Below are 56767 nucleotides of genomic sequence, written 5' to 3'. Positions count from 1 at the left end.
AAAACACAATAACTCTGGCTTAAGCATTTGAACAAACGTTAGACATATCCCAACCCAGGATCATTCTACAAAATACATTCTACAAACGTACCCTCAAAACTTTGCAGATTATGAAATATATGGAAAAATCTAAAAATTGTCATGGCCAAGTGGAGCCTAAGGAGACAGGATGACTGTAATGTGCCAGGTGGGATGAGCCTGGGCTAGGAGAGTTTAAAACCGAAGCAATCTGAATACAAATATAAACTTTACTTCATACTACCATATCTCTTTGATACATTGATTGTGATCATGTACCAACCATTATGACATCAATAGTGAGAAAACAGTCTGATGTATGTGGATACTCAGTATTATCTTCCCAATTTTTTTTGGTAACTAGAAACCCATCATGAAAGAAAAGATTATTAGTAACCATGGTTTTTGAACACATAAGATTATATAACTAGTTCCAGTATTGGTTACTAGTGATGGACATGTACCTACTCTTGTTGTTCTTACTATTGTTTAATTTAAATAATAGCATTCATGGTACAGAAAACTGAATGCATGATAAACACTTCATAGAAACATCTACTTTACATATTTTAAGATAATAACGTATGTATATACCACTCTATTATGTGGTATGTAAATTAAGTGTTTTTCTGATCTTGAACGAGCATGTCATTGAATGGCTTTCAATAAAGGTGGTTATGCTAGATAATGAATGATACTCAGATTTTACAGGATGTATGTCACATCATGCCTCAACATTGTCAAAAATAAAAACATACACGCAGCCAGGTGAAGCATTGTGACTGGCTCACTTATTGTTAAGAACCCTTGCTTTAATATTTTCACGCATATTTTTAGCAGGAATACAAGAGAATCAAATATTTCCAAATCAAAGAGCTATTCAAAGACTGGAAGAATGATAGGGAGTTCAAAGAGTTTCAGAAGGATAAGATGTGACCATGAAGGGGGAGTCACAGGCAAGCAGCTTTCTCTGCACCCATTTGACATGTTTGCATGAGGATATGTGACTTGCCAAAGGGTACGTCCCAGAAGTACCAGAGGGAAAGACAACGCTTTAGGGCAGGGTGACTTGGAAAGCGTGCTTCTGTGCCTAAGTGATGGCTCAGCAACCTGGCTGGGAGTCCCTGCGTCAAAGACTTCAAAAGGCCAGCAGTAACCTATACTCACAAAGATCTTAGTAACATAGATCAGAGTAACTTAGAGCCACAAAGATCTTAGAGCCACAGAGTCGATCTTCACCTATGATTAGGAGATGGTCACAGTTTCACAGGATATGATCTTTGGGCTGGCAGTAGATGGCTAAAATATTATTTAGGGCTATACATTTAATGAAAAAAAATGTATGTGTAAAAATTTGGGTTTGGAATGTTAAGAAAAATCACAGGCCCATCATGGAGTTACTTACATTAAGGCCACATGTCACTAAACCTAATTTCATTCCTGCAGGAATGTAACCTTTAACCAGTCAGCAAAGAATTTCCTAGCCAGTGCTGGAAATTTAACTGATAGATCCCTGCGATTCCCCTCAGAGGCAGTCTTGCCTAAATAAGGTATTCCATGCCACTATTTTTTTTTAAGTTTATTCAAGTTAGAGACAAAGAGAGCACATGCAAGGGAGGGGCAAGACAGCAGGGAAAGAGAATCCCACAACCAAGAGGTCATGATCTGAGCCAGGATCAAGAGTCAGACACTTAACCAAGCCATCCAGGCACCCCGAGAATGTGGAGTTTCAAAGGTTAGCAGTCTTGGCTGGGATACAGCCATGATAGCACTGGCCTACTCCTGAAGAGAAGGCGCAAACAACTTGCAGTCAGATGGCATTGAAACAGTGATCTGTACAACGCCTGGTGCACACATTGGGGAGATTATACACTCATCGTGGAGAACATCCCTGAGAAGCAGTGTTCACAATGAGGGGACAAAGAGTTAGGACAGAAGAGCTGCCTGGAGCCATTTCCCTGCTCTGCACACCCCCCTCCCAGCAAAAAAACACAGAGCCATCTGCTGGAAACAAGGCAATCCCCACACTGGGTGCCTAAGATGCTTACACCAGCCCCACATTCCTGTGTTCTGGAGAGAATGGCCTAGGTCATTGAATCTTGCCTCAGTCCCAATGGAGCTGGCCCATTCCCCAGAACACCAGTGGAAGCCCATGACCACACCACCTCTCTTGACCAGACAGTTCTGCTTCACTTCTAGTGGCAATCGTTTCAAGTCTCATTTAACAAGCAAATCGGAGCAGACCTAGGTAATTCTCACCACATTCTCGCCAAGGACCATACATTGCTCATACAACTGGCTTGAAGGATAGTGCAGCCAGAACACAAAACAGTGCATGCAACACACACCAAAGACAATCCGTGACGTGCCAGGCCTTGGACACTAGATGATCTCCTCTTCATAAAGCCATTCATCTCAGAGGAGGGAACATAATGAGCTTTGGTAACAGAGAAGGCAAATACTCATCCAAAATGCCAAGACAAGAGGAATGCATCCCAAATGAAAGAACAAGATAAGGCCATGGCCAGAGAAATGGAAGGAACACTTCCAAACTCATTCTATAAGGCCAGCATGGCCTTGAGTCCAAACTGGACAAAGACCCCACCAGAAAGGAAAACTACAGGCCAATTTCCCTGATGACCCTGGATGCAAAAATTCTCAACAAAAAGTAGCAAACCGGATCCAACAATACATAAAAAGGATTATTCAGCACAATGAGGTGGATTTTATTCCTGGGATGCAGAATAGATTCAATATCTGCAAATCAACTGATGTGATACATCACATTGATAAAAGAAAGGATAACAACCACATGATCTCCTCAATAGATGCAGAATAAACGTTTGACAAAATGCAGCAGCATCCTTTCTTGCTGGAAAAAAAAAAAACCTCATGAAAGGAGGGATAGAAGTATATGCCTCAACATGAGAATATCCAGATACGAAAGTCCCACAGCTAATATCATCTTCAATCGCGAAAAACTGAGACCTTTCCCCCTAAGATCAGGAACACGACAGGGATGTCCACTCTCAGCACTATTATTCACCATACTGTTGGAAGTCCTAGCCTCAGCAATCAGACCTCAAAAAGAATACAAGCTGTCCAAGTTGGCAAGGATGAGTCAATCTTTCCCTGCTCACAGACACGATACTCTCCATGGAAAATCCAAACGACTCCACCAAAAAACTTCTAGGATTGATACAGGAATTCAGGAAAGTATCAGAATATAAGGTCAATATGCAGAAGTTGATTGCATTTCTATACACCAGTAATGAATCAACAGAAAGAGAAATCAAGGAATTGATGTCATTTATAACTGCACTGAAAACCATAAAATACCCAGCGATAAACCCAACAAAAGAGGGAAAAGATCAATACAGTTAAAACAATAGAGGGTCTCCTGGGTGGCTCAGTTGGTTAAGTGCATTAAGAACGTCAGTTCTGGACATGATTCTGCATTTGTGGGAATGAGTCCCTCGATGGGATCTGTGCTGACAGCTCAGAGTCTGGGGCCTGCCTCAGAGTCTGTGTCTCCCTCTCTCTCTCTACCCCTCCCCTGGTCATGCACTCTCGCTTGCTCGCTCACTCTCTCTCAAAAGTAAATAAACATTAAAAAATTTAAAAGAACAAAGCATACAACGTCTATAAAAGAAGTTGAAGAAGACACAAAAAAATGAAAAAAAATCACATGCACATGGATTAGAAGAACAAATATTGTTAAAATGTCAATACTACCCAAAGCAATTGACAAATTCAATGCAATTCCTATCAAAATAACACCAGCATTTTTCACAGAGCTAGAAACAACAATCCTAAAATTGTATGGAACCAGAAAAGACCCCAAAGAGCCAAAGTAATGTTGAAAAAGAAAAACAAAGATGGAGACATTACAATTCTGGACTTTATGGTGCATTAGAAAGCCACAATCATCAAGACAGTATGGTATGGGCACAAAAACGGACACATAGATCAAAGGACCAGAATAGGGAACCCAGAAATGGAGCCTCAAACATATGGCTAAATAATCTTTCACAAAGCAGGAAAGAATATCCAAAGGAAAAAGAAGTCTCTTCAGCAAATGGTACTGGGAAAACTGGACAGTGAGAAGTATGAACCTGGACTATGTTCTTAAACTTCTCTCTCTCTCTCTCTCTCTCTCTCTCTCTCACACACACACACACACACACACACACACACACACCTCAAAATGGATGAAAGATCTAAATGTAAGCAAGGAAACCATCAAAATCCTAGAGGAGAAAACAGGCAACCTACCTCTTTGATCCTGACCGCAACAACTTCTTGCTTGTCATGTCTCCAGAAGCACGGGCAATAAAAACCAAAATAAACTATTGGGACATCAAGATAAAAAGCTCCTGCACAGCACAGGACACAATCAGCAAAACTAAAAGGCAAGTGAATGGAATGGGAGAAGATATTTGCAGGTGACATATCAGATAAAGGGTTAGTATCCAAAATCTATAAAAAATTATCACACTCAACACCCAAAAACCAAATAATCTAGTGAAGAAATGGGCAAAAGACATGAAGAGACACTTTAACAAACATGACATCCAGATTGGTCACACTTGAAAAGATGCTTAACCTCATTCCTCATAAGTGAAATACACATCAAAACCATAATGAGATATCCCCTCACGCCTATCAGAATGGCTAAAATTAACATCTCAGGAAACGACAGATGTTGGCAAGGATGCAAAGGCAAAGGTTTTGCAATGCTGGTGGGAATGCAAAATGGTGTAGCCACTCTGGAAAATAGTATGGAGATTCGTTACAAAAACCAAAAATAGAACTGAACTAGGACCCAGCAATTGCACTACTAGGTATTTACACAAAGGATACACTAACGCTGAGTCGAAGTGGCACATGAACTCCAATGTTTATAGCAGCATTATCAACAATAGCTACATTATGCAAAGAGGCCAAATGACCATTGACAGATGAATGGATAAAGAAGATGTGGTATATTCATACAATGGAATATTACTTGGCGATCAAAAGGAGTCAAATGTTGCTATTTGCAACAACGTGGAGTGAACTGGACTTTATTATGATAAGCAAAATATGTCAGAGAAAGACACATATCATATTAAATTCCACAGATGAGAGAATTCATAACACTGAAGAATGTAGTGAAAGGAAAGCAAAAATAAGATACAAACAGAGATGGAGTCAAACAATAAGACACCATTAAATAGAGGGAAGAAGCTCAGGGTTCCTGGAGGGTTACTGAATAGGGGTATGGGCTAAATGGGTGATGGGCATTAGAGACAGCACTTGGGATGAGTACTGGATATATTTTGTAATTGACGGATTACTAAATTCTAATCCTGAAACTGTATTCCACTATAAGGTAACTAACTTGGGGTTAAATTTTAAAAAATAAGAAATATTAAAAATAAGTAAAGAAATATACTACCAGTCAAAAGAAAAGAATATATAAATCGGGCTCTTTTAGTGGAAATGAAAGACCAAAATTGTTACAGACAAGAAAGGATCAGAGAAAACATCAAGATACAATGGTAAAACAGCTAATAGGGCACTAAATATATACCTATCATTAATTACTCTAATGTAAATCGACTAAATGCTCCAATCAAAAGACATTGGATAGGGGGACAGAATGGAAAAAAAAAAGAGATAGAGAAAGAAAAGAAACAAACAAACAAAAAAGGCCTATCTAGGTGCTGCCTACAAAGCCTTATTTGGACTTAAGTCACCTGCAGATTTAAATGGAGGGAATGAAAAAACATTTATCATGCCAATAATATCAAAAGAAACCCAGTAGCAATACTTATATCGGGCAAAAACACTTTAAAACTGAGACTGCAGTTTGGTACCCTTTAGGCCAATACCTAGTAGTAAAATTGCATGAACCCAATATTTATAGCAGCTTTATCAACAGTAGCTAAATTATGGAGAAAGCCCAAGTATCCATCAACTGATGAAGGTATAAAGAAGTTGTGGGGCCTGTGTATGTGTGTGTCTGTGTATTCATGTATATGCATGTGTGTATATATATATATGTATGTATGTATGTATATATATATGTTCATACGTACATACATACATATGTATATACAATCAAATATGTCTCAGCTTCAAAAAGAATGAAATCCTGCCATTTGCAATGATGTGGATGGAGCTAGAATGTGTTATGCTAAGTGAAATGTGTCAATCAGAGAAAGACAAATATATGATTTCACTCATGTGGAATTTAAGAAACAAAACAAATGAAAACATGGGAAGGGGGCAGGAAAAGAGAAGAGTGGTAACAAACCACATGTGTCCCTTAATGATAGAGAAAAAAAGTGAAGGTTCATGGAGGGAGATGGGTCAGCTCTCGGCTAGATGGGGTACCTGTATTCAGAAGAGCACTTGTTGTGATGAGCACTGGGTGTTGTATGCAAGGGATGAATCACTGAATTCTACTCCCGAATCCGAGAATGCACTGTATGTCAACTAAGACTTAAATTAAAAAAATAAATAAAGCTGTAACAAGAGATGAAGACAAACACTATCTCATATTAAGGAGACAACCAAACAAGGAGATTCAATGACTGTAAATTTTGATGCCCCCAACATGCAACCACCAAGTATATAAAATATTTAACAACAACCATAAAGGAACTCATTTATAATAATATAACGATAGTAGAGGACTTTAACACATCACTCACATCAATGGACAGAACCTGTAAACAGAAAATCAACAAGGAAACAATGGCTTTGAATGACACACTGGACCAGATGGGTTTAACAGATATATTCAGAACACTCCATACTAAAATGACAGAGTACACATTCTTTTTAAGTGCACATGGGGCGTTCTCCAGAATTGATCACATTCTAGGTCACAAATCAGGCCTCAACAGGTACCCAAAGACAGAGATCAGACCACGCATTTTTTCTGACCACAAAGCTAGGAAACTTGAAGTTAACCCCCCCCCCCACACACACACACAGGGGGAAAGGCCATAAATAAAGGGAGGTTAAATAACATGCTACCAAATGAATGGGTCAAACAGGAAATCAATGAGAAAATACACTGAAACAAATGAAAATGAAAATACACTGGTAAAAATATTTGGAATGCAGCAGAAGCAGTCTATGATGGAAGTATATAGCAGTACAAGCCTACCATAAAGAGCAAGAAAATCCCAAACAATCCTAACTTATAACTAAAGGAATGAGAAGAACAACCAAGGAAGGAAATAATAGAGATTAAGGCAGAAATAAGGAATATAGAAACCAAAAAGACACTAGACCAAATCAATGAAACCAGGGGCTGGTTCCTTGAAAACAGTAATCAACATGAAAACCTCCTAGGCATACTTTCCACAAAGAAGAAGGACTCAAATAAATAAAACCACAAATAAGACAGGAGAAATAACAGTCAACACCACAAAAATACAGTTAGAAGATAATATTATGAAAAACTATATGCAACAAATTGGACACTCTGAGAAAAATGGACAAATTCCTAGAAACACACAAACTACCAAAACTGAAATGGGAAGATACATAAAATCTGAAAACAGAAAGAAATTAAATCAGTAATAAAAAAAAAAAATCCCCCCAACACAAGAGTTCAGGGCCAGATGGCTTCAGTAATGAATTCTACCATCCATTTAAGGAAGAGATAATACGTATTCTTCTTGAATTATTACAAAAAATAAAAAAAGAAGGAAAACTTACAAATTCATCTTATGAGGCCATCATTACCCTGATACCAAAACCAGATAAAGCCTCCACTAAAAAGGAAAACTGCCGGGGCGCCTGTGTGGCTCGGTCGGCTTAGTGTCCAACTCTTAATTTCGGATTAGGACAGTATCTTACAGCACATGGTTCGAGTCCCACGTTGGACCCTGTGCTGACAGTGTGGAGCATGACCAGGATTCTCTCTCTCCCTGTCTCTCTGCCCCTCCCTCACTTTTATGTACTGTATGTCTCTAAATAAATAAATATTTTAAATATGTTTAAAATTTTTTAAATAAAACTACAGACCAATACCACGGTGCGTATGTATGCATAAATTCACATCAAAATACCTTCAAATTAAAGTCAACAATACATTAATATAATCATTTACCATAATCAAGTGGGATATATTCCTGGGCTGCAAGCGTGGTTCCACATTCACAGATCAATCAACATGATGCACCACAGTAATAGAAGAAAGGATAACAATATGATGCTTTCAAGACATGCAGGAAAACGATTTGACAAAATGTCACATCCATTCACGATAAAACCCCCTAGCAAGTAGATTGGGACTCAACCTACCTGCACATAATAAAGGTCATCTATGAAAAACCCACAGCTCATCTCATCCTCAATGGGGAAAAATTGAAAGTTTTTCCTCCAAAGTCAGGGACAAGACAGGGATGATCTCTCTCACCACTTATTCCACATAGTACTAGAAGTCGTAGCCACAGTAATCAGACAACAAAAAGAAATAAGAGGCATCCAAATTGGCAAGGGAGAAATAGAACTTTCGCTATTTGGAACTAACATGATACTTTCTATAAAAAACATGAAAGACTCCCACAAAAATTGTTAGAATTGATATATGAATTCGACAAATCAAAATATACAGAAATCAATGTACATAAATCTATTGCATTTCTGTAGATGAATAATGAATTAACAGAAAGTAAGGGATCAATCCCATTGACAGGTGCACCAAATACCCCAAGATACCTGGAATAAACCTAACTAAAGAGGTAAAAGATCTGTACTCTAAAGGCTATGAAACACTGATGAAAGAAATGGAAGAAGACACAAAGAAAAGGAAATACATTTCATGTTCATGGACATGAAGAACAAAATACTGTTAAAAGGTCTACACTCCACAAAACAATCTACACATATAATGAAATCCCTACCACACAAACATTTGTCACAGAACTAGAACAGCCAAAAGAAATTGAAGACCAAAACTAAAGCTGGAGTCATCACACTTCTAGACTTCAGGTTATATTACAAAGCTGTACTGAACATAACAGTATAGTACTGGCAACCAACAACAACAACAACAAAAACACAGAGCAGAGATCAATAGAACGGAAACCCAGACATGAACTCACACATATATGGTCAATTAATTCTCAACAAAGCAGGAAAGGATATCCAATGGGGAAAAAAAGATACTCTTGGGACACATGTGTGGCTCCAAAGCGTGTGATTGTGGATTCAGCTCAGATCATGATCTCAGGGCAGTGCAGAGCATGCTTGGGATTCTCCCTCTCCATTTCTCTCTGCCCCTCTTCTGCATGCTCTCTCTTTCAAAAATAAATACATAAACTTTAAAAAAGTCTCCTCAACATATGGTTTTGGAAAAACTAGACAGCAACCTGGAAAACAAAACCAACAATGGACCACTTTCTTACAACATACACAATAATAAATCCAACACGGATAAAGACCTATGTGTGAAACCTGAAACTATAATAATCCCAGAGGATACGTAACACAGGCAATATCTTATTTGACATTGGCTGTACAAACATCTTTGTAGATATATCTCCTGAGGTAAGGGAAACACAAGCAAAAATAATGGGACTTCATAAAAATAAAAAGCTTCTGTCACCAAGGAAATAATCAACAAAACTAAAACACCTACAGAATAATATTTGTAAATGACATCTGATAAAGGGTTACTGTCCAAAATATATAAAGTTATACACCCAAAAAATGAGAAATCCAATTAAAAATGGGCAGATGACATGAATGGACATTTTCCCAAAGAAGACATAAACATAGCCAAGAGACACATGAAAAGATGCTCAGCATTATTCATCTTCAGGGAAATACAATTCAAAAGTACAATGAGATAACACAGCACATCTGTCAGAATGACTAAAATCAATGAATGATGAAACAGCAGGTGTTGACAAGGATGTGGGGAAAGAGAAACCCTCTTGCATTGTGGGAAGGAATGAAAACTGGTGCAGCCACTCTGGAAAACATCATGGAGATTCGTCAAAAAAAAATGGAAATAGAACTATGTTATGATCCAGCAATTTCACTAAGAGGTATTTACAGAAAGAATACAAAAATAATTCTTCAAAGGGATACATGCACCATGATGTTTACAGCAGCATTTTCTACAACAACCAAATTACAGAAACTGACCAAGCATGCATCAACTGATGAATAAAACTGAGATGTAGTATATGGAATGTAATATTTAGCTAGAAAAACATGAAATCTTGTCATTTTCCACGAGTGGATGGAGAGAGAGAATGTTATGCTGGGTGAAATAAGCCTATCAGAGAAACACAAATACCAGATGATTTCACTAACACATGGAAATAAAACAAAACAAAGGGGGGGGGGGGAAAGGAGACAGTGACAAACAGACTCTTAACTAAAAAACAAACTGAGGGGTTCCACAGTGAGGTGGGGGAATGGGTGAAACAGCTGCTGGGGATTAAAAAGTGCACCTGGGATGAGCACCAGGTGACGCGTGGAAGTGTTGCTCTATATTGTACACCTGAAACTAATATTACAATGTATGTTTACTAAGTGCAATTTAAAGTAAAAGATAACATAAGGTTAAGACACCTACCTACCAGGTTTTCTGTAGTTTTCAATCACTTCATTAGGTTGGAAAAATAACCATAAATTTTTTAAAAAGCATGTATGATGTGGGGGACAGTTTGTGCCCTTACCTCGGTCTCTGGTTCCAGCAGGACTCGGAAAGTGGGTCCCAGCTCATTCTTCTAGAAGGTCCTGAGACAAACATTTTGTGTATTCACGTCCTAATGGAATGCAGCTCCCGTTCTTCTGAATTTCTGTCAGGGTTTCTTCCTGGAAACAAGCCTGAATCTGGAACAAACCATCGACTTCATCTATGAAGTGATGTCGTGGGACCCCACAATCCATGAGTCCTTTAATAAAATACGTCCGGGAAGTGGAGGAATGAAACACGGGAACAGCCCAGAAAATGCAAGGGCCTGTGCTGCTTAGCAACCAGCTTGCCCAGGGAAACCACCCAGCGCCCCCTCCTCAGCACTCAGTACAACAAGGCAGCTTCTCTCTGGCGACTCAGGAGATGCCAAGTTGCTGCAAAGCTCCCCAGGTCTCCCCTGGGGCGGGCGGCAGAACCCGCTGGAAACGCAGCTCTGCTCTCTGTCCTGAGACAGGGGCAGAGGCCCTGAGTCTTCTGGGAGCAACAGCAACCCTTCCTGCTCTGAAGTGCCCTGGGTCAGAAAAGCCGATAGTGCGCCCTCTGCTGGCGATCACTGCCTAGGCAGAGGAACCCCTCCTCCGGGTCTGTGGTGCTTGAGCTCTCTCTGCTGGCTACCGTGGGAATTCCTGCAGTGTTGAAGGCCCTGGTCGCTCAGCTGAGGGACTGAAGGTGCTCTGGGCAACTCAGCCTGTTCTCCACATTGGGAAGGGTCTTAGTGACAGGGCCTGGGACACAAAGAAATCTTTTCCTTCTCCTTTCTTTTGAGTGAAGAATGAAACCGACTTTATTAAGATAATGACACCATTTGTAATGTTTTAAGCAATGTCCACAGAAAAATAGACCGCCAATTTACACATGCTGAGCAAACAATTGTGTTTCCCACCAGACTATTTAGGTTAGATAAAGAATTGACACCTTTGAGAGAGAGATAACCGCTTCCAGCTATGGAATGTATGAGTCCTAGGGATACAAGGGACAGCCAATGGAATAGAGTCAATCCTGTAATAATACTGTTGCATGCTTTCACAGGATAGCTACACTTGTGCTGAAGTACAACATAATTTATAGACATATGGAATGACTAAAATGTATGCCTAAAACTAATACAACAAATGTGTGAAGAATATTTCAATTAAAAGTCGACATCCTTTATGCTATCTTTAATTTCTCTTTTTTTGCCAATGAACTATCATTCTTGGGGCACTTGGGTGGCTTAGTCAGTTAGGCGTCCGACTTCCCCTCAGGTCATGATCTTGCAGTCCATGAGATTGAGCCCTGCGTCAGGTTCTGTCCTGACAGCTCAGAGCCTGGAGCTTGCCCCAGATTCGGTGTCTCCTTCTCTCTCCCCCCTTCCTCCCTCAGGCTGTCTCCAAAAAAGAAAAACAGAAACATTATAAATTTTAAAAATCGCTCCTAATTTAGAATCTGTGAAACTCCATTTATACCAGATTCTCTAATATCACCATCTTGATGTTGAGAGCTTATCTAAATAGTCACTAATAATATCTTTGATGACACATATGTGAGAGGGTCAGAATGCAACTTACAGGGAGCTACGCATCTGTTATGAATTTACTGTATGTATCCTTGGCTAATATTTCCAACGAAATGTGCTTTAGGGATACAGATGTATGAAATAATGTCCATCAGTCATAGAGGTCAAATTCCTATAGGACCATTATGCCTTCAATTACTAATTGTCATCTCTTCAAAATTAAAAGAAAGCTAGGACAAGAAAATGTCTTTGAATTTGATGTAAGAGAAGACTATGGTGTTTTAAAGGGTTCACCTACCATCTGGTATCCTCAGTTTGGCAGTGGACAGGAGGATAGAAACCCACGATCTTGATGCACACCGCTAGTTCCAGAGGGAGAATATGGACCTTCTTGTCAAATACTTTTTATCAATATCAGCAGTTCAACTCTGCCAGGTACAGACTGCTGGACCTGGGGGCAACACAATTCCTGATGCCTGGGTTCAGAACATGAGGAAGACCAGCTGGTAGGGAGTGCCGGGGAAATCCAACAGGGCCTGGGGCAGTGAGGGAGATGGGTCTGGGTCCCCTCCCCACAGGGTAGGCTCTGGTGTTTACCTGCCAATGAGCAGCACACTCTCCCTCAAGACTTCCCTCTCTATGACAGAACATGAGGCTGTGCCCCCACAATTCCAGGAGAAATGAGGGATACCCATCTTTTCAAATGCAATAGCCTCTGCAAAGCTTGGCCCCAGGGATGTTGGAGTCTTGGAGTCACGGAAAACTGATGCCCATGATACCTGCCATTTCTGCCCCAGCACTCAGAGACACTTCATACATCCCCTCTCCCCTGGCCCATCTCACCCCATCCACATTCCTGAACCAGGTCTCTACTTTCTTCTTGTACTTCCTCTTTGTCTCTGTTTCTCTCTAACCACATCTCTATTTCTTCCTTTCACTCTCCAGGACTTGCCCAGTTCCCCTATCACTTATTCAGTGTCTCTCTCCCTGCCTGCCTCTTTCTCCACCTCTCCCCAGGCTTCAGTATATCTTCTATGTGCATGCAGCCCTGTCAAGGAGCACAGGACACTCCTGTCTCTCCCTCTCTCATGTCTTGTTTTGTCCCAGGCCCCGATCACAATGGAGGAGAATCCCCTGTACAGCAGCTGGTCATGTTGACATTTGCTAGAGCAAAGCTGGCAGCATGTGGATAGCCAGACATTTACCCTTGGTGGCCCAGCCATGACCCAAAAGCCCCTGGAGGGCTGGCTGCTTCCCTAAGCTGGGAGGAAAAAGGGGCTTACAGGGTTCAGTGTCCCTGGGGCAAAGTGGATTGGCTTGGCCGATGTAGAAGGAGCCATATACTTACACACAACTCTCCTGGGTGGTGTCCAAGGAACCTATCTCAGACCATGGAGCTCTGCCCTCCCCATCCCTCAATAAGGCAACAGGGGAAGTTTTGTGAGACATCATGTGACTCACCACAAAAGCTGCACCATTTACCCCCTTGGAGGCCACCTGGATTGGTGCTATTGGGGGCACCTGGTAAGGTGCACAAGGGCACAAGAGCTGAGTTAATGCAAGGCCTCCTTACTGGTCTCCTGAATCCATTCCTCACCATCGGAAGAGACCCTTTGCTGGAGACAGATACCTGCCCTCCTCATCAGCACAAACCCCATCAACTAGCATGCACGCCGTGTGCTCATGAGTATCTATCTACAGATATAACAACCACCACCAGATCTCCCTAAAGGATGTATCCAACTCCTCAGATGGAACCATAGGTCCCTTCCAGGCATTACAACCCCAAAGAATGATCTGTCTTCTTCCACCAATCCTGTACATACTATGTGTTGGCTAACTGTGTATACAGGAACCCCAAAGTGTACGCTTGATGGGGAATGAGTGTTGATTTTCCTGGAAGCAGACGCTGACACAGAAACACAACTGTGACAAGTGTATTAGGGGACATTAGGAAGGACAAAGTGGAGTGGACAGGGTGGGCAGGGAAAGCATTCAGACCAAGGGGCAGATTAGACACCATCTCTAAATATATAATAACCATAGCTGGTTTGTAATGGTTCAGTGTCCTCTCCAAATTTCAAACGGATTGTCCTCTACGTCAAAGTGATTTTGACTTATTGCAAAGGGATCTTCTGTTCTCCTCTATGCATTTTGTCTTCTACAATACATCTGTGGCCTTGGATGAGCACATATTTGTGTGGCTGCATTTGTGTGTCTACCTCAGATCTTAGATGTAGATGCCTGAATATACACATTCTCATACTTATCTTTTCCTTCTTTGTAAAGTAGGACCTGAATTTTAATAGAAAAAATACAGGGGTCTTTGTTGTATCTTTTGAAACAGAAATTACCAATCTCCCAACCTCAGGCATTATACCCTTAGTTTCATGAAACTGAATGAACATCTGTTGATGACCTTCTGTGTGCAGATACATTCATTTCCACCCTGAGAAGGGTGAATGCCCACTCATCCCATACATTTTACAAATTCCTTATGTGCTTAACCACCTCTTCATCGCACTGACCTCAGAGACCAACATTGTTCCGGCTTCTCAGATTACAATGCTGAGGCTCTGAGATGGCCCCACTGAGAGCTGGCATTAGGGCTGAGACAGCAGGATCACAGGCAGTGCCTCTGGAAATTGTGAGGGAAGTTTCAGAGATGCAAACCTTAATGCAGGGTCATGACAGGAGGTTCAGGGGTGCGGTGACAAGATTCCAGCAGGGGCGTTTCCTGGTCAACCCTGAATTCCTGCTAAGAGTCTGATTCAGGCTGAAGGCCAAGGAAGCCACACAGCTAATCTACAACCCTTCATCACATTTAGTCTCACAGAGGCACACAAACTTAGGCAGACAAGCATCCCATAAGAACCAAGTTAAATTACAATTCTCCAGGGCATTCTTTCACAAGGATCCAGAACCTTCAGGAGAACCTCCAAGGGAAACAACAGTCTTTATTTAGATAATGAACTAGGTGCACTTTGGCCACAATGGCATTTCAGAGAGGATACCTGCATGAACTATCCTTGAACCCATACAGCAGCTCTGGGTGGATGTTACTCTGCGCTCACTCTCCCTGCCCAGGTTGTGGGCCCTGCCACAAATGGACTCCAATTCCATCTCACTGAGTCCAACACCCTCCCCTATGCACCATCTCAGCTCTCCCTTCTCACGCACAGTCTCCAATTCATTCCCATGAGATTCATGTCTCCGTCTCTTGTACTTGAGGACCCATTATTGGAGCTGCCATTATTGTAGACCAGAAGCTCCATGTAATTTAACGCATGTGACTCTCTCCCCATTAGGACAGTTGAAGCCCCTGATAGAAAGGGTTTGCCTCATCTCTCACAGAGCCAGGGATATGGACTGTGTACTGGGCACATCTGCAGAACTGATATTCCTGCTTTTCTATTAAAAGACTCTTTCCTTCTCCACAAAGGATATATGCAGCCCAGCTCAGTAATGGAAATGACACAACCCAACATATGTATGTCCTGAGAAACTTGAGGAATCTTAACAGTGTCCTCATCCAGCAGCACCCTTGCATTACAAAGCATGTGAGGCCATCTCTATGTCTTCTCAAAGACTCAACAACACAAAAGCTGAACGTGCTGAACGTGTCAACTCATACAGCTCAGTTCATCTCACAAATAGTCGAGGTGGAGGTGGTGGGTCCTGTCCCTGAGAACATCAAGGAGCTGGAGGTAGCCCATAGAGCCCATGAACAGTGATAAAGGGTATATGTGGGGGATGGACCTGGGAAAGAAGGAGGTCCTCTTGCACCCATAGGGACCTACAGAAGTGACAGGTGTGTTGGTATGACAGACAGAAGCAGAACGCCCACAGGAGCTGAAACACAATGAAGCAGGTGTCAGCATCTTGCCCCTTGTTCATTCATGGGTTCTAGTAGAACAGATCATCAGTGTCAGAAAACTCTACCCTTCCATGAGGTCCCACCTATAGCCTGAAAGTACCAGAGGCCACAAGGAAAAACGACTGTCACCACACGTCACTGCCCATGTTTAAAAATGCAGAAAGCCAAGGAGTCCTGTTCTAGAAGATTGATGGCAGTAATGCCAGTCTAATAAAGGAACGTATTCCAGAGAGGCAGGCATCTGTGTCCAGGATCCCTCTGGTGTCCTCTTCCACCAGATCTGCAGACTTTTTCTTTGCACATTGAGAACAGACAGAACATGAAGGAATGAAAGAAATGACCAGAACCACACAGAGATCCAGGGCCACCCCAAGGTCAAAGCTCTACCTGCCATCCCATGCCTGTCCTCACTCTGCTTCCTTCCCTGACAAAGACATCTTCTGTGCAAGGCCACAGGGACCTCTGAGGAGATGGGGATTCCTGGAGTCCTGCATGGGGTCTGGAAATGTGTTTTCTGAGGGAAACACATTACCTGTGCATATTCATTGGTCTCAAGTATGTTTATCTTAATTCACAGGTAATTCAGCTTTTAAATACAATATGAGTTGCAGAGCTATTTTGTGCCATTGTAAAAGGGAGGTAGAAATTCTACATAAAAGAATGAACAGAAACATGTCTCAATTTCAGGGGCAAAACTCCCATAAGGTATCATGAGACAAAGTACCAATTACAACTGCTCCCGGTACACAAGAGAACCTACTCATATAAACACAACTGAAGAACTCTGTGAGATACTGGCCCTGCAGGTAATCACTGATTCTCTCCCTTCACGACTGCAGTTCCACGTACATTTTTTATTACACATGCCACTTCTGAAAATTCAGAGTATTTCCACCTAGGGGACAACTGGAGAAATTCTCTATCGTACATTTACCAACACAGAAGGACCAGTAATGAATTCTGAATTTTTTCTAAGAACCCTCAGCACTGCACAAAGCACACAATATAATGTTGGAAAGATTTTTTATCAATTCCAGTCATGAGGCTCATAGCAGACATTCTGAACAAATTCATGGCCTACACTGAAATAGGAAAAAATGAAAATAATCAGGATAATCCCGTGTAAAGAAGGTGCAGAAGGAGTCAGACGCTCCAGAAGACTTGAGGGTGCAGTGAAGTATCATCCTCCTCAAGTTATTTCCACTAACACTAAGTGAGAGCCACGTGGTCCTCAGCCTCCATGTACTTGTGGCGTCCAGAGGCACTAGCTAACATGATGATGTTACATTGGAGAAGCCTGGAGGCTTGTGAGCACATAAATCAAACAGTAAAGACACCAGAGGACAAAGAAAACCAGACAAGGCCAGATAAAAGTTTCCAGAAAGCATTGCAACTGAAACGGGCAACAGAATTTACCTTGTCTTTCTCTGCATCCTTGGTAGAGACAAAACTGATATTTCCCATGGGAGCTGCATCACGTCTTAGGTCTCATAAAGGATGGAGGTGGATGGAGGTTGATTCTGACTTGCATAAACTGTGTGGAAGAAAAACAAACCATTCGCAACATGTTTCATTATATTCAACTCATTCACACTCTCAGGTCCCTTACCAGGGACAGAGCGTTTTTCATGTGCCTCGGGTGACCCTTGAGGACAAGAGGGAGATCTGATCCTGTCTCTTGAGGAAGGTTTACAGGGCCCTGGTTCAGGTGTTTTTGTAACTAATCAAGCAGCTGTGAACAGCTCAGGTGTCAACTTGCTAGAAAGTATGTTAGGGGTGTGTTTCATCCCTCAGAGAGCCCAGCACATGGTCTCTGTACAAGCTACATACTAGGGAGTGTTATGTCTGTCAGCATGTATAAGGCCTCTTTCCTTCTCAGAGACACGTGTTGCCCAGCTCACTAGGTGGAAATGACTGCCCATTTCATGCATTTCGTGAGAAATTGAAGCACATTACACTGTCCTCACTCAGGCTGACCTGAAAGCCCTGTGGTGCCATCACTGCCTCTTCTCCAAACACATAACAAGTAAAAGACAAAACGTGTTTTTTTTAATTTTTTTTCAACGTTTTTTATTTATTTTTGGGACAGAGAGAGACAGAGCATGAACGGGGGAGGGGCAGAGAGAGAGGGAGACACAGAATCAGAAACAGGCTCCAGGCTCCGAGCCATCAGCCCAGAGCCCGACGCGGGGCTCGAACTCACGGACCGCGAGATCGTGACCTGGCTGAAGTCGGACGCTTAACCGACTGCGCCACCCAGGCGCCCCAAAACGTGTTTTATAAGTCAACTCATACTGATCATATCATCTTTCCACATGGTGGAGGAGGAAGGTGAGGTCCCAGAGGACCCCAGTTTGGAGAAGATGGGGGTGGTCCAAAGCCCATGGGTGGTGATAAATGTCAGCCCACGGGGTATGACATGGAGGGCACTTCTGGGAAAGGAGGAAATATCCTGGAAACCACGTGGACCTGCAGGACAGAAATTAAACTTTTGAGATGTGTTAGGGTAAAAGGTGAAAAATCCAACACCAACACCAACACTAACATACCTAAACCCCAATGAAGCCGAATGGCACCTGTCTTCTTCCTCTCACCTGGTTTCAATAGGGCAGCATCAGTGCTTCTAAACTCCACCCTTCCCACTGCGTCCCACCTAGAATTTCTAAGAGTTGGAGGAGACAAAGCAGTGCGTTGCTGGCAGCATGGTACTAGCTGTGTCTGCAAATGTAGTGAAGGAAGAAGCTAGTCTTAAAGGATCAGAGGGATAATTCCAGACTACTAAAGAAAGTCTGTTCCACACACACAGGCTTCTATGTCCAGGACTACTCTCCACCCAACCTTTCACCACCTCAACAGCTCCGTGTTGGCATAGTAAGAGCTGAAACGATGAGGAAGAATTTTGTTTCCGTATTATTCATTTACATCTTTAATCCATTTCAAGTTAATTCTTGGAGTGGTATAACATAAGGTGCTAAGCTTTATTCTTATACACGTGAATATCCAATTTCCCCAGCCCCAGTTATTCAGGAGACTACCCTTCTCCACTGTGTATTCTTGACTCCCTTGTCAAATACTAGTTGACTGTTCATGCAAGGGTTTAGTTTGGGCTTTCAATTTCCGTTCCATTGTCTTGTGTGTGTGCTTATGCCAGTGACATACCTGATTTCTTTGTGTTAGAATGCAGCTTGAAATCAAGAAGTGTGGTGCCTCCTATTTTGTCCTTTCTTGCATTGGCTACTTGGGGTCTTTTTGTGGTTCCAAATACATTTTAGGATATGTTTTTCTAATTGCATAAAAATTGCATTGGAGTCTTGATAAAAATTGCACTGAATCTCTAGATGGCTTTGGGTAGTATGGACATCGTATCTATATTAATTCCTCCGAAAGATGGACGTGGGATGGCTTTTCACTGACTTGTGTGTTCTCCTGTTTCTTTCATCCAGATTGAATTTCTTCCATTTCTGTACACGGGTGTTACAGTTTTTTGTAGAGAGATCTTTCACTTCCTTGGCTAAATTTATTCCTATACAGTTTATTGTTTTTGATGCTATTGTAAATGGATTGTTTTCTTTTCTTCTTAGATAATTTGGTTAGTGTATAGGAAAGCTACAGAATTTGATATGGTGACTTTCTAGTTTGGAACTTTAATGCATTTCTTGATTAGACATTAACAAGTTCTTTTACACTGAACTTTATTTCATTCTTTTACCTTATTAAAAAAAGTCATGTTATTTGGGAATAGCTGATACAGTATGTTACATTAATTTCAGATGAACAACATAGTGATTGGACAAGTGTATACATTCTGATACGCTAACACAGGTGTAGCTACAATCTGTCACCATGCATCACTATTCCAGTACCATTCTCAATGTTCCCTATGCTATATCTTCTATCTGTAATTTATTATTCCATAACCAGAAGCCTGAATCACCCAATCCCCTTCATATATCTAGGGCATCCTTGTCTTGTTCCTGATCTTAGAGGAAAATCTTTCACAATTTCACTATTGAGTATGATGTTAGATATGTGCTTCACATACATGGCCTTTCTTATGTTGAGATATGTTCCCTCTACAGGGAATTTTTAAAGACTTTTTTAGCACAAATAAATACTAAATTTTCTCAGAACTTTTTTTCTGTGTCTATCGATATCATCACAGGAGCTTTCTTTTTAATTTTTAAAATGTATGGGGCGCCTGGGTGGCTCAGTTGGTTGAGCGTCCAACTTTGATTCACGTCATGATCTCACAGTCTATGGGTTCGAACCCCGCATCAGGCTCTGTGCTGACAGCTCAGAGCCTGAAGCCTGCTTCGGATTCTGTGTCTCACTCTCTCTCTGTCCTTCCCCTGATCATGCCCAATCTCTCTCTCTCTCTCTCTCTCTCTCTCTCTCTCTCTCTCTCTCTCTCTCTGTCAAAAATAAACATTAAGAAAAAATTTAAAAATATATTTATTTTAGTTTAAATTGATTTATGTATTTCTTTAGTATTTATTTTTTCAAGTTTTTATTTAAATTCCAGTTGGTTAACAAACAGTGTAATGTTTGTTTCAGATATACAATGTAGTCATCCATCACTTACATACAACACCCAGTGTTCCTCACTACTAACGCCCTCCTTAGCCGATCACCCATTTAACCCATCCCCCTGCCCACCTCCCTTCTAGTAATCCTCCGTTTGCTATTTATAGTTAAGAGTCTGGTTTCTGGTTGGTTTTTCTTTCATTCAATTATGTGAGGGGTCATATTTATTGATTTGCATTTCTGAAACATCCTTCCTTTACAGGGAAAAAAAAATCTACATCACGGTCAATGATCCTTTTCATGTGATCCTGAATTTGGTTTGCCTGTATGTCACTGGGAATTATTCATCTATATTCATCACAGGAATACTGGCCTATAGTTTTCTGTTCAGGTAGTATCCTTTTCTGGCTTCCTACCAGGGTAATTCCAGTCTCATGAAATGAGTTTATGGTGTTCATTCCTTTTGAATCAGTGAGAGGACTGCTGTTATTTCTTCTACAAATGTTTGGTCACATTCACCAGTGAATCTACCTGGTCCTGGGCTTTTCTTCCCTGAGAGAATTTCGATTACTGATTCAATTTACTTACTTTGGTTATCTTCTTGTATTGATGCAGTCTTCCTTTAATGGGTCTGTGCAAACCTTCTATTTCTTCCTGATACAGTCTTGGTATATTGTGTGTTTCTAAGAACCTGTCCATTTCTTCTAGGTAGACAGTTTGCTGGCATCTAATTTAGCCATGGTCGCCTCTTTGTCTCCTTTATGTTTCTTTGGTATCAGGTGTAATGTCTACACTTTTATTTATAATTATTTTGAGTTGGGTCCTCTCTCTGTCTTAGCATAGTCGGTGTATAATCTTGAAAATTTTGTTTCACTCTTCAGAAAACCCACTTTTGGTCTTCTTCATATTTTCTATTGATTTCATGGTCTCAGTTTCATTCGTTTCCACTCTCATATGGATTAATTTCTCCCTTTTGAGAACATTGGACATTGGTAGATTGTTGTTTTTTTCTAGTTCTTTTAAGTTAAAGGTAGATTGTTCATTTGAGTCCCAAATCTATCCTCCACGCATGCAAATCCAGTGACTCATCAGAGACACTTCATAGGTCTCTCCTGTCCTATTTCTCATTCTCAGAACTCTGAGAAATGGAACCAGAAAATTTATTTGAAGATACAATAGATGAAAACTTCCTTAATGCGGGGAATGAAACAGACCCAGAAGCAGGAGGCACAAAGAACCCCCAAAATATTCAACAGAAGCAGATCCACATCAAGTCATAGTAATTAAAACGCAAAATGTCGTGATAAAGAAAAAAATTTAACAGCAGGAAAACAAAAGATGACAATTACCTACAAGAGAAACCCCATACGGTTATCACTGGATGTTTTTCAGAAGAAACTTTGAAACCGTAAGTGAGCAGCACGGTATGGTAAAGGTGCTGAATGGATAACATCTGCAGCCAAAGAGAGTCTATCCACAACACTATCATTCAGATGGAAGGAGAGATCAAGAGGTTCCGGAATAAATACTCAGCGAGTTCACAACCAACAAACCACCCCTGCAAGAAATGTTAAAGGGGACTCTTTAAGTGGAAAAGAAACACCTAAAGTGACAATATTAAAGTGCAAAACGCAAAAGCAATAAAAATGAGTATATCTGTAAAACATCAGCCAAAGTATTCACGATATGAAAGGTTTTGAAATATGACACTACATATCTACAACACGGGGAGGAGAGGAGTAAAGAACTGGTTCAAACTTAAACAACTATCAACTTAATATAGACTTCTATATGCACAAGTGGTTAGGTACAATCCTAATAATAACCACAAATCAAACACCACCAATACATATGTAGACTATAAAGACAAGCAATTTCAACTGTGGTACTAAAGAAACCCAGCAAACCATAAAAAAGAGAAAGAGAAGAAAGGATCAAAAAGATTCAGAAACAACCATCATCAAGTAATAAAAGGACAAGTACATGTCTATCAATTACTTTGAAAGGAAACAGAATAAATGCTCAAATCAAAGGCACTGGGTGACAGATAGGGGCACCTGGATGGCTCAATCACTTGAGATTTTGACTCTTGATTTTGGCTCAGGCTATGATGCCAGGATCATTGGATTGAGCCCCAATTGGGCTCTGCACTGAGCATGGAACTTGCTTAAGATACATCCTCACTCTCATTGTCTCTCTTTCTCTCTATCTTCCCCCATTCCCCCCACCCTGCCCTCCCATCCCCGTGCTCTCTCTCCTCATAATAAAAGGCACTGGGTGAGAGAATGAATGAAATATAGGACCTATCTAACCTCTACCTACAAGAGAGTAATTATAGAACTAAAGTAACAAAAGAAAACAGCAGTAGCCATACCTATATCAGACAAATAGATTTAAAAATAAAACTCTAACAAGAGAAAAAGAAGGACACTATAATGATAAAAGGTATAATCCAACGAAAGATACAACAATTGTGAACCTATATGTGCTCAACCTGAGACATCCAATACACAAAACAGTCAAAACCTAAAGTAAAGAATTGATACTCATACAATCATAGTAGGGCACTTAAAAACCGCAAAGACATCAAGGGAGATATCATTCCTTCAGAATATATACATTTGTATATTTTCTAATAACACCATGCACATGGGTACCAGAATCAGTGAAGAAATACTCGACATGGAACGTGGAATATCACCATGTCATTTCCAAAGCGCGACTGCACCTGCACGAGATGATTTCTAAAGCCTACCCTAAAGGTGGCACATACATTTGTCTAGCCTTGGAACGCAGAGAATAATCCTGACGGGCACACACCCTTGTGTACTCCACTCAGGCCTTTGGGGAGACACCTACTCTGATCTGGGGTAAATGCCTGGAGCCTCCAGGGACCTAACCCTAAACATAATGGTAAACCTAACCAGAATCCTCACCCTACACCTAACCCTATATATCACACTAACTCTACAACAGATCTACATCGGAGCATGTGTCCTCATATCAGCCTTCCATGGAATTCAAAACACTGATGTCACTTTGACCCTGGCAACTTCTGAAGACCGAACCATAAACCTATGACACCACGTGCCTGGGGTTGAGAAGCGGTGCAGGGTCACCCTGCATGGAACCTGGAACCTCACCATGTCGTTTTCCAGGCACGGCTGCACCTGCCTGAGAGGATTCCTGAGGTCTACCCGACCAGGGGCCCATAGAGCTGTGTGGCCTTGAAAGCCAAACTCTGATCCTGAATGGCACCCTCCCTTGTGCCCTCACCTCAGCCCTCCGGGAAGACCACTGCACTGCTGTGGGTTCAGCGCTTGGAGCCTCCTGGGACCTAACCCTAACCCTGACCTACCCATAACTGGAACCCTCCACCGAACGCTAAGCTGCCTCTAACCCTAACCCTACACTTGGGCAGCACCTTCTCATGGGCCCTCACTTCAGCCCTCGAGGGAGATCACGAGACTGTAGTCGCTTTTGCCCTGGCGACGTCCCTGGACTGAACCCTAACCCTAGCTAAGGCTCTCTCCCCATGGGGATCCAATACCAAAGTCTGAAAACACCACGCGCCTGGGGTGCAAAATCGAGGCAGGGACACTCGGCATGAAACCTGGAAGCTCACCATGGGGTTTCCCAGGCCCGACTGCAGCTGCCCGAGAGGATATCTGAAGCCTCCCCAACCAGAGGCCCATAGAGTTGTGTGGCCTTGGAAGCCAACATCTGATCCTGACCGGCACCCTCCCTTGTGCCCTCAAACCAGTCCTCAGGGAGAACACTACACGACTGTGGGTTCAGCTCATGAGGCCTCCTGGGACCTAACCGAAACCCTGACCCTACCCCTAACCTGAACCCTCCACTGAAAACTAAGCCGGCCTCGAACCCTAACCCTACCCTTGAGCTGCACCGTCGCATGGGCCCTCACTTCAGCCCTTGAGGTAGATCACGAGATTGGAGTCGCTTCGGCCCTGGCACGTCGGATGTCCCTGGACCGAACCCTAACCCTAGCTAAGGCTCTCTCCCCATGGGCACCCAATACCAAAGTCTGACAACACCACGCGCTTGGGGTGCAGAATCAGGGCAGGATCACTTGGCATGGAACCTGGAAGCTCACCATGTCGTTTCCCAAGCCCTACTGCAGGTGACACAGAGGATGCCTAAGGCCTCCCTGACCAGGGGCTCATAGATTTGTGTGACCTTGGAAGCCAAAGACTGATCCTGACCGGCACCCTCCCTTGTGCCCTCTACTCAGTCTTTTGGGGAGACTACTGTACTGCTGTGGGTTCAGCGCCTGGAGCCGCCTGGGACCTAACCCGAATGCTGACCCTACCCCTAACCGGAACCCCCCACCGAAACCTAAGCTGACTCGAACCCTAACCCTACACTTGAGCCACACCATCATATGGGCCCTACCTTCATCACTCGAGGGAGACCACGAGACTGGAGTCGCTTCGGCCCTGGCGACTTCCCTGGACCAAATCCTAAACCTACCTAAGGCTCTCTCCCCATGGGGACTTAATACCAAAGTCTGACAACACCATGTGCCAGGGGTGCAGAATCGGGGCAGGGTCACATGGCATGGAACCTAGAAGCTCACCATGTCGTTTCCCAGGCCGGGCTGCAGCACCCAGATGATTCCTGAGTCTTCCCCGACCAGGGCCCATTGACTTCTGTGGCCTAGGAGGCCAAAGACTGATCCTGCCCAACACCCTCCCTTGTGCCCTCAACTCAGCCCTTCAGGGAGACCAATTCACTGCTGTGGGTTCAGCGCCTGGAGCCTCCTGGGACCTAACCCTAACCCTACCCCTACCCCTATCCGGAACCTCCACTGTAACCTAAGCTGGCCTCAAAACCTAACCCTACACTTGAGCTGCACCGTCGCATGGGCCCTACTTAGCCCTGGAGGGAGATCACGACACTGGAGTCGCTTCGGCTTGGCGACGTCCCCAGACCGAACCCTAACTGTAGCTAAGTCTATCTCCCCATGGGATCCCAATACCAAAGTCTGACAACAAGACGCGCCTGGGGTCCAGAAGCGGTGCAGGGTCACTCTGCATGGAACCTGGAAGCTCACCTTGTCGAATCCCAGGCCCAGCTGCAGCTGCCCAGGAGGATGCCTGTGGCCTCCCCGACCAGGGGCCCATAGAGTTGTGTGGCCTTGGAAGCCAACGTCTGATCCTGACTGGCACCCTCCCTTGTGCCCTCTACTCAGTCTTTCGGGGAGACCACTGCACTGCTGTGGGTTCAGCGCCTGGAGACTCCTGGGACCTAACCCTAACACTAACCCTACCCCTAACCGCAACCCTCCACCGAAACCTAAGCCGGACTCGAACGCTAACCCTACACTTGAGTCGCACCATCACATGGGCCCTCACTTCAGTCCTCGAGGGAGATCTCGAGACTGGAGTCGCTTCGGCCCTGGCGACGACCCTGGACAGAACCCTAACCCTAGCTAAGGCTCTCTCCCCATGGGGACCCAATACCAAAGTGTCAACACCACGAGCCAGGGTGCAGAATCGGGGTAGAGACACTTAGGATGGAACCTGGAAGCTCACCATGTGGTTTCCCAGGTCTGGCTAGGGCTGCCTGAGACGATTACTGAGGGCTCTCCAATGAGGGGCCCATAGAGGTTTGTGGCCTTGGAAGCCAAAGACTGATCCTGACCAGCAACCTCCCTTGTGCCCTCACCTCAGCGCTTCAAGGAGACCACTGTACTGCTATGGGTTCAGCGCCTGCATCCTCCTGGGACCTAACCTTAAACCTAACCCTACCCCTAACTGGAACCCTCCACCGAAACCTAACCCAGCCTCGAATCCTAACCCTACACTTGAGCCGCACCATCGTTGGGCCCTCGCTTCATCCCTCGAGGGAGATCACGAGACTGGAGTCGCTTCGGCCCTGGCGACGTCTCTGGTCCCAACCCTAACCCTAGCTAAGGCTCTCTCCCCATGGGGACCCAATACCAAAATCTATAACACCACGCACCTGGGGTGCAGAACTGGTGCAGGATCACTCGGCATGGAACCTGGAAGCTCACCATGTCATTTCCCAGGCCAGGATGCAACTGCCCGAGAGGATTCCTGAGGCCTCCCTGATCAGGGGCCCATAGCGGTTTGTGGCCTTGGAAGCAGATTACTAATCCTGACCGGCAACCACCCTTGTGCGCTCAACTGAGCCCTTCGGGGAGACCACTGCACTGCTTTGTGTTCAGCGCCTGGAGCCTCCTGGGACCGAAACCTAACCCTGAACCTACCCCTAACTGGAACACTCCACCAAAACCTAAGCTGCCTCGAACCCAAACCTACACTTGACCTGAGCTGTTGCATGGGCCCTCACTTCAGCCCTCGAGGGAGATCACAAGACCGGAGTCGCTTCTGCCCTGGCAACGTTCCTGCACCAATCCCTAACCCTAGCTAAGGCTGTCTCCCAATGGGGACCCAATACCAAAGTCTGACAACATGACGTGCCTGGGGTCGAGAAGCGGTGCAGAGTCACTCAGCATGGAACCTGGAAGCTCACCATGTGGTTTCCCAGGCCTGGCTGCAGCTACCTAAAAGGATTCCTGAGGCCTCCCTGACCAGGGGCCCATAGAGCTGTGTGCACTTGGAAGCCAAAGACTGATGCTGAACGGCACCCTCCCTTGTGCCCTCAACTCAGCTCTTCAGGGAGACCACTGCACTGCTGTGGGTTCAGCGCATGGAGACTCCTGGGAACTTAACCCTAACCCTACCCCTAACCCAAACCCTCCACCTAAACCTAAGCCGGCCTCGAACCCTAACCCTACACTTGAACCGAACCATCGCATGGGCCCTCACTTCAGCCCTCGAGGGAGATCTCAAGACTGGAGTGGCTTCCGCCCTGGTGATGTCCCTGGACTGAACACTAACCCTAGCTAAAGCTCTCTCCCATGAGAACCCAATACCAAACTCGGACACACCACGTGCCAGGGGTCCAGATGAGATGCAGGGTCACTCAGCATGGAACCTGGAGGCTGACCATGTCGTTTCCCAGGCCCGGCTACAGCTGCCCAAGAGGATTCCTGAGTCCTCCTCGACCAAGGGCCCATAGAGTTGTGTGGCCTTGGAAGCCAAAGACTGATCCTCATCGGCACCCTCCCTTGTGTCTTCAACTGAACCCTTCGGGGAGACCACTGCACTGCTGTGGGTTCAGCACGTGGAGCCTCCTGGGACCTAACCCTAACCCTAACCCTACTCCTAACTGGAAGCCTCCACCAAAACCTAAGCCAGCCTCGAACCCTAACTCTACACTTGAAGCGCACCGTCGCATGAGCCCTCCCTTCAGCCCTCGAGGGAGATCACGAGACTGGAGTCGCTTCAGCCCTGGCGACGTCCCCGGACTGAACCCTAACCCTAGCTAAGTCTCTCTCCGCATGGGGACCCAATACCAAAGTCTGACAACACCACACACCTGGGGTGCAGAAGCGGTACAGGGTCACTCAGCATGGAACCCGGAAGCTCACCATGTCCTTTCCCAGGCCCAGCCACAGCTGCGCCAGAGAATTCCTGAGGCCTACCCGACCAGTGTTCCATAGAGTTTTGTGGCCTTGGAAGCCAAAGACCTATCCTGACTGGCACCCTCCCTTGTTCCCTCGACTGAGCCCTTCAGGGAGACCACTGCACTGCTGTGGGTTCAGCGCCTCGAGCCTCCTGGGACCTAACCCTACCCCTAACCAGGACCCTCAACCGAAACCTAAGCCTATCTCCAACCCTAACCCTACACTTGACCCTCACCATCACATGGCCCTCACTTCAGCCCTCTAGGGAGATCATGAGACTGGAGTCGCTTCAGCCCTGGTGACATCCAGGGATCGAACCCTAACCCTAGCTAAGGCTCTCTCCCCATGTGGACCCAATACCAAAGTCTGACAACACCACATGCCTGGGGTCCAGAAGCTGTTCAGGCTCCCTTGGCATGAAACCTGGAAGCACAATCAAGGCCATAGAGACATCTTTCTTGGACATGGTGTTATTCACACTGTACAATGACCTACTGGACATTTCTACAGTTCACGAGGGAACTCCTGCCACCTGCCTCAAAGACACCAGTTGAGAAGAATGCAAAATACACTGACGAAAAGAAAGTGATGTGAATTGCCCACCTTCAGAATATTGTCTCCTCGAAAAGGAATGCAGGGAAAGGTTGGGAAGGGAAAAGAGTGAAAGGAAGGAAAACTGAGTTCACAGGATGCAGTAATGCTGGCACCCCTGATCTCCTGCTAGACATAAACTCCCATCTTATTTGCAGCAGGATACCATCACAGTACACCTGAATTCTCCTCCCAATATTTCCTACCCAATGTCTAGAGTTTAACAACAAAATATATACATATGGCAGTCATGTCGCTACGATGGGACTGAAATGTAAAGGACAATGAAAATAAACCCTGAGATTTCCACAAAGTGAAGGAAGGTGCAGATCACAGAAATCAAGGCAGAAGGGAGAAACACAACTTTTAATGATTACTACAATAAAAGTATTGTTGGTGTTAAATGTCCTCAAAGAAAGAAAATTATCCCCACTGCCTGACACATTTGTTCTTACAACAGTGTTTGTAACAATTAATTCCTGAAAGTCTTACTCTCCTGTGAGCTTCTGTCTTTGTCCACACATTCCAACACAAACGTCTACATTTTTCTGCAGTGTGTCCCACTTGGCATCCTTTGACCCTTTCCCACACTTAAGTGCATCACAGTTGTCCCCCAGTTCCCTTTTGCTGTCTGTCAAGCATAAAACAGTGTACCTGAGGGGCGCCTTGGTGGCTCAATCGGTTGAGCGTCCGACTTCCGCTCAGGTCATGATCTCATGGCTCATGAGTTCGAACCCTGCATCGGGCTCAGTGCTGACAGCTCAGAGCCTGGAGCCTGTATCTCCCTCTCTCTCTGCCCCTAACCCACTTGCATTCTGTCTCTCTCTCAAAAATAAATAAACATTAAAAATTAACAAAAAAAACCCAACAGTGTACTTGAGTGTGTGCACCTGTTACCACGAGTGTGGCCATGAAGGGGGAGAGGAGAAAGGACAGGATTCCCAAGGCAGGAAGCCACTTTTTACCTTCCCAGACCAAACTCATTCTATCAAGTGCAGTTTTGTTCCCTCCAAGCAACACCTCTTCCAGGTTACATTTATGAGACGTCAAGACTCCCTGCATTAAACCCTTGATGCATGCACCAGTATCTCCTGACTTTAAGACAGATTTGAGAAAGGTGGAGTGACTATAGAAGAACATGAATGTACTTACCACTACTAAAATGTACACTTAAATATTTATGATGGGAAACTTTCTAATGCATGTATTTTACCAGTTAAAGAAGAGAAACTCAAAAAGAACGTAATGATGTTCATTTCTGATTTATATAACATTTGATAGTAATTTTTTTTTTTACCTGATTCTTGTGGATCTTAACTTGAGCATTTTCTTTCTGCACAGCCTGTTTCTTCAGACTTCGATTTCACTTCCTGTTCTTCACACTTCAATTTCACTTCGCTGGTATGAACTTCGTAAAGGGAGAGGTGAACCTGAACAAAACATTCTTTCTAGTGACTTCTTCCCAAGAAGAAGATCACTCAGTAGATAACATATAAATCAAATATTCTAAGACATGAGAGATTTGTTTTTCTTCAAAGCTAAAGTGTACAATGGAAATCCTGCAGGAAATAGAGGGAATTTACTTCTGAAACTTCTGAAGTGTTTACTAAAATAGCACCTTTCAAGTTCTTTGTAGATTTTTCCTTTCCCCGATTTGCAAGTAGGATAGAAACCAAACGTGTACAAAGAAGCACTGTCAATAGAACATACCCCACAGTTAGCCCCTGTATGATTAAAAACAGTCGATCCAGTTTGGGCCAAAGAGAAAAGACAGACACATAAAGAAATGAAGGATGAAGAGAACAGCGGAAGATGTAAATGTTTCACAGCAACTATCTTGGTTTCCAGTCAATGGAACTGTGACTGGATGACAATGAAAAAGCGAAGAAAGTGTAAAATATTTCAAGCCAAACAGCTCCAATGAATGACTTTTCTTTATGGAAGAGAAATATTGTCACCAGATTCTCTCAAAATTCTCTGCTCTGCATTAAGAGGAACAGAACCATTCGACATGGCAAGAAACCTCTAGTGCTCTCTCCCAGCAGCACTAAATGATATAAAAATTAAGCCAGGGTTATGAAAACAAATGCTGCCTAACTCCTAAATAAAAGAGGTACTATAGTGTTACTGCTTGAAACAGTAGTGAGCAGCATGGAGGGTTGAGGGGCTCAATTCACCCAATGACCAAAAGGGCGCAAACGTCAAATTATGATCACTCGGGAAGTCCCAATTCTTGACATTCTGATTTCTCTCAGATTGCAATGAAGCGTGTGCACTTGGAATGATGTTATTAAAAAATTCATTAGTGCACTCAAGTGTCTCACTGTTATTCTTCAACAAAACACATAGTCATCAGGAATACTTACTCATTACTTTTACTTCCATTTTTAAAGGACAAAGAAGGTATTTTAATATTTTTTATTTATTTTTTGAAAGAGAGATTGAGCAGGGGAAGGGCAAAGAGAGACAGAGGGAGAGAATCCCAAGCAGGCCCCCACCATCAGCACGAAGCCCGATGCAGGACTCAAACTCACAAAACATGAGAACATGACCTGAGCTGAAACCAAGAGTTGGATGTTTAACCAACTGAGCCACCCAGGTGCCCCAGGACAAAGAAGGGATTTTTATCTTACATCTATGTGCTTTGTAAGAGGGAAGCTTATTTTGCCACATGGTTTCTTGAGCACATTTCTTCACTCCATTGATCTACACAAATATGTAATAAAGGATTCAGAATTCAAAAATATTAACTACGTTGACATAAAAACTTATCTTTGGTGGGTAAGTCATTACAGAAATAAAGAATGTGGTATTTTACATGTGTGATGATTGCATTGAATTTAGCCTGGTAGACAATGGAATGAAATGGGACATCAGGATGAAAGAGGAGATGGCAAAATCAGTGAACCAGAAGTGAACACAATTCCAGGTGAAATCATGAAAATGAAAAAAGGGGGGAGGATGGTTATACCTTCTATTCACAAATGGACATTTTTTTCTGCACGTTTTGCATTTTCCTTCATGTAGTACTTAATCTTCTCAGATATTTGATCTAAATTAACCAAAAAGATAAAAGAGCAATCTCTCAGGATTAGTACCAAAACAGGAAAATCAAACCACCCATTGTGTCAACAGCAAAGGCATATGATCTGGCACTGTGGTCACATATAACATTTTGGCATTACTGTGGTCCCTGAAGAAAGCAAGTTTTAGTTAGTGGCACTTTATTTTTCCTTCTCTCATTCTTTCCTTCTTCCTCTCTCTCTCCCTCTCTCTGTTTCTCTCTATATATCTCTCCTCTTTCTTTTTCTTTTAGAGAGAAAGAACACATGAGCAGGTGAAAGGTATGGAGAGAGAGAATCTTAAGCGTATTCCAAGCTCAGTGCGGAGTCCGAGGCATGGTTCGATCCCATGACCCTGCGATCATTTCCTGAGCCAAAATCAAAAGTCAGATACACAACCGACTGAGCCACCCAGGTGTTCCCTAATATCCCATCATTAAGCAACATTCTTCTTAGAATATATGAACAGCTCAAATTGCTCTGACATCACCAGAGGAGAAATGGAGATAAATCAAGCATCCTACATACTTATATTCTGTCCTTCATGATCAAATAAACAAGTCAGTGCAATTACTTTTAAAAAAAAAAAGTCAAAAAGAAAAAATAACCTGCCTAATTTCTTCCACGTTTTTCCCCCACTTTCACCCAACCTTTAAAAATAATGAAAGGGGCACCTGGGTGACTCAGTCAGTTGAGATCCAACTTTAGCACAGGTCATCATCTTACCGCTCATGAGTTCGAGCCCCATATCAGGCTCGCTGCAGTCAACACAGAGCCTGTTTCAGATCTTCTGTTCTCCTCTCCCTCTGCCCCCTCCTCACTTGCACTCTCACTCTCTCTCAAAATTAAATAAATCCTTTAAATAGATATATAGATAAATAAATAAATAACAATAACAATAAAAATAACAATAATAAGAGAGCGGGCGCCTGAACGCCTAATCAGTTAATTTTGGCTCAGGTCATGATCTCACAGTTGGTGAGATTGAGCCCCATGTGAGGCTCTGTACTGAAAGCATGGAGGCTGCTTGGGATTCTCTCTCTCTCCCTCTCTCTCTGCCCCTCAACCACTCATGCACACACTCTCTCTCTCTCAAAATAAGTAAATAAACATTTAAACAAATACTGAGAGACAAAGTATTCTAAATGTCACTTTTTGGCCCTCAGAGGCCTCCAATATCTTTCTGCTGCTCCACAGGGTCCCATCCATGAGAACCAGGGCGGGATGCTCACTCAGGTGGATATGGCCTTGGAATCAAACACACTTGGGTAAAATGTCAACTTTACTACTTAGTAGCTAGAACCCTGGATAACTCCCCAAATCACAAGATGGTGAAAGCCCAAGATGCAAAGGTTACCACCTGCATCACTGGTAAACACCATGCAGGAAACACTCACCTTACAGGTGGATAGCACATGGACAGCACCTAGAACAGGGCCCAGCACTCCAGAATCTTCAGGCATTGAATTCTATTATTTGGCCCCAAACTGCAAACTTACCTGCTATTTGTACAATGGGAGAGCTCTGATGCCCTGAGGTTGCCATTCTCTATACCAGCAGTGCTATATTCCCCATAGCAACGCCAGCATGTGAGGACCCACTATGTGCCAAATCCCTTAATCAGCACAGTCCGTGAAGCCTATACACAATCCATTAGCCCCATTTTGCATCTTGTTCACTTCCACTCACTCTCCACTGGCATTAGAGGCTCTCTCCACCCAGGACTTGTAACACATGTTTTAAACCTCTCTAGTGACACACACGTGGCCTGGCAATATCTGACTTCTTCTCTAAGCCTTGAGCTTCTTGACAGGCTCAGATAGTGCCTTAATCTGTGTATTTCCCCCAGTAGGCAGGTCAAGCCAATATACTCCTGCCACTGGATTCTTAAACATTTCTGACCAGAGGTAAACTCATCTGCTTCTCTCTAATTGTCCGATTTTTTCCTCTACTTGGTCACCTGTCTCAGTTGGTGGCTACTCAATCTGTGTTGTCACTTAGGACGCAAACAAGAAGGCTAAGGGGCTAACTAGTTAAGGGGCTAACTATACCTGATAAGTCAATGTCTTTACTTCTAGCGGAATTAGAAACCACAGTGAACAGCTGTATTAAGAAAAGATTACAGAGCACCTGGGTGGCTCAGTCGGTTGAGCATCCAACCCTTGATTTTGGCTCAGGTCATGATCTCATGGTTTGTGACATCGAGCCCACGTCAGGATTTTGAATCTTTTAAAAAGAGATTTAAAAAGAATAGATTACAAGGAAAATAGAAGCCTGAAATCTTACCTTCATATATTCGACTCTTTACCTAGAAGAGGGATAAAGAAAATTAAATTTGATGTAGAAACGATATTTTTTATAAAAGTATAGTTCGTGACAAAAAAGTCAAAATCATAATCGAATGTGGTATTATAATAAAGGTGTGGTTCAGCAAAATAAATTATTTTTTAAGTGTTGCAATTCTAGTATAGTTAATATACAGTGTTATGTTCAATTCGGGTACACATATTGGGATTCAACAATGCTGTACATTACTCAGGGCTTATCATGGTAAGTGTACTCTTTAATCCTCATCACCTATTTCTCCCATCCCACCCACTCTTCTCCCCTCTGGTAACCATCACTTTGTTCTCTAAAGTTAGGAATCTCTTTCTTGGTTCATCTCTCTCTTTTTCCCCCCTTTGCTCATTTGTTCTGTTTCTTAAATTCCACATATGAGTGAAATCATATGGTATTTACCTTTAACTTAGCATTATATCCTCTATATCAATCCATGTTGTTGCACATGGCAAGATTTCCTTCCTTTTTATGGCTGAGTAATATTCTAGTGTGTGTGTATGTGTGTTAATGGATATATCACCTCTTCTTCATCCACTTATCTATGGATGGACACTTGGGCTGCTGCCACAATTTGGCTATCATAAATAACGCTGCAGTAAACATAGGGGTGTGTCATAAACTCTAAGTCTAAAGTTCTCTTTTGGCCAGCAAAAGAGCGGATGCAGGATTCAAACGAGAGATGGCTAATGTCCAGGAAAAAGACAAGAGCGCTGAATAAGGGTCCTTGCCCCATATTTATTCAGATCAGAAGGCTTGCAAACGTGATGGGTGTGTACAAAGAGTCAAAGAAACTAGGAACATTAACTTGTGGATATGACAGGGAAAGGGGGATTTTGAAGATATACAGTGTTTGGGGTTTGGGTCAATATAAAACAAAATCCAGGCACCGGGCAGATGGGTAGATGTCTGTTAACAGCAGACAGGAGGCGCCGTGCCTATTTATCTTTGCCAGCCTAGGGGATGAGACAGATAGGGGGAATAACCTCAGGGTTAATAAGCCATCTTTTCTTTTGTTAACCATCTCCATTCTGGGCTGCTTTGCCTGCAGCGCAGTGGTCTGAAATCCAATTCACCAATTTGCCTCCCCTGGCCCTATTCTCCTATAAAAGCAGCTTTCTGCTATGGTACTAAATTTGAGGTGGTTTCACCCTGAATATCTAAACTTGTTATTCCTGTGAATTGGGCACCTTTGCACCATTTCTATTTCAGGACTTTGCCTCTCTCTATTTTGGGGGGCTCGGCACCCCCTCCCTATTGTGGGCTGTCTTTGCACCCCCTTATTCTTGGAATGCCAATCTGGTTTACCCAAACTTGGGTGCGAGCATTATATTGACTTTGTATTTCTTTGTGACTTGTTAACCCATTGGTGTAAGCCCAGGGGATTCCTAAGCTTATCCGCCACAGGGATGCATATATCTTTTATAAGTAGTTTTTTTTGTATTCTTTGGGCAGATACCCAGTAGTGCAGTTACTGCATCACAAATTAATTCTATTTTCAATTATCTGAGGAAATTCCATACTGTTTTTCAAAATGGCAATAGCAATTTGCATTCCCAGCAAAAGTGCATGAGGGTTCCTTTTTCTCCACATTCTCTCCAACACTAGTTTTTTTTCCTGTCTTATTGATTTTAGCCATTCTGACAGGTATAATGTGATATCATGTGGTAGTTTTGATTTGCCTTTCCCTGACCACGAATGATCTTGAACATCTTTTCATGTATCTGTTGGCCATCTGAATGTCTCCTTCGTGGAAATGTCTGTTTGTGACTGGCCCATTTGTAAATTGTACTATTTGTTTTCGGGCTGTTGAGTTGTTTGAGTTGTATAATTTCTTCGTATATTTTGGGTACTAACCCTTTATCAGCTATGTCATTTGCAAATAACTTCTCCCATTTAGTAAGTTGCTTTTCAGTTTTGTTGATTGTTTCCATCGCTGAGCAGGAGCGATTTATTTTGATATAGCCCCAATAGTTTAATTTTGTTTTTATTTCCTCTGTCTCAGGAAACACTCTAGAAAAATGTAGCCAAGGCCTAGCATACTAAAATCTTAGAAGTAGAATAAGCTATAGAAAGAATTTCCTTTCTACTTGCTGATATTTCAACAACCATTTCTAAGGAAGAGAATTAAAGTAGATATCTTATTTTTGACCAAAAGCTATGTTTCTATTCTATTAAACAGATACCAAACTACAAATCTTCAATAATGGAAATGGAAGACTTATTTTAATTTAATAACCAATGCACCATTTACTTCCAATTATTTTTTGTCAAGTCCAATAGCCACAATAAACTCCAGAACCACAAATTGTTTCAGAGTATCAGACAAAACAAAAGTAAAGGCAAAATCTTTGGACTACAAGATGCCTCTGACCCACGAGAAACACGGGAGAAATGTTTCCTTCATTTGGCTATTTCCTGAACTGACAAACAATTCTATCAAATCAGGTCCTATGACTTTTCCCACATCACCAACAACAAAGGTTTTCAAATCAGAAAGGAAGGGGGAGATGGCTAGAGAAAACACACAAGCAACAACAGAAATGAAAACAAACGTTTCCAGAAAGTGCAGAAAGTGTTTCTTGAACAGAGTCATTCCCTGAAGACATTATAAAATTATAGCAGGTACTTGAGATGTCACAGCAAGATCTGAACAAAGTAAATAAAATCATAGGAAGTAGGTTCTCAGACCACAAATGACTCAAACTAGACATCAAGAACAAAAAGTTCTTAGTTGGAGAATGACAAAAAAACATGAGATTAAACAACAAGTTTCTCAAAAAGACATGGATTAGAGTGGAGTTGGGTGGGGGGATGGGTGAAAGAGGTCAAGTAGATCAAGAATACACTTGTGATGAGCACTGAGAAATGCATGAAATCACTGAACCATGTGGAACACCTGAAACTGATATTACACTGTATGTTAATTATAGTTGAATTTTTTAAAAAGTCCATATAGGTCAAAGAAGACATTTCTACAGAAATTTTAACATATTTTGATCTAAATGATAATGGAAATTGAACGTATTAGAGGGAAATCTGTAATACTGAGTGCATATAAAAGGTCCAGTGACTATAAAATTTTCTGCTTACTTATGATTACAAATCTATGTATAAGGTACTTTAGTAAACTCGCAGCAAAAACAGCTCTCCAGAGGTAAATTAGACAAGCACAAGTTCCCATGGATGCAGTAATAATGTTATGTTTCCACAGAATTTCAAACACATCAGAGCCAAGAGGGAAATGGTCAGACAAAATATGGACAGGCTGAAATAATATCGGAGATGATGAGGAATCTTAAAGATGTTTACAATATATGTGTCACAAAGAATCATCTTTATAAACCCTCTACCAGCTTCCAGGAGGTTATAAGCACACCTCTCAAATGTCTCCTCATGGAAGAGCAAGAGGACAGATGGCTTACAAAGGAGCAGGAACAAACTTGTGGGGTGATGACTGTGTTTTCTATCACTGTGGCCATGGTTTCATTGCTGCCTACATATGTCAAATATCGACAAACTGTATTCTTTAAAAAGGTGTTGTTATTCTATACAAATTATACGACACTGAAGCTGTAGGAAAGATGTAATAGGCAACACTGAGAAATTTTATTTTGCTGACAAACATATTGCAACTGTGTTTTAATAGTAAGAATTTGTAAGCCAAAGTAAAATAGAAAAATTAAGAAAATGCAAATTTATAGTAGATAAGAAGTCAATGACTTCTATTGTATTTCACAAAATACCTGGATAAAATCCTTCGGAATATCTCCAAACTATGCCCAAAATTCATGGAAGAATGGGAGGAAGTAAAACACAAAATGTACTAGAGATAGAAATGAGATTGTTCTAGAGAAAGATGTTTACCGATACAGATATACCTGAGAGAGATGGGCAACTGCTATTATAATAATATGGGATTATTTTTCCAAAAAAATAAATTACATATTATGGTTCACATTTTGATGTTTTCTTTCAATATTCGCTTTGATTCTGAACCACAGTTCAAAATGTCAGATTTCTGAGGTACACAAAGATTTGCACAATCAGGTGATCATGTATATTTTGGTAATATCTGTGGGATTTTAAGTTACCTGAACACACATCTCCAAATAGCCAATGAAAGGAATTCATGTTTCTATTTCATGGTATTGTGCCAAAATCAATCAATAGCAACTCTGAAAAATGATCTCTCAAAGAATATAAAATTCTTGCCTATGGTCACCAAAACAACAGAATACATCTCATTTTACAAAAACCAGACTTAGAAGCATTTTAGGAGCAAAACACTCACAATGCAACTCACACTAATTCACATACCACGCTTAATTGTGTGCAAAGGAACCTGTCTAGAAAGTAGCCTCTGAAATCTATAACATTTTAATCTTCAGCTCTCAGAGATGAGGTCACAAAAATGTGTAATGGTGGAAAGTAGACACCCACTGTCTTTGACTAGCCACTCTCTGAAAGAAAGAAGTAGCTGTCAGCACAATGGTTGGTCATGGGGCTCAAATGCACCAAAGACAGAGGCCATCTTGTCACGAAGGTAAAAAATCTTCAGCTGTGGGCACTCTTGGTGCATCTGGCAGCTGTCTGGCTGCTGATATCGGTAGGTGACGCTGAACTTGATTAGATCCAATGGGGCCAATAACACTAGGTTCTCATAGTCAATGGCCATGAGTAGGTGGAGGTGGGAAATGCAAGACAAGTTAGTTAATGGAAGAATTCAGAGATGAGGTAGGGAGAGAGAGCTGAACCAATCTGTGAGAAGCAGCCTAGGTACAGCGGGAAAATTCTCATAAAGACAATCAAGAATTTTCCTCCTTCATGGTCTCAAAACAAATAGAATCGATTCTATCTAGATGGGAGGCATTCATGTGGAATGATTCTGCCTTAATGCAAGGGTTATTCCTGACTACTGAGACTTTCCAGATCCTGCTCTAAGGATCTGGTACATGCCAATCTAAAGAAATCTACTTATCTCTATGTGTTCCCTGTCTGTCTGTCAGCCTCTCTCACTCTCATAGGGGTACAAGTTTTGCTTTTCTTTTCTTTTTTCATTGGTGGTTATGGGGTATTTTTTTTATTACTTATTTTTTTAAATTTACATCCAAATTAGTTAGCATATAGTGAAACAATGATTTCAGGAGTAGATTCCATAGTGCCCCTTACCTATTTGGCCCATCCTCACTCCCACAACCCTTCCAGAAACCCTCAGTTTGTTCTCCATATTTATAAGTCTCTTCTGTTTTGTCCCCCTCCCTTTTTTATATTATTTTTGTTTCCCTTTCCTCACGTTCATCTGTATTGTCTCTTAAAGTCCTCATATGAGTGAAGTCATATGATTTTTGTCTTTCTCTGACTGACTAATTTCACTTAGCATAATACCCTTCCATCCACGTAGTTGCAAACGGCAAGATTTCATTCTTTTTGATTGCTGAGTAATACTCCATTGTACACAAATACCACCTCTTCTTTATCCATTCATTCATCGATGGACATTTGGGCTCTTTCCATACTTTGGCTATTGTTGATAGTGCTGCTATAAACATAGGGGTGCATGTGTCCCTTTGAAACAGCATACCTGTATCCCATGGATAAATGCCTAGTAGTGCAATTGCTGGGTCGTAGGGTAATTCCATTTTTAGTTTTTTGAGGAACCTCCATACTGTTTTCCAGAGTGACCGCACCAGCTTGCATTCCCAACAACAATGCAAGAGAGATCCTCTTTCTCCACATCCTCGCCAACACCTGTTGTTGCCTAAGTTGTTCATGTTAGCCATTCTGACAGGTGTAAGGTCGTATCTCTTTGTGGTTTTAATTTGTATTTCCTTGATGAGGAGTGATGAGCATTTTTTCACGTGTCAGTTGGCCATCTGGATGTCTTCCTTGGACAAGTGTCTATTCACATCTTTCACCCATTTCTTCACTGGATTCTTTGTTTTTTTGGGGTGTTGAGTTTGATATAAGTTCTTTATAGATTTTGGATACTAACCCTTTATCTGATATGTCACTTGCAAATATCTTCTCTCATTTTGTTGGTTGCCTTTTAGTTTTGCTGATTGTTTCCTTCGCTATGCAGAAGCTTTTTATTTTGATGAGGTCCCAGTAGTTCGTTTCTGCTTTTGTTTCCCTTGCCTCCAGAGACGTGTGGAGTAAGAAGTTGCTGCGGCCAAGATCAAAGAGGTTTTTGCCTGCTTTCTCCTCGAGGATTTTGATGGCTTCCTGTCTTACACTGAGGTCTTTTATCAATTTTGAGTTTATTTTTGTGTATGGTGTAAGAAAGTGGTCCAGGTTCATTCTTCTGCATGTCGCTGTCCAGTTTTCCCAGCACCACTTGCTGAAGAGACTGTCTTTATTCCATTGGATAGTCTTTCCTGCTTTGTCAAAGATTAGTTGGCCATACGTTTGTGGGTCCATTTCTGGGTTCTCTATTCTGTTCCATTGATCTGAGTGTCTGTTCTTGTGCCAGTACCATACTGTCTTCATGATTACAGCTTCGTAATACAACTTGAAGTCTGGGCTTGTGATGCCTCCCGCTTTGGTTTTCTTTCTCAAGATTGCTTTGGCTATTCGGGGTCTTTTCTGGTTCCATTCAAATTGTGGTATGGTTTGTTGTGGCTCTGTGAAGAATGCTGGTGTTATTTTGATAGGTATTGCATTGAATATGTAGATTGCTTTGGGTAGTATCGACATTTTAACAATATTTGTTCTTCCTATCCAGGAACATGGAATCTTTTTCTTTTTGTGTGTGTCATCTTCAATGTCTTTCATAAGCTTTCTATAGTTTTCAGCATATAGATTTTTCATCTCTTTGGTTAGATTTATTCCTAGGTATTTTATGGTTTTTTGTGCAACTGTAAATGGGATCGATTCCTTGATTTCTCTTTCTGTTGCTTCATTGTTGGTGTATAGGAATGCAACCGATTCCTGTGCATTGATTTTATATCCTGCCACTTTGCTGAATTCATGGATCAGTTCTAGCAGTTTTTTGGTGGAATCTTTTGGGTTTTCCATATAGAGTATCGTGTCATCTGCGAAGAGCGAATGTTTGACCTCCTCCTGGCCAATTTGGATGCCGTTTATTTCTTTGTGTTGTCTGACTGCAGAGGCTAAGACTTCCAATACTGTGTTGAATAATGGTGGTGAGAGTGGGCATCCTTGTCTTGTTCCTGAGAAGGAACAAGGGGGAAAGCTCTCAATTTTTCCCCATTGAGGATGATATTAGCGTTGGGTCATTCATATATGGCTTTTATGATATCTAGGTATGATCCTTCCATCTGTACTTACTTGAGGGTTTTATCAAGAAAGGATGCTGTGTTTTGACAAATGCTTTCTCTGCATCTATTGAGAGGATCATGTGATTCTTGTCCTTTCTTTTGTTGATGTGATGAATCACATTGATTGTTTTGTGGATATTGAACTAGCCCTGCATCCCAGGTATAAATCCCATTTGGCCATGGTGAATAATTCTTTTAATGTATTGTTGGATCCAGTTGGCTAATATCTTGAGGACTTTTGCATCCATGTTCATCAGGGAAATTGGTCTGTAGTTCTCCTTTTTAGTGGGGTGTTTTTCTGGTTTTGGAATCAAGGTAATGCTGACTTCATAGAATGAGTTTGGAAGTTTCCTTCCATTTCTATTTTGGAACAGCTTCAAGAAAATAGGTATTAACTCTTCTTTAAATATTTGGTAGAATTCCCCTAGAAAGCCATCTGGCCCTGGACTCTTGTTTTTTTAGGGGAGATTTTCAGGTACAAATTTGATTCCATTACTGGTTATGGGTCTGTTCAACTTTTCTGTTTCTTCTTGTTTAAGTTTTGGTAGTGTATATGTTTCTAAGAATTTGTCCATTTCTTCCAGATTACCCATTTTATTGGCAAATAAGTGCTCATAATATTTTCTTATTATTTTTGGTATTTCTGCTGTGTTGGTTGTGATCTCTTTCATTCTTGATTTTATTTATTTGGGTCCTTTCCTTTTTCTTCATCAAACTGGCTGGTGGTTTATCAATTTTGTTAATTCTTTCAAAGAACCAGCTTCTGGTTTCATTGATCTGTTCTACTGGTGTTTTTTTGTTTCAATGGAATGAATTTCTGCTCTAATCTTTATTATTTTCTGTCTTCTCCTGGTTTGGGGTTTTATTTGCTGTTCTTTTTCCAGCTCCTTGAGGCATAAAGTTAGGTTGTGTACTTGAGATCTTTCTTCCTTCTGTAGGAAGGCCTGGGTTGCTATATACTTTCTTCTTATGACCACGTTTGCTGCATCCCAGATGTTTTGGGTTGTGGTGTTATCATTTTCATTGACTTCCATATACTTTTTAATTTACTCTTTAACTGCTTGGTTAGTCCATTCATTCCTTAGTAGGATGTTATTCAGTCTCCAAATATTTGTTACCTTTCCAAATTTTTTCTTGTGGTTGATTTCAAGTTTCATAGCATTGTGGTCTGAAAATATGCACGGTATGATCTCGATCTTTTTGTACTTACCTAGGGCTGATTTGTGTCCCAGTATATGGTCTATTCTGGAGAACGTTCCATGTGCACTGGAGAAGAATGTACATTCTGCTGCTTTAGGATGAAATGTTCTGAATATACCTGTTAAGTCCATCTGGTCCAGTGTGTCATTCAAAGCCATTGTTTCCTTGTTGATTTTTTGATTAGATGATCTGTCCATTCTGTGAGTGGGGTGTTGAAGTCTCCTACTATTATGGTATTACTATCAATGAGTTTCTTTATGTTTGTAATTAATTGATTTATATATTTAGGCGCTGACACATTTAGCACATAAGTGTTTACAATTGTGAGGTCTTCTTGGTGGATACACTCCTTGATTATGATATAATGCTCTTCTGCATCTCTTGATACAGTCTTTATTTTAAAGTATAAATTGTCTGATATAAGTATGGCTACTCCAGCTTTCTTTTGTTAACCATTAGCATGATAGATGGTTCTCCATCCCCTTACTTTCAATCTGAAGGTGTCTTTAGGTCTAATGTGTGTCTCTTGTAAACAGCATATACATGGATCTTGTTTTCTTATCCATTCTGTTACCCTATGTCTTTTGATTGGAGCATTGAGTCCATTGACGTTTAGAGTGAGTACTGAAAGATATGAATTTATTGCCCTTATGATGCTTGTAGAGTTGGAGTTCCTGGTGGTGTTCTCTGGTCCTTTCTAATGTTTTGCTATTTTTGGTATTTATTTATTTATATATATATTTTTTCATCTTTTCTCCCTTCAGAAAGTTACCCTTAAAATTTCTTGCAGGGCTGGTTTAGTGGTCACAAACTCCTTTAATTTTTTTTGTCTGGGAACCTTTTTATTTCACCTTCTATTTTGAATGACAGCCTTGCTGAATAAAGAATTCTTGGCTGCATATTTTTCTGAATCAGCACACTGAATATATCCCACCACTCCTTTCTGGCCTGCCAAGTTTCTGTGGATAGTTCTGCTGCAAACATGAAGTATCTTCCCTTATAGGTTAGGAACTTTTTTTCCCTTGCTGCTTTCATGATTCTCTCCTTGCCTGAATATTTTGTGATATGCCTTGTTGATGGTCGGTTTTTATTGAATCCAATGGAGGTCCTCTGTGCTTCCTGGATTTTGATGTCTGTGTCTTTCCCCAGGATAGGAAAGTTTTCCACTATGATTTGCTCACATAACCCTTTTACCCCTATTTCTTTCTCTTCCTCTTCTGGGACCCCTATGATTTTGATGTTGTTCCTTTTTAATGAGTCACTGATTTCTCTAGTTCTTAAATCGTGCTCTTTGCCTTAATCTCCCTCTTTTTTTCTGCCTCATTATTCTGTATAAGTTTGTCCTCTATATCGCTGCTTCTCTGTTCTGCCTCATCCATCCTTGCCACTGCAGCATCCATCCATGATTGCAGCTCATTTATACCATTTGTAATTTCATTCTGGCTATTTTTTATTTCTTCTATCTCTGCAGAAAGGGATTCTAATCTATTTTTGACTCCAGCTAGTATTCCTATTATCATGATTCTAAATTATGGTTCAGACATCTTGCTTGTATCTGTGTTGGTTAAATCCTGGCTGTCATTCCTTCGTGCTCTTTCTTTTGGGGTGAATTCCTTCGTTTTGTCATTTTGAAGGGAGAAAAGGAATTAATGAGGTAGAAAAATTGAAATTAAAAAAAATAAAATTAAAAAAGCATTAAAATTAAACACACACACACAAATCAAATAGATGAAGCTAGATCCTAGGTGTGTTTTGGTCTGGGTGTTGAAAGTGGTTTGACATGTTAGAGAAAAATAAAGGGGGGAGGGAAAAAAAGGAAATCGTTTGAGAATTTGAAAAAATGGAATACCCTGAAGTAGACTAAAATGAGATGATGGGGGTAATATAGAATTTGGAAAAAATATACACAAAAGTAAATAATATAGTATAAAAAATTAAAGAAAAATATTTTCAATAAAAATTTTACAAATATGAAATTTTTTATTTTCTGTATTTAAGAAAAAAGAAAAGAAATGAAAAAAAGATTAAAAAAGGAAAAAAGAAAAGAAAAAATAAATCATTTGAAAATTTGAAAAAGTGAATATGCTGTAGTAGACTAAAATAAAATGATGGGAGTAAGATAGAATTTGAAAAAATTTACATAAAAGCAAAAATATAGTAATAAAAATTAAATAAAAATATTTTTAAAAGAGATTGAAAGTAAAAATGAAGTTTTTCTCTTTCTGAATTCAAGAAAAAGAAATGAAAAAGAGAAAAAAATAAAAAGAAAGAAAAGGAAATTGTTTGAAAATTTGAAAAGGTGATTACACTGAAGTAGACTAAAATAAAATGATGGAAGTAAAGTAGAATTTGAAAAAATTTACACAAAATTTAAAAATATAGTAATAAAAATTAAAGACAAATATTTTTAATAAAAATTGAAAATAAAAATGAATTTTTTCTCTTTCTGCATTCAAGAAAAAGAAAAGAATCATAAAAGAGAAAAAGGAAAAAGAAAAAAAGAAAAAAATTGAATAGATGAACCTGTCAACAGATTGAAGTAGGGCTGAAATTGTTTTGTTTTCCCCTAGAAGTCAGTCTATGTAGCTCTTTATAGTTCATAAATTCAGCCAGTGGTGAGGCTTGTGCTCTTGAAGAGTGAAGTTGGCCCAGTTGGTCAGGGCTCAGTGTAACAGTTCCACTCTCCACTAGATTGTGCTGCTAACCTACTGGGGTGAATTGTTGCGGTGCTCGTAGATGTGTATGCGCTTGCGTGGGAGCTGTGAAAATGGTGCCACCCAGCTACCCAGTCTGTTCTCCCGGATCAGCAATCGCGCACTGGTCCTCTGTCTTCAGCTCTCATCCGATCCCCACTTTTTCACTCTCTGTGACCAGGCCCCAGGCAGTACCTCTCTCCTGAGTTTTGTATCAGATGCGGCTGTTTTACCTAGCCCCTTACTTCCAAAGGACTGTAGCTTTGACCCATTCTGCCCCTCTGCAGGAGGGTCTCACTGAGAAATGGTCAAGTGAGCAATGGCCCAATGTCAGCTACACCCAGGAACGTCCACTGGACCCTGCTGTTGCCCGTGCCCTGAGACTGTGGCCAGGTGCCAGCCCACCCCAGAAAACGTTCATGAGACAGTGTAGCAGTAGTGTATCAGGGATTATGGAAAGTCACAACACACATCTGGCACCAGGCTTCACCCTTAATGACCTTGCCCCAGCACCAGTGAATGTGGCCGCCTTCCGGGGTCTGCTGGAACCAAGTGGCTTCAACAGTCTCCATCAAATATCCTTCCAGCAGTGGAACCACTTTTTTCCATGTGGCCCGAGAACCTCTGGGCCCCATTCTGTTCCTGGGGATTCGTCTTTCCCACCAGAGCACCGCCAGGTATCCAGCTGCAGAGTTGCAGCCTTTGCGCTCCCCTTGCTTACAGTCTTAATGGAATTTAAACTCTCTCCTTTCTCTTTTCTCCCTTTTTAGTTTAGTCCCTGTGGCTGTTTCCAATTTTTCACTTTCTCTCCAGCTGCTTTTGGGGAGGGGTGCTTTTCCCGTATGCTCCCCCCCCAGTCTCCGTCCTCTCTCTATCTGCAAAAGGGGTTCCCCTATGTTTCGCGGCTTCTCACTCCCCAAGTTCAGCTCTCTGCACTGCATACTTGATGAATTGTGTGGTTCAGGTTGTGCAGATTATTGTTTTAATCCTCCAATCAGTTTTCTAGGATGGTTTAGTGTTGGTCTGGCTGTATTTCATGGACATGAGACACACAAAAAGCTTTCATGCTGTTTCGCCATCTTGGCTCCTCCCTCAAATTTTGCTTTTCAATTATAGAGTAAAATAGTCACACTGGGAACCAGGTATTTCATTATATTTGGACAATCCTAAGGACGTTCAGAACCCTTCTTGCTTTGAGTAAATCAACACTCTGCACATACTTAGCTAAAGAAAGGACAACAATTCATTCACTTCCCGATCGTGTCACTCCTCATGACTTTCTTATCATAAATGTCCAAGCAACATGCAGCCACTTAGTTTCTGCTGGGCTTATGAGGCTCCCATCAACACAGTTGGACACAGAGTCCCTGGGGACGGCCTCCAAGACCAGAGGCAAAGGGATGACTCAGATGTTGCTAAAATTCAACAAACCAGGAAGCACAGAGCCCAAAGACATTTCACTTTTTAACACTCTAGTACCAACACCAATGCTCCAGTTACCACTGTTCCCAGGGCTACCAAACTTCAAAAATATGAACAACGTGCTGATAGGAAAAAGAAACTATATATAAGATGGACTACATATAAGCTCACAAAGCTTGAAGCAGGATCTTAACAGGGCTTCCAGGAGTCAGTCTAAGACCCACAGGTCCTATTAAATAAGAGTTCTTGACATTTTTAAAAACAACTTTAGTGAAATAATTCACACATCATAGAAACACCTATTTAAGTCAGTCAGCTCAATAGCTTTTAGTATCTTCACAAACCCTTCCTTCTTGACACTATAAACCCACTATGTTCGGGTTTACATCCTGTCAACATTGCTCTTCCTGGACCAAGCAGCACAGACAGGACCCAGAACTTGATATGGACAGCTGTGGCCACAACCACTTCAGACTGGTGGAGAAACCTGCCTGTGGTTCTCAGTCTTCAGGAAGAAATGCAGTTCTTCTGAAGTTCCCATCAAAAGCCCCATGGAAAAGCTATTGTTTAACCACATTGTGAAAGAACCCAATAGGAAGGAAGAATCCACCAATGTCCCACGTTTACTCACATTTGTGTTTGGGCAACCAGGACACCCAAGCACAAGGAGCCAGAAAAATAGCCTCTGCACCTTCCTGTCCTGGTCCTTTAAGGGGACTCTAAGGTTCCAGGCAGGAGGTGGACATGGGAGATGGGGTGTAGGTGAGCAAGGGAGGAGTGGGGAGGGGCAGGAAAGAGGGGAGGGGTGGTAATTGGGGATGGGGTAGGAGTATAAAAGGGGGTGGGGTTAGGGAAGGGGTGTGTCAGGAGAAGAAGGGGGTCAGGGACAGTATCAGGATCAGATCAAGTACAAGAAGGAAGGGGGGAGGGTCAGACAGGTTAGTAGGTCAGCAGGTCAGTAAATCACTAGGTGAGCACGACACAAGCAGCAGGTTAAGGGGACTCTCAGGAGCAGGTGGAGCAGAGGAAGATCCTTATTCTTCCAATCCCTCACCTGTCTGGGTGTTGCCTTAGCAACCCAGAGCCTTTATACTCTCTCTTGACCAATCAGCTGCCCTCACCCCTGGTAGAGCAATATGGACACCCTGTGTGACCTCATTTGGAAAAAGCCGCTTCCTAAGAAGACCAAGCCGGAGGCATCACAATTCCAGACTTTAGCCTCTACTACAAAGCTGTCATCATCAAGACAGCATGGTATTGGCACAAAAACAGACACATAGACCAATGGAATAGAATAGAAACCCCAGAATTAGACCCACAAAAGTATGGCCAACTAATCTTTGACAAAGCAGGAAAGAATATCCAATGGAAAAAAGACAGTCTCTTTAACAAATGGTGCTGGGAGAACTGGACAGCAACATGCAGAAGATTGAAAGTAGACCACTTTCTCACACCATTCACAAAAATAAACTCAAAATGGATAAAGGACCTGAATGTGAGACAGAAAACCATCAAAACCCTAGAGGAGAAAGCAGGAAAAGATCTCTCTGACCTCAGCCATAGCAATTTCTTATTTGACACATCCCCAAAGGCAAGGGAATTAAAAGCAAAAATGAACTACTGGGACCTTATGAAGATAAAAAGCTTCTGCACAGCAAAAGAAACAACCAACAAAACTAAAAGGCAACCAACGGAATGGGAAAAGATATTTGCAAATGACATATCGGACAAAGGGCTAGTATCCAAAATCTATAAAGAGCTCAACAAACTCCACACCCGAAAAACAAATAATCCAGTGAAGAAATGGGCAGAAAACATGAATAGATACTTCTCTAAAGAAGACATCCGGATGGCCAACAGGCACATGAAAAGATGTTCAATGTCGCTCCTCATCAGGGAAATACAAATCAAAACCACACTCAGATATCACCTCATGCCAGTCAGAGTGGCCAAAATGAACAAATCAGGAGACTATAGATGCTGGCGAGGATGTGGAGAAACGGGAACCCTCTTGCACTGTTGGTGGGAATGCAAATTGGTGCAGCCACTCTGGAAAACAGTGTGGAGGTTCCTCAGAAAATTAAAAATAGACCTACCCTATGACCCAGCAATAGCACTGCTAGGAATTTACCCAAGGGATACAGGAGTACTGATGCATAGGGGCACTTGTACCCCAATGTTTATAGCAGCACTCTCAACAATAGCCAAATTATGGAAAGAGCCTAAATGTCCATCAACTGATGAATGGATAAAGAAATTGTGGTTTATATACACAATGGAGTACTACGTGGCAATGAGAAAGAATGAAATATGGCCCTTTGTAGCAATATGGATGGAACTGGAGAGTGTTATGTTAAGTGAAATAAGCCATACAGAGAAAGACAGATACCATATGGTTTCACTCTTATGTGGATCCTGAGAAACTTAACAGAAACCCATGGAGGAGGGGAAGGAAAAAAATAAAAAGAGGCTAGAGTGGAAGAGAGCCAAAGCATAAGAGACTCTTAAAAACTGAGAACAAGCTGAGGGTTGATGAGGGGTGGGAGGGAGGGGAGTGTGGGTGATGGGTATTGAGGAGGGCACCTTTTGGGATGAGCACTGGGTGTGGTATGGAAACCAATTTGACAATAAACTTCATATATTGGAAAAAAAATAAAAAGCCGCTTCCTGCCTGGTGCACCACCACGTGCCATCCCAATGACAGTTCCTCTCTGGAAACTTGGTCGACCTTCTGGTTTCTGGGACCTCCCAACCCAGCTCCCTGTCACCTCCTCTGAGTGCTCTCTCCTTCCTTTCTGAACTCCCAACTTCCATGGGCAATAGCTGAACAACCGAGAAAGCAAAGGAGGACAGAACTGCAAAAACAATCAAATACATAAGCAGACAGGAAGGTTTAACCCTCTCTCAGTAAGTCAAGGCAGATAGAACATCCATAAGATAGAGATCTTGATAGTAAACCATCTGAATCCCACAGCTATATCTATATATGTGTCCACATGGGCATAACACTGTAGAGGACACACTCACGTTAGGCACAGAGGATACAGTTAAAAAAATTCACCCTATTCATTATGGCCATAAGGGAAATTTCAAAGGAATGAAATGACTTCAGAGGAAGGAAATCATACAAAGCATGTTTTGGTAATAAAATGTGCTAGAAATCACTAATAAGGAGGTAACTAGAAATTCCCAAACGTTCAGAAATTGAGAAGTTCCTCTAGAAGTAGAATATGAGTCAAGAAATCCTAAAGAAAAAGAGCTATATTTGAACTGAATGATAGGAGCACAATAAAATTGTAATAAAAAATGTCTCCTCACCTGGAATGTCCTGGAATATTGGTGTGAGAATATTGTCTGGTCCCCACATCGTCTCTAATTGACCTAGACATTTTAATGCCACAAACAGAGGTAGATCTGTCACTTATCTATGTGACCCTCCTACCTATTGGCATGGGCTGTACATAATGAGCTTTACAGGAGGTGGGGGGTAGGGGGAGATCCAGCTAACTCACAAGGGATCTCCTGCAATCTCCAGGAATGAGAGCATTGTAAGAGATATAGTTCCTCAGCTTTTCCCCTGGGGGACCCGGGACAACACCCAGACTGTTGGCAGTGCCAGGTATGCGGGGCAGGGAAAGCCAAGCAGGTGGGCAGGGGCCAGGGACCCAGGTGACTAGACAAACCTCCTGTGATCATCTCTCCTGAGCTCTGTCCTGAGCTGAGCTTCCTAAATAGTTTCTCTACATGATTGACTCAATGGTTCCCCAACTGAAAATCACTGCTCTAAATCCCCTCACTTTTATTTTATGTAAATTTACTGTAACAGGAACCACTCTGGCACTGCTAAAATAGCAAAGCAAGGGCTCCAACCTAAATATAAAGAAACCATACAAAACAACCAAAACCAAAACAAAGCAGGAGTGAAAAATCAATAGTGTTACATTCTCTTTAGATCCTGATGCCTGCCTAAAGAGCCCCAGTGTTGGGCTGTCCTGGTTATACAAGGAGAGGCTAGCTCCAGAGATGGTGGAGTCCGACTGGCCCAAAAGTGAATGGGAGAGAGGCCCTGTCTATAAGGGGGCCTAGGGAATTCCAAGAAGGGTGGCCAGGGTCACCCTGATTATAACTGGAGCAGGGACCAGGGAAAGAAGAGGCAGTGAACAGAGTCTGGGGGGCCTTGAACAAGTGAGATCATTCATGGAGGTGAGGAATTGTCCCCAAAGCCAATGTCAGCCTCCCATCTGGGGAGCTTTTCATTGCTCCTAGTAGCAGGGCCAGGAGCCTAGAGTTTGAGATCCAGTGTGTTGCTTACCAGCTGTGTGAGCCTGGGCTGGTTTCCTTCAGTAAAATGGGAGTGTCCATGCCTGTGTCTAGAACTGTGCTGGGGACAAGAGGAAGCCACGTGCTGACTACTAGTGGATATCAGCATCATCACCTCCCTGGGGCATGTGTCTTCCCAGTCTGGTGCGTTAAAAGTTGCACAGCTGTTAAAGGCAACAAAGGTGAAAAACACAGTTCCCTCCAGTTTCAGGCCTGTGCCAAGCCTTTGCCTTTGCAGACATCATCACTCAGGACCCAGCTGCAGTACCATCTCTAACCCCTTGCACAAATGGGGAACCAGGCTCAGAGCCCTCAAGAGGAAGGCTGGACCCAGGCTGAGAAAAGGCTCACTGCTGACTTGGGTCTGGGAGGGGATGTTGGGAGAGTGGGAAGCTGGGGCCTGGGGACTCCAGAGGGAGCAGGGGCCACAAAGATGCTTGGCCCCATAGTCCAGCTTTGCTCCAGGTCAGCCTGTACAAAAGCTGAGGCCAAACCAGACAGCAAGGTCACAGCCCAGCTCATGCACCTCAGGCTGACGGTCATTCATCTCTGTGATGATGATAATGCTATCATATACTAATCCTGATGATGCCATTAGTGCTATTATTGTTGTGGGAGAGGGCGCAGCCCACTTTGACACAACCAAGGACTCTGGAAAGGCTCGCCTGTCTCCCTCACTTGACCTGGCCTCATGCAACACCCCCACTCTAAGTGTACCCTGTCTCTACCCTGTGCCCCCGTCCCTGTGGCCACCCTACCCTGGCCACTCTGGAATCCAGGCCTGGGCACAACCTTCCATAAGGCACTGGCATGGGGCACATACCCAGCACAGGGTTGGAACCAGGAAAACAACTCCTTCCATGACAACTTAGATGGGACAGGTCATGCCAGGGTCTGTGCAAACCTTCTTCTTGCAGTGACCTCCACTGGAGTGCCAGAGCTGTCCTGAAGTGTGTGTGTGTGTGTGTGCGCGCGCGCGCGCGCGCGCGTGCGCAATCTGTATCATGCACCTGTGAGTCGGAGTACTGTGTCTGTGGGTGTATTGACTGTGGACATAAATTTCCTGTTATTTGGTTGTTTTCATGTTTTCTGATGAGATTTTGGGGTGTCAGTGGGATTCGTGGGGAGAGAATTTTTGAAGTAGTTTTTGGTGCAAAAACGTGATTTTATTAAAGCACGGGGACAGGACCAGTGGCCCTGGCTGAAGAGCTGCCCAGGCACCATGAGGATAGACTAGTTATATACTATGGAGCTGGGGGGAGGTCAAGTCCAAAGGAAGTTTCCAATGAGACTTTCATATGCTAAAGAAGACTCCCAGAATACTGGCGACCTAGCTATTGTCAAACTAGGGTTGTTTGCCCTCTAGCAAAGCATTAACATTAAGACATAGGGAGTTCCTGGAGAAATATTTCACTCTGCTGGCCTCAAGTATCTGTCAATAGGCTGCAGGTTATAAGGAAATTTAGTTCTATCTGCCATTTCCTTCTGCCTTAGTTTCCTACATCCCTACGGAGGGATGATGTTGGGGCTCTAGGAAACCAAGTCCATAGGTTTCTGGAGATTAGTCTATTGATAAGATTGCCTTTTTCAAATGATTTACTGTTGTTTGTAAATAGGTGGAGACAGGCCCTGAAGGACTATAATCTCTATCAGTTAACCATTTGTTTTTTTTCCTTTTGCTTTGTTCTTGGGCAGCTGGGAGTACCCAAGGGATATCACACATATCCCACCTGGGGGTGGGAGTGGGGTTTTGAGGCCTGGAAGCTTGTCTTATGTTCCCTCATCATTTTCCTCTTGTGTTTATCTGTATGCATGTGTATCTGTGTCTATGTCTTTGAATAAGCATATATCTGCTGTGCAAATCTCTGTGTCTGTGACTATTATATGCATCTCTCAGGTACATGTGTCCCTGTGGGAGTATCTGTGTGTATCTGTATTTCGTGTCTGTGTGTGTACTGGTTGTATGTGTGAATTTGCTGAATTGGGCTGCCCCCAGAGCCTGCAGCCTGGAATTTGCAAAGATGGATTATTGATCTCATCCAAAAGTATTTGAGAATAAGGTTCGTATTCTCCTTCTGGAACTGTGACGGAACCAGGCTGGAACGCTGGCGGAAAAACCAAGTGGCACTCGGAGATCTTGGTGGATTGAAGATTTATTTTACACCAGCGGGCTCAGAGGAGACTGTTTCTCCAAAGGTCTTAGCCCGGAATGCAAGTGGGAAGGGTAATTTATAGCCGAGAGCCTCCATATCTGTGGGGGGTTTCATGCGCAAAGAAAACAAAGGAAGAACCCGAGGAGGGGTCTCTAAGCTAGAGACCAGAGTTCGTTTTAGTCCAATCAGCCATCTTTGGTGTACTTTATCCACTTCCCCAACATTAAGAGGCAGCAGATCCATGGGATCGTGAATGGGGCAGTGAGCCACGGTCTTGCAAACAAGTGGAATCACCCCCCTAGGCTGCCTTCGGTCCTTTTACCCTTTCCCAGCCACCTCACTAGCTCTGGCCCTCACTTTACCCTCCAGCAGGGCATGGGAAAGACAGGCAGAGATGGACACCTGGGGCCACAGGAGTGTCCCCCATGACCTTTGAGTCCTAGTTGTTGAACAGGCAGAAGGAGTCACCCAGGGCCCTTGGAACCAGGAGGGAGAATCTGGCCCTGGAGTCTTCTCCGATGGGACTTGGGAAGAATTAAGGAGGGACAGCATTTGGTGCCAGTTCATATGTTGGAAAAATAAATAAAATACTGTGCCAAAGATGGCTGATGTGACTAAAACAAGCTTTGGTCTCTAGCTTAGAGACCCCTCCTCTGGGTTCTTCTTCCTTTGTTTTCTGCGCGTAGGAAAACCCCCACAGATATGCAAGCTGACAACTATAAATTGCCCTCCCCACTTGCATTTGGCACTCAGATCTTTGGAGAAATGGTCTCCTCTGAGCCCGCTGGTTTTAAATAAATCTCTGATCCATCAAGATCTCCAAGTGCCACTTGGTTTTTCCGCTGGCATTCCAGCCTGGTTCCTTAACATATCTGGTTCCCTGACCAGGAAACCCAACTGTGCTGGCCCAGTGTTGCCACCAGTTTGGAAGAATGGCAAGGTGGTGACGGAGCGAGGGATCGCAAAGGAGAAGGTGTACCTGCCTGAATTGTGGCAGTCTCCTACTTGGTCGCCTTGGGCCAGCCCTGCTCTGTTGTTCCCACTGGACTCAAAGAGACCTGGTAGGCGAGGACCTGGACCTGACATTGGAACCAGTAAGGCCAGGGCCCCAAAGAAGTCAGGCCCACCCAAAAGGGTGGAAGGGGGGACCTGATCAATCCTTGGAGGCCTTAACAGGTCTCACAGGTAGAGAATTTTGCAGGAAGGAATGTAATAGACTCTGACTCGTGTGTGTGTGTGTGTGTGTGTGTGTGTGTGTGTGTGTGTGTGTGAGAGAGAGAGAGAGAGAGAGACAGAGAGAGAGAGAGAGAGAGAGAGAGAGAGAGAGAGAGAGAATGTGCGACTTGACCAGGCTTGCCAGTCGAGTTCGAGTTTGTGGCTCCACGGACAGGCACCCTTAGGATCCCCAAAAGTCTATGAAGTCTGAATGGGCTCTCCTGTGTTGTGGTGAGCATATAAGGTCTAGGGCAGTATCAGATCAGATTCCAATCGCAAATCACAAAGCTGAGTCTGCTATGGCCAAACCTCACCTAAAGTTTCCCTCAGGAATGCGACCAGAGGAGTATCTGATTGGTCATCTCATCCGAGGGGATACCCTTCCTTTGTCTGTCTTTGCAACACCGAACACAAGAAAGAAATCAATAATGGGATCAAAACAGAGTAAGCCTACGATTTTAGAGGTCATGCTCAAAAAAATTTTAAAGGGATTTTCAGGCAATTAAGGGGTGAAAATGGCACCCGGGAAGTTAAGGACCTTTTGTGAACTAGAATGGCCCATATTCAATGTAGGATGGCCCTCAGAAGGGACATTAGATGCTCAAATAGTGCAGCAGGTTTGGCTAATAGTCACAGGGAACCCAGGCCACCCTGATCAATTTCCATACATCGACTCCTGGCTTGAAATTGCCCAAAACCCCCCACCTTGGGTGCAATTCATCGTTAGGAAACAGAACCAGGCAAAGGTTTTAGCCACTTTATCCGGAGACTCACCCAGGGAGCCAAAGAAGTGACCCACCGCTCCTCTAATATTTAAAGGAGATGCGAGGGAAGATATCATCTTCCCACCTCCTTATGACTCGTCAAGCTCCCTCCCCACTGCCCCTGAGATTGAAACTCCTCCCCCATCTGTCTATCCTCGGCCACTGCCAGTGTCATCCGTTTCCCACGCCCATCTCCCCAGCCCTCTTGGACCCAGAGAATATTCCCCCACAAGGGCCAGCAGCCAGATTGTGCCCCAGACCTAGACCTAATGCTCTCAAAATGTCTGTAAGGGAGATGAGAGAACCTGAAAGAGAGAATGAGGATGTAACAGTCCAGCCCAGCCATTCCATGATATATTATCAACCTTTCTCTACAACCAACCCCCTCAATTGGAAACACAACACTCCATCATACTCTGAAAAGCCACAAGCAATGGTTGACTTGATGGAGTCCCTCTTCCAGACCCACCAACCAACTTGGGAAGATTGTCAACAGTTACTCTGTACTCTGTTTAATACAGAAGGAAAAAAATAAATAATGAGAGAAACACAACAGTACCTAGAAGATCACGCACTGCCGGGGATTAATAACCCTGCTGTCTGGGCTCAAGGTGCCACACCTGAAGAATGCCCAACATGGTATTTTACCACAGAAGAAGGACAAGCCCACATCTGATGATATCAGGAAGCCCTCCTTCAGGGAATCCAAGCTGGAGCCAAAAAGCCCATAAACATGACTAAAATATGGCCAGTCACACAATAGCCTGGGGAGTTTCCCGGAGACTACTATGAAAAATTATGTGAAACATACCGTGTATACGCCCCGTTTGACCCCGAGGCACCAGAAAGTCAACAAATTGTAAATACCTCTTTTGTGGCACAGGCCGCCCCAGATATCAGAAGAAAACTCCAGAAGCTGGAGGGCTTTGCCAGGATGAATATCACTCAGCTGATAGAGGTTGCCAGTACAGTTTTCATACACAGAGAAGTCACAGCTGAAAGAGAAGTGGAGAGAAGACTAAAAAAGAAGGCCACCCTTCTTGCAGCAGCACTAAAGGAAACAGACACTGCAAAGATGGTAAGACCCCAACCACCAAAAAGGAGGAAGCCCACAGCTCCCTTAGCAAGGACCGATGTGCATACTGCAAAGAAAAAGGACTTTGGAAGAATAAATGTCCGAATCGAAAGGGGCCCTCAAAACCCAGCCAATATCAGGAGGAACCTCAAGATGAGAACTTTGTTGGTCTGGCGAAGATAGAATTGGACTGAGGGGGACCGGACTTTTTCTCTCTTGGCCTCCATGAGCCCACTGTGGAAATGAAGGTAGGGGGCCGAACAGTAACTTTCATGGTTGACACTGGGGCTGAACACTCGGTTGTTATTTCCTAGGTGGTGCCCTTCAGCCAAAAGACAGCAACCATACTTGGGGCTACTGGGACACGGGCGATGCAGAAGCCCTTTGTCGAGCTTGACAATGTGAAGTTGGGAGTCACAAGGTCCAGCATGAGTTCCTCTACTTACCTGACTGTGCGATTCCTCTCCTGGGCCAGGATCTGCTCTCCAAACTTGGGGCCCAGATAACT

General features: G+C 42.8%; 2 long non-coding RNA genes across 7 annotated transcripts in view; both read right to left on the bottom strand.

Moving 5' to 3' along the window:
* Positions 1-10715: 10715 nt before the first annotated feature.
* Positions 10716-34562, bottom strand: LOC106976513 (uncharacterized). Of its 2 annotated transcripts, XR_008291373.1 has the most exons (4): positions 31710-34562; positions 30036-30168; positions 17524-17641; positions 10716-10872 (listed from the first exon to the last, which is right to left on the bottom strand). It is a non-coding gene; the product is annotated as an uncharacterized LOC106976513 (long non-coding RNA). The 2 variants fall into 2 exon arrangements; XR_008291372.1 differs by having other exon boundaries at positions 10716-17641.
* A 20763-nt stretch (positions 34563-55325) lies between these two features.
* Positions 55326-56767, bottom strand: part of LOC113594318 (uncharacterized) — a 17298-nt gene continuing 15856 nt past the window's right edge. For all 5 annotated transcript variants that reach the window (XR_008291369.1, XR_008291371.1, XR_008291367.1 and 2 more), the window contains 2 exons: positions 56706-56767; positions 55326-56179 (listed from right to left, as the gene is read on the bottom strand). The exon at positions 56706-56767 is cut by the window's right edge. This is a non-coding gene — a long non-coding RNA (uncharacterized LOC113594318). The remainder of the gene's footprint in view (positions 56180-56705) is intronic.

The sequence above is a fragment of the Acinonyx jubatus genome, chromosome D4 (assembly GCF_027475565.1).
Source record: "Acinonyx jubatus isolate Ajub_Pintada_27869175 chromosome D4, VMU_Ajub_asm_v1.0, whole genome shotgun sequence".
NCBI classification, from domain to species: Eukaryota; Metazoa; Chordata; class Mammalia; order Carnivora; family Felidae; genus Acinonyx; species Acinonyx jubatus.
This window is presented reverse-complemented; position numbering and strand designations above follow the sequence as displayed.